At 46.6% G+C, this 72,089-nt stretch overlaps 1 protein-coding gene and 1 pseudogene across 1 annotated transcript; both read left to right on the top strand.

The window, feature by feature from the left end:
- Positions 1-36,449: 36,449 nt before the first annotated feature.
- Positions 36,450-38,161, top strand: LOC133898525 (poly(ADP-ribose) glycohydrolase 1-like; annotated as a pseudogene).
- Positions 38,162-39,841: 1,680 nt separating this feature from the next.
- On the top strand, positions 39,842-42,492 carry LOC133899385 (uncharacterized). Its single transcript, XM_062340375.1, has 4 exons — positions 39,842-41,071; positions 41,565-41,635; positions 41,746-41,971; positions 42,057-42,492. Exons 1-4 carry the CDS (start codon positions 40,889-40,891, stop codon positions 42,261-42,263), a joined length of 687 nt encoding a protein of 228 aa, XP_062196359.1. The 5' UTR covers positions 39,842-40,888; the 3' UTR covers positions 42,264-42,492.
- Positions 42,493-72,089: the final 29,597 nt, after the last annotated feature.

A 72,089-nucleotide genomic window follows, 5' to 3' on the forward strand; every position in this document is an offset into this window, starting at 1 on the left:
GGCTCTGGAGGGACCTTTGATAGCGACCGCCAACTATTATCCTCAGGCTAGTCTATTTTCCCCCAACAGTACCCCATCATTCTCTGGCCTTAACATTTGGAGGCATGAGAGGATGTAGGGGAAAACCAACTCCAGCCTGGGTTTGTAACAAGAATGCCCGAAGGCCATTCCCTATCTCTGAGGAGTTTTTCGACGGGAGCTGCGGGCGTTGATGGTGGAGCTCAATGCTGACAGTGCATTGGTGATGGCGTCACACTCTGGGGTTATGTTGAGGTCGGCTATGCAGCCGATGTTGAAGTTGGAGTGGAAGACTAAAGACGTTCAGCAGAGGAGGTACGTTCCGGAGCCTGTTGGAGTTGAAGTATACGGTATCGGGACTTGGGGCTGGAGCGGCGTCGATGGAGGTGATGCGCTCCTAGGTCCGTGCCTAGGCCGACCTAGATTCCTTGGACTCTTTTGGTGATGGGTCTTCTCACCATTTGAGTTTGTCAGAGTGGGGGATCACATGTGGGATTAGGGAATCCGCACGTTTGCCCATTTGAGGTCGGTAGGATGGGATGTCACTAGCATGTTTCTGACTAGATAATTCATGGGTTTGTCTAGGGTCTTGTGCCCACACCCCTGGTAGGCCCCAAGAGGGGACTAGGTCATTAATGTGACGGGACACTCATGCGAGAAAATGAGGTGTTGCCACGTCTCGGTGGAATGACCGGGATATGGCCACAGGCCTCTAGAGATTAATGAGGGATGCCACGGAGCGATGTCGAGTTGGTTCCGCTTCTCTTCCTGGGCAATCATGGCCGCTCGGCCCACGTATAAAGTGGGGGTCATTCGGCTGGATCTATCACCATCCCACGAGCGAACACTTAACTTGTCTTTGAATATGGCATCGTCTTCCTCCCCATCCTCTTCAGAAACATCGATGATCTCAACTGCTTCTATTGTGGCTGGGCCATTTCAACCACCGGTGGTGGCGCTGGCGGCCATCCGACTTTCATCCTTGCGGGGCGGGCAGCTGCCTGTTGCTCCTGCCCAACCCTCGGTTCGGGAGACCATGCCTGTCGAGATCATCGATATTTCCGACGATGATGTGAGGATCGACTAGGATCTCCTTCGGAGGGAGAGTGACGAGGAGGAGCGAACTTCGGCGGCAAGGGCTGGGAAGAAGCGGGAGGAGGACCCAACAGTGTCTCCTTCTGTTTCTTCCTCGTCTTCTAACATCTCAGGGGTCAGCTACTGCATCAGCTTCTGTGGCAGCAGGCCGCGGATGAGGTGTATACGCTGCTCCATGTGCAGCCCCTACCGGGATCCGCAGGAGGCGAAGGTGGCCTTCGGGGGTGCTTCCCAGACATCCCTGTTCTGTCGTTCGACTATGGCCCTGCCGCGGGTCACAGTTGTCTTTTGCCACCTTGCACTCTTTCTCCCCTTGGTTTGCTCTCTCGAGGTTTGCCTCCTCTGCAGCGGCCTTTATACTGTTTGCTCCTTTGTACGCGTCCTCCAAATGCACGATTTGTTTAATAATATAATTTGGACCCTTGGGGGCGATTGTATCTCTTTTTGGGCCGATGTGTGAGGGGATCCTTCGAGCAGGGGACCGCATGTCTATGTGCCTTTGTGCCTTCGAGCCGCTTTTCTTCGTCCCCTTCGTAGGTGATGGCTAGTTTTTTGGATGACCGATGTGCTGAGCCTTCGCATAGATCATAGCCGGTTTCGTTCCTTCCAGGGGAGAGGTGGCCTCGGGAATCTGGCGGTGGTAGATACGCAGGGTAACTAAGGAGATCCAGGTGAAGCGGTGGTGACCTCGTTGTTTCTGGTTATCGCATACTCCTCAGGCTCGGCACTGGTAGGGCCTTCTTCCAAATTTGTTCCAAATTTCTGAACCAGTGAAGCCCATCAGGAACCTTGGGAGACAAGGTCCAGAGGTGGTCTTTGACCCTTTTAGCCGCTGCCCAGCTCCAGATGTAATTCGCTTGGGGCCTGGAGACGACGTTGTCAAAGGCGAAGCCGAAGGCCAGACGGGAGAGGTGGTCCTCGACCCCCTCGGCCCTTAGCCCCTGCCCGGCTCTAGAGGTAATCCACCCGAAGCTTGGTGACGGCGTATCGGAGGCGGAGACGAAGGCCAGACGGGAGAGGTGGTCCTCGACCCCCTCGGCCCTTAGCCGCTGCACGGCTCCAGAGGAAATTCGTCCGAAGCCTGGCGACAGCGTGTCGGAGGCGGAGTCGAAGGCCAGACAGGAGAGGTGGTCCTCGCCCCCCTCAGCCCTTAGCCGCTGGCCGGCTCCAGAGGTAATCTGCCCGGAGCCTGCGACGATGTGTCGGAGGCGAACCGAAAGGCCAGATGGGAGAGGTGGTCCTCGACCCCCTCAGCCCTTAGCCGCTACCCGGCTCCAGAGGTAATCCACCTAGAGCCTAGCGACGGCGTGTCAGAGGCGGAGCCGAAGGCCAGATGGGAGAGGTGGTCTTTGACCCCCTCGGCCCTTAGCCGCTACCTAGCTCCAGAGGTATTCCGCCCAGAGCCTGGTGACAGCGTGTCATAGGCGAAGCTGAAGGCTAGACGAAAGAGGTGGTCCTCGACCCCCTCGGCCCTTAGTCATTGCCTGGCTCCTACAACAACTAGCTGGGGATACCATACTTTTTCCCATGCCACGCAGAGTGGGATTTTACTTATTGTTAGCATGACCTTCATAAACGATGTATGAACCATGTCTTTAGATGAGACTGCAGGGTAGTGACTTTACCTGTTACCATACGTGTATGAGTCATGCGGGCCATACCTCTTCGGTCTGTTGGCTGCGCCTATTGGGGGCTAGGGGGCTTTGCATCCCACTAACACGGAGGGGCTTGCCTTCAAGATGCCGTGGGATTTTGTCAGATAGATTTTTTGGAACCTCTCCGTCTAGCAGAGGTTTTGTGAGACTATTTGGTGGAGGTTTTTGTAAGACGCTCCGCCTTGCAGAGGTTTTTGGAAGTCTCTCCATTTTTGCCGGAGCTTTTGCAAGACTGTTTGGCGGAGGTTTTTGTAAGACGCTCTGCCTCGCGGAGGTTTTCGAAAGTCTCTCCATTTTTGCCAAAGCTTTTGTAAGACCTTCCGCTTTGTCAGAGGTTTGGTAGGACTCTCCGTCTTTTGCCAGAGGTTTTGTAAAGAGCTCTCCGTTTCTGCTGGAGGTTTTGTAGGACTCTCCGTTTTTATCAGAGGTTTTGTATCCTTTTGTAAGACTCTCCATTTTTGCTGGAGGTTTTGTATCCTTTTGTAAGACTCTTCTTTTTTGCTGGATGTTTTGTATCCTCTTGTAAGACTCTCCGTTTTTGCCGGAGGTTTTGTATCTTTTTGTAGGACTATCCGTTTTTACCGGAGGTTTTGTATCCTTTTGTTAGACTCTCCATTTTTGCCGGAGGTTTTGTATCCTTTTGTAAGACTCTCTGTTTTTGCCAGAGGTTTTGTATCCCTCTTGGCATGTATTAACGTCGAAGGCTCTACACACTATCAGGGCTACGTAATACCTTCCAGGAAACCTAGGCAGCCTTGCCTTCCAAGTGACCTAGGCATGCTACGCCAGCGGTGTGTAGGCTCGTCGTGCTCCCAAGGAAACACCCCGGGTAAACCGCAACACTGTCCACCAAGGGCATGCCCTGGCACGTGGCATTTATACAAACGAAGCTGTGCAATGCCTTCCAGGAAACCTAGACTTGATGCCCTCACAGTGACCTAGGCATGCTGAGCTCGCGATATATAAGCATGTCGTGCAACGAGGATTCCTTGCGACAGCATTCCTCAGAGCACCGCATCTTCACATCAAGGTAATCCCTTGATATGAGGCATCCACACTACCAAGGCTGTGCAATGCCTTCCAAGACACCCTGGCATAATCTACCCTCTGGGTGACCTAGGCATACTGTGCTGCTGTAGGTGTGTGGGCTCCACTGCCTACTAGGGCAAAGCCTACCCTCTGGAAATCCTTTTCAGGTGACTTTAGGTTTAGGCAAGCAATGCCTATAGGTGCATGGGTGTGTCACGCCTCCCGAAGAAATTTGTCAGGGGCGCTGAAACTACATTACCAAGGAAGTCCCTTAATAACTGGCATCTACGCACTATCAAGGCTATGCAACGCCTTCCAGGAAACCTAGACTTGATGCCTTCGTGGTGACCTAGGCCTGCTGTGCATGTGATGTTCATGCATGTCGTGCAACGAGGATTTCTTGCGATAGCATTCCTCAGAGCACCGCATCACCGCCCCGGGGACATACCCCGGGGCGTGGCTTCGACACTGCCGAGGCTATGCAATGCCTTCCAGGACACCCTGGCAAAATCTGGCCTCTGGGTGACCTAGGCATGTGGCACAACTGCAGGCGTGGGTTTTGCATGGTTATGTTACTAGTTAAGTTTTGCAGTCTACTATTGGCAATAAGCTGCTAATTGCAGTATAAGATATAGCTAGGTCAGATGACTACTCATAACTCATGTCAAAGGAAGATGTAACTTAAGTTCTACTGCTTACTGCTAAACAGGGACATAATCCAGATCTACCATTCTACCTAATGGCTATCTATTGTAAAAGCTTCTAGCAGTAAGGTTGGAGGCCTCCAACATATTTTTTATCGTACTGTACGAAAGATAGACCAACTGGGTAAACTATCTATAGGTACCAGTGGGCGTACCTTTGCCAAAATAAAGCCTTTATTATGAGGCTTGAAGGTCTCGAGGCCTACGACTAGGCCGGGAGAGATGGTCCCTGACCCCCTCGGCCCTTAGCCGCTGCCCGCTCCAGAGGTAATCCACTCGGAGTCTGGCAACGGCGTGTTGGAGGTGAAGCTGAAGGCTAGTCGGGAGAGGTGGTCCTCGACCCCCCTCGGCCCTTAGCCACTGCCCGGCTCCAGAGGTGATCCGCCTTGAGCCTGGCGATGGCGTTCTTGACTCAGTCCTCGCCGCTGGGGAACTGCACCATAGGTAGTGGAGTTGGTGGCAACGGAGCAGGGTCAGAGGGCCAGGGATCTGCTCGGGAGTTTCCCCCAGGCTTCCGACCCTTGTGCCATCCTTCGCTGGTTCCTTCTGTAGCCAGGTATCCTACTTGTCTTTCGAGGTACTCCTCCCAGAAGGTCGTGAGGGTCCGAAAGTCATTGGTGTTGTGGCCGCACCCTGGTTCATTAAGGATGCACCCGTATGCCTCCGGGGGTGCCGGTGCTTGTGGTCGACGCTGAGGTCGCCACTGGGGGCCGCATGCCCTGGAGCCTGTGGTTTCCCCAGGGCCTCCTTTTCTTTGGGGAGACCGTCGGGGTCATTTGGCAAACCAGTTTTTGGAGCCGGAGTGGCTCCAACTGTGCCTCCCTAGACGAGGTGGATTTGGGGTTCCCCACGTGTGGTTGGCGTCTCGAGGGCTGCATTGGAGGCGTAGTCGGGGTCTGCGCACTCTGGAGCATTGCGCCTCTTCGGAACCTTCCTTTGCCGGGGGGGGGGGGGGGAGGGCGAGGAGGACGCTGGGTATACATGTTCTCCGAAGGTGTAGGCTCGCCCGGGGCGTCCCAGGTGTTGTCGAAGGAGATACCCTGGGACCAAGTCCAAGAGAGGACATTCCGGGGTTTGACCGCCCAAAACCACTGGAAGGCAGCCTGCTTAGCAGCGACCTCGGTCGTGACCTCTTCTGGTGCAATGAGGTCTTCACTTTGTAGAGGCTGGAAGGGCTCCGTGCTGTCTGGAGTTTCTGTACCGACACAAGGTTCTGGGTTGGTCAAGGCCGGAGGAGCGCCGTCCCATATTGCAGTGGGGTTGGAGGGTATACGTGATGCGCATGGCTGAGACGGCCACGCGTATGGTTGCATAGTTGTAACAGTGGATATAGCGGCTAGCGCGTTTGTGGTTTTTCTGGTGGATTCCTACCTCTCTTAGCACTTCTGTGTCCGCATCCCCACGGACGGCGTGCTGTTGGAGCAAGAGATCGTCTTTCCCCAGCAAGTACGGCAAGAGTTTCTTCTAAGTAGGAGACTCAAGCTTGGAGACGAAGTTTGAGCAGAAGGAATACCACGAATGTATTGATCATAAAGATATGGACTGGGCTACGGGGAGTACCATAGGAAAACTTTGTGATTATGCTCTTCCGTGCTATGTTGAGCGTGTCCTCTTTTCTTCTTCTCTTCTAGGTGACCACGACCCCAATTTTTAAGGCAATACGTAGCTTAGTGTACAAGTTATCCCGATGTATAAATATCTAGGACCTGACCGAATGACTAGGCCTTATCTAGGATAACTACCTTTTACCTGACATGATAAATACCTACCGTGGTAACTATGTTGGTGCTTGCCCCCTGAGGGGTAAGATGGCTGCCAATTACGGCCCAGCGCCGCTCTGCTGAGGGTGTCAGGATAAGCACCACTTGCACCGGCATTTATCACCCATCACCTCGCGTCAGGTCGGTGGCAGAGAGGGGAGTGTCCTTTCTTCCTTGATATTATCTCCGAAGGCCGATCGCGCCTTTAGGCTTCGGAAGGCCGCATGGGCACCAGAAAGGAAGCCCAAAGGGGTCCGCAGCCCCTGGGGTTAAGGCCTCCGAGGCCGAAGGCTCCGGGGGTACTTGTAGTAGCTCCAAGTCTTCGGAAGGTCACGTATGAGCTGGAGAGGTGGTCCAAAGGGATTCGTAGCCTCTAGGGATGGGGACTCCTTCCGAGTCTGGAGGCCGAAGGCTCTGGAGGGACCTTTGATAGCGACCGCCAACTATTATCCTTAGGCTGGTCTATTTCCCCCCAACAGCGATCAGACTGGAACACTACTCGATCAGACTGGGACTGAGTTCTAGTGAGCATCGACCAAGTTTATATAGCAGTCAGACCGGTCGTGCCAAGCAGTCTGACTGCCACACATGAAACTCGAACAGTACTGTCTTTCCTTGGTTTCTCTCAAACTAAATTTTCCACTCTATATGAAATGCAAGTTTGAGAAATTGTGGCACTATAGATATCTCAAGTAAATGCACATCAACCCCTCTTACTAGTAGAGCGCTTATCCTATCAATCCGGTCAATTTCTCTTCTCTAATCTACTTTGACCGGCAAAATAAAATGCCCTACGATTATACCTTCCCTTGAGCTAGCCATTCTTCATGTTTTCAACTCATGCATCTTCTAGCTCCGCAACATCTTTGTGACTAACCTTTTCATAACTCATTCAAACATGTTAGTCCACAAAAGACATATTGTCATTAATTACCAAAACACGAATTAGGGACCTAGATGCTTCAACGCTGAAGGTTGACCCGAACGCAAAGCCAAAGAAGCAAAGGCTTCAAGAAAAGAGAAGACGCAACGATGTTGGGGTCATACGCGAAGCACTACACTTTGAGTCGTTGGTGAACCCAGTATTAGTCAAGAAAAGCAATGGCAAATGGAGAATGTGTGTTGATTTCACAAATCTCAACAGAGCCAACCCGAAGGATGACTTTCCTTTACCACGTATCGACTAGTTGGTAGGCTCCGCAGTTGGGTGTGAAAAGTTAATCTTTCTGGATGCATACTCTCGATACCATCAGGTCTGGATGGCGAAGGAGAATGAGGCAAAAACAAGTTTCAGAACCTCCTCCAAAATATTTTATTTTGTAAGAATGGCCTTTGGGCTTCAGAACGCTGGGACCACCTTTGCCAGATTGGTCTAGATTGTACTGAAGTTGCAGTTAGGGAGAAATGTATCTGCATATGTTGACGGCATAGTTGTCAAAAGCAACAAGGAATATGATCACTTGGATGACCTTCAAGAAACTTCTACCAATTTACGAAGTGTGGGCTTAAAATTGAATCCAGAGAAGTGTGCATTTGGTGTGCGCTCGGGAAGGTTATTGGGATTTTTTGTGTCGAAAAGAGGCATCGAAGTAAACCCTGAAAAAAATTAAGCAATACTTGATATGAGGCTTCCACAGAGTAGAAGAGAGACACAACGCTTGGTGGGAGATTGGCAGCTCTAAGCCGATTTATAGCCAGGTCTACTGAGCGAAGCTTGCCTTTCTTCAAAACTCTCAAGGGCTCAGACCCTTTTCATTGGAGTGCAGAGCAAGAGAACACTTTTGATGAGTTGAAAGAGTATTTGATGAAGCTCACAGCTTTGAATAATCCAAATCTGAAGGCCAGGTTATTGCTGTATATAGCGGCTTCCCCTTCAGCGGTAAGTGCGGTGCTTGTTCAAGAAATGCAAATTAATGAGAAATTGCAACAATTTATAGTGTACTATGTGTCGGAGGCATTAGCAGGGTCGAAGAGGTTCTATTCTGAAATGGAAAAAAAATGGCATATGCGGTGGTGATGGCATTGCGAAAGCTTCGAAACTACTTCACAGCACACAAGATAACGGTGCCGACGTCATCACCCCTTTGCGACATGTTTGAAAATCGTGAAGCTATGGGAAGAATTGGGAAATGGGCCACAGAGCTTGCACCATTCACGGTCACACAGATGGCGATAAAATCACAAGCTTTAGCATAGTTTCTACCAAATTGGACACCACAGACTAAAGAACTGGAATAAATACCATTAGACCCAATGTGAATGATAAATTGTGTTGGAGCTTGGGGGCTTCGGGTGCTGGTACAGCAGCAGTTATAACTTCGCCTTCAGGCGTTAGGCTGCATTACGCAACCATACTTGATTTTCAGTCGACACACAATGTCGCAGAGTAAGAAGCGGTTCTCCTAAGCCTTTGTCAGGCATGAGCCCTTGGAGCCCGAAGGGTACTAGTCAAGGCAGACTCTCAAGTGGTAGCAAGCAAAATTGACAAAACATTTCAAGCGAAGGAGCCGGAGCTACCTAAGTATATGGCAGCCATGCGAAGCATGGAAAAGCATTTCTTGGCATTCACTGTCAAGAGTAGATCAAGAAATGACAATTCCGAGGCTGATGACCTCGCCAATGCCACGTCACAAAATCTATTGTTCCCTTCGGATGTTTTTCATCAGATTTTGAAGATACTAGCTATCGAAGCTCCTCAACAAGTGGCTTGTAGTGTCACTATCATTAAGAGCGAAGATTGGTGCTCCTCTATAATGGCCTACCTTTGGGGTCATTATGAGCCCGAAGATCTGGTGGAGGCGAAGCGCACTATGCAAAGAGACAGAAACTATAAGATTGTGAGGGCTGATTTGTACAAGATGGGAGTTTGTGCACTGATGCTTCGATGCATAGCCCAATTAGAAGGACAAAGTTTGCTCAAGGATATACATGAAGGATTGTTTGGCTCATACATTGGCACTCGGGCACTCGTCGGAAAAGCGTTCAGACAGGGATTCTATTGGCCGAAGGCTATCTCCGATGCAGAGGCCATAATCCAATGTTGTGCAAAATGCCAATACATGGCTAGGGGCTCAAACAAGCCTTCGTCAACAGTACAGCTCATCCCACCAATTTGGCCCTTGACTCGGTGGAAGATTGACATCATTGGACAGTTGCCAACTGCTCTAGGAAACCTTCGCTATGCTATTGTGGCAGTTGAGTACTTCTCTAAATGGGTGGAGGTAGTCCCGCTGGCGAGGATAACATCAAAAAATGTACAAAAATTCTTGTGGCAAACCATCATCTGTTACTTCGGTGTTCCTCATGAAGTAACAGTTGATAATGGGACGTGGTTTGACAGCGAATGCTTCAAACAATTTTGCGAAGATATGGGAATCAAAGTCCGCTTTGCTTCAGTGTATCATCCCCAGTCAAACGGAGTGGTGGATAGGCCGAACAGTATCATCTTGGATAGTGTCTCAAGGCGCCTAGAATGTCTCCCGAAGGGTAAGTGGGTCGAAGAGTTGCCGAAGGTATTGTGGTCAATCAGGACGACAACAACAAGACTGACGGATTTCATGTCGTTTCGCTTGCTCTTTGATGAACCCATGACTTCAGAGGAATGTAAAAACAAATCATTTCGTGTCACAGCTGAGATGGCTCGGAACGAAGAGCTGATAACAAAATGCACTAGAAGAAATGAGAATGCAAGCTATGGAAAACCTGAGGAAGTACCAAGAGGAAACAAAAAGATGGAGGGACAAGAATATATCCCCAAAGGAGTTCACTCTGGGGGACCTGGTGTTCCGAAGGCTTCCCGATGCTTGGACTGTGGGTAATCTTCGAAGCAAGTGGGATGGATCTTTTTTGGTCAAGAGTTCAAAGAGGCATGCTTCTTACCACTTGTCTACTCTCGAAGGAGAAGAAATTCCACATACTTGGAATGTTGATAGCCTTCGCAAGTATTATGTGTAACCAAAGACTACAGGAGGGACCTTCATAGTAATAGACAAAGCCCTTTACTTTAATGTATTTTTACATTTAGCATTTCAATTCATGTACATGTGTTGCACTCTTTTCCTCATAGGGGGAACACTTCTCTAGGGTGTGAGGTTTTTAATGAGGCAGTTACCTTTGTAAACCATTGTTATTATAAAAAGTTACCCCCTAGAAAGCATATGCTTTGATAGAATTACTATGTAATTCATCGTCAAAGTGGTACAGGCCTTCGATTGAAGGATGCACACTGATCGACGAAAGCAAGGCGAGCTACAGCTAGCCAAAGAAAAGTCAAGGTACAGAATGTTGGTGTGCCTAAAAACTTACCCATCAACTTAAAAGACGGGCACACATCCACAGGAAAAAGCCAAAGTGTTGCTTGATCTTAAATAGAGGCAGCACACCTCTCAGCTAAAAATAAAAGACAAGGGCTAAGAGTGCCTGCCCTTGCTTCAAAGTATCAATTAAAACCTTGGATTATAAATAAGACGAGAGCTAAGAGTACCATCCCCACACCAAAGTCAAAATAGACTTTCAGGAAGATAAAAAATGAAGTGTTGCTAAACCAGGTATAGGCTAAGCACCTTCGTAGGAAAAAGCCGAAGTGTTGCTATACCTTAAACAAAGGCAGCCCACATCTTGAATCAAAACAAGACCTTAAAAAAATCAACTTTGATCGCAATTGTGATGCTAAGCGCACCCTTTCGGCCAGTTGGTTCACGGCAAGGCAACAGTCCACTAGACATGACCAAAATACATCACAAATCTGTTGAAGCAACTCTCAGATACGCGATTAAAACCAAAGGTCCCTACAGTTTAAAAAGTTGGGATGACGTTGCAGCCAAAGGTTCCTATGGCTAAAAATTCTGGTCGAAAGCAATGAGAAAAAGAACAATAAAGAATGAAAAAAAGTTATTCGGCAAATTCATCGATGTTAGGATCTACAATGTCTTTGTACATTTGACTACAGGCAAATTGGAAAGCAATACCCTGACTTGCAACAAAAGGTTTTGTCAGGTCCAGCGGAGACCCGACATAGCTATCTAAAGAAGTATTAGCCAAAAATGCATGTTGATCACTCTCACCTTCGGCAAATGTAACCACTTGTGATGGCTGAACTCGTCACTGGTAACAAAAATGCCGGAGCAAAGCGGTGTCATACATTTCATCAAAAGGCTCAGGCTTCGGCTCGAGAAGACCTATTGGAGGGGCAAATTCTCCATGCTCTATCCTCCATATTTCCCTTTCAGCCCTTCGGATTTCTAGGTCCGAAGGGCAAAATGACTCCTAAAATGCTTTCGAACAAGTGTTTCTTGCATCATAGACCCTGGCCTCCGCTCGCCAATACTGCTCAAATTGAATGTGAGGATGGTAAAGATAGAATGATTCCCAGCAAGCCCATGACATATAAAAGTTATCCCGCATCATAGTTAAGGGAACAACATCTTCGGCTACCTGCACAGAGTTCGAAGGGAGGACCTGTGCAGGAAGCGAAGATTGTCAAAATGTTTAAAGAAGAAATTAATCATAGATATATTACAAAAGTTTTGAAATGTTTCAATCACAACTAAGTAAACCCTCGCTCATGCCTACTCCGGACCTACATCTAGAGCTTTATTCGCCTCTCGCAAAGGGCAGACATTGGAGTGGGCTACGCAGAGCTTCCTGTGATGGTCGACGCATTCGTGGCCTTCGTTTCAGCCTATAGCATAAGGAAGTTATAGTTAAATAAAAAATAATGATGAAAAGATGCTAACGCATAGCGAGGAGTAACTCACTTTTTTGGCGGTTGTTCTCTACCTCAAGGGAGAGGCCACGCCTGTACTTGCACTAGTAGTTGTTGGCAAATGCTTTGGCGAAGGCCTTCGATGCTTTCGACATTGTCGCGGTACTCAAATCCGGTGAGTAGCAGAACGAAGAGCTTTGCAGTGCCTTATGGTGGTCACACCCTATCAGTTCCAAAGACTGGATAAGGCTTTGACTTGAGATCATGGTGCAGAAGTCGCCATGTAGGTGAGCTACTTGCCGAAGACATCTAGAAGACTATGCAATGACCCGAGAAGGTCGTCCAGTTCAACTTGCTCGAGGACAGGAGGAACACCCGAAGCTCCCAGGCCTTCAAGAGTCTTGCCGATAGCTTCGTTGGCCATGGTTGCCTTCGGCTCCAGAACTTGTACTTTCTCCCAAATAGCATTGCAAGCAAACTATTTCATCTCAAGCAACAATTTGTTGAGGCGTTCATTTTCATTTTGAAGTTCTATCACATTGGTTTTGGACACCTCAGCACATTGGCAAAGGGTTGTCACCTCCTTTTCCAGATCTTGCGTGCTCGAGTGAATGGTTGCCACCTCTTTTTCCAGATCTTGTGACCTATGTTTGGCATCTCTCGCCTGTTGGAGAAATTCTCTCTTATTGGCTTTGGCCTTTTTAGCTCTTTGTTCTAGTAGGACCCGCAGTTCCTCAGCCCCTTTGGCACAAGCTTCAGATTGCTCGACGTGTCTGCGTAGGGCATGAGAGATAAGCATACCCTGCCAATCATAAATCATTACAAACAGTGGTCCCAAAAAGATCAAGTCGAAGGGAAATTTAATAATAACTCAAAGTACCTTGGAGGTCATCATGTCAAAGGCGTCCAGAAGGTCAGAGGCTGTTTTCTCAGATAGCTGAATTTTGAGTTCAGGAAGGACAAAGCTGTCAGATATGCTCTTTGAATCCTTCACCTCTCTGAAGCCTAGCTCAAACGAAGTCACCCACAATGCTTCAACATTGATAACCCTGGCATTGCTAGAGGTGCCAAGGGACATAAGTTTTTTGCCTCCACCGTAACGTGGGTGCAGTGAGGCATTTTCCTCCTCTTCGAGTAGACTTTTGGCGGAGTTGGAGTACAAGCTCGAGGTGTTGGACGACTTGTGTCCTTGGTCTGTCGAGCTGGCCCCTTTGCCCATCTTTGTGTTTGGGAGCTCAGCCTCTGGAGAATTTTCATTGTCGTTGGTGTCGAAGAGAGGGGCAAGCACGACTGGCGCGGTACATATGGCCTGTCTTAGGGAGGCGATGGCCAGCTCCATTGCACCCTTCGAAGGTGCTTGCCAGAGAGGTGTCACGACTATAGCGTCAGGGCCTTCGAGACTCTCGGCCTCCATCGCGCCATCGAGGAGGTCTTCCATTGCGCCGCCGCAAGCTAACTTCTTTGGTACACTGATCTTCAGCTTTTTGGTCCCATGGCCAGAGGGTTCGCGTGGGCCGAAGGGCTCCCAGCTTTCCTATTTCCCTTGCCTCAGGCATCATCCGCCCCATCAGCAGCTTCGGTCAATTGACTAAAGGCCTTCAACCTATCTCTATAGCTGAGACCTTGAAACTCAAAGACCATGTTGAGTTGATAGCTAAGGCTTAGTTCGGCTCAAGCTTGGCCTTTAGCCACAATAACTTTTCCCAAGAGGAAACATGTTTTGGCTTCCACCTCGACAATTGTTACAGCTGTTGCAAAGCACAAGCGAATAAGGAAAAATTACAAAGCGAAGGCCAAGGAAGAACAGGCCAAGGTACATACCAAGTTTTCCTGTGAAATCAATTTGGGGACAGCAAAGTCCTTCTGGACCTTTCGACCCGAACGACGGGATGATCCACCCTTCGCTGAATGGCCAGATACTTGCGGCAAGGAACTTCTCAACAAGATCAAGGGTGCTCAGATGCTTCGAACACCTTGTGAAGGCTTCGAAGGCCTCCCGCTAAGCGCCCTTAATCACCACGTCCCTGGTGCGGTTTACCTTGAGCTCCTAGCACTTCAACATAGGGTAGTCCTTGTTGTCTACCTTCTGGTAAAACCACCACTGCATCCAATCCTTTGGCCATTTGTTCTTATAAGCTACAAAAGGTGTGGCCAGACCACCTTGGTAGGTAAAGTTTGCATAGCCGTAGTGAGCTTCGAACTGCATGGTTTCAACAAAGACATGCTTCAGCTGATGGTGAACCTGGTGAGCGGCAATGAAGGCCCTTGCTGATGCCTTCACTCCTTTTGACTTCGCTACCCAGGCAAAGAGACTAAACCGAATGATGGTGGTTGGTTTCAGTTGATGGAGAAAAACCTCAAAAATTTTGAGGACCTTTGCCACCATCTCGTTGCATGGTAGGTGAAGTCCAGCTCTAAAATATTCCACAAAGACAATATCCTCATCATCTGCTGGCTCCAGAGTCTCCTGATCTTTGGAAAGATTATCAGGCCTTCTCTCTTTAAACTGGCCAAACTTCTTCGTCAACCTTCGACTTCCCAATCCAGTATGTCTTCGGCTTGCCAGACTTGCTCTTGGGAGCCATCAGGTTAGATTGTCTGGGTTTTTTCCCAAAAGGGTCCAGACTACGAATGGTTAAGGATGCCTTCGTACAAAGTGTGAAAAGCTGTGGGCGTAAGCTTGAAGTAGGAGAGTTTACAGTGAAAATGACCTGTGAGGTGATATATATAGCGGTGGAAACTTTGAAGTCAGTTGAAGAGCCATCAGTTCAGGATCCAAACCGTCTCCTTTATGGCAGTTAAGACAAGAGTCGTAACCGCAAAAAAAAACTTTTAAGTCAGTTGAAGAGGCATCAGTTTAGGATCTATATTGTGTCCTTTATGGTAGTTAAGAAAAGAGTCGTAACCAACACCTTGAGATTTGAACCGTTACAAAAAAGTTAAACCCTCCAGGCGTGCAAGGGGGTCTCCTGGGCTGAAGGTAAATTGTAGGGCATGAGTCCTTCGACGGGCCGAAGGGAATGGAGCTCGGTGGTACCATCTAGTTCACGGGTTTGGCCCATCAAAAAAGAGCCTTACCCATGGGGGGTTACTGTTGGGGGATGGTCACACAGGACCCTTTGGATGCAAGGTCGAAGGCCTCTGCGGCACTGTTTACTAACAAGAGTACGACTGTTGTGGATTTGTGATGTTGCAGTAACCCTTAGGACTCTCGGTGCCACCGGAGCATGTACGGGTGCCAGGATCGGCGAAGCCTGTGTCGAGCCTTCAGAAGGTGATCATATGTGTTCTGACGTCATGCCTTGATTTGGTTAGTGTTGGGGTCGTTATTAAAGACCCCCGACGGCCCCTTGGCTTAATTAGCTCAGCCTCCCAAAGGCTGAGCCTGTTTCCGCCTTCTGAAGCCCCGGCCTTCCGGAGCCTAGCCTCCCGAAGGTTCGGTCTCTGAGGCTTCGGCCTCCTGAATCCTACCCCTTCCGAAGGCCCGGCCTTTCAGAGCTCAGTCTCACGAAGGCCCGGTCCCCGAGGCTTCGGCTTCCCGTTGCCCGGGCTGGCTTCCCGGAGGTTACTGGGTGAGTCATCAGACCTCAGGAAAAATCTTCCAAAAGGCAAGAACCAGTCGTACTTTGCCTGCGAGGAAGTGACCAGCATTAAATGTCTAGGCTAGTGGACGCTGCTATGACACCCCAGCACGATGGAACCTATCCTGACACCCTTGGCGGTGCGGCGCCGGGTAGGCACCATGATAATTACGACGGTGGATATTTATCTCCCGACAGGATAGAATGTAGTCGTTCGTGATAAGGCTCGGTAATTTGGCCGGATCCCAGATATTTGTATATTATGATAACTTGTACGCCAAGCAACGCATGGCCCTATAAATAGGAGGCCATGGTCCTCTGGGCGAAGAGGACACAGAACACGCATCACAGCGAACATGTGATACTCCCCCCAAATCAATCCATTTTTCCTACCATCAATACATTCGTGTTGTACCTTCCTCTTAAACTTCATCCCCAAGCTTGAGTCTCCTCCTTAGAAAAAACTCTCGCCGTACTTGTTGGGGCAAGACGAGCTCTTGCTCCAATAGCGCGCTGTCCGTGGGGATTCAAACACAGAAGTGCTAAGAGAGGAAGGATGCCACCTAAGAAAAAGACCACCAAGGCCACATCGGCAGCGGCCGACCCCCCAGTCATGCCTTTGCGGCAGTCCAGAGGGCTATACGCCACCGGCATTGACAACGGTCCCCCAGCCAGGGGGAACGGGAACCTTCCGGCCACCACCGACACAACCATAACTACAGTTGCGGGTGACACCGAAGGGTTCTCTACCCCAGGGACCCAGCAACAGCAAGGCGGGGCCCCACTGCACCCCTAGGGGCTGCGGCCGGTGCTACCGCCGGAAACTCCGCTCTGCCTTAGCAGCAATCGCGCTTGGTGGCACTCGTGGCAGAGATGGAGGAGCTACGGACGGCCCTACCGGCCGAGCAGGAAGCTACCCACACCTTCGCCACCACTCCAGGGACGACCAGCGCATTTTCGACCGAAGCTCTACGAACAGGCGAGCCCCTCGGCGCAAGGACACGACCCATTCGATCCCCGGAGCCCCGAGGCCGGCGTCGTGAGGACCCCCTGCAGGACCACAACTCTCCCCTGTGGGCTGACCTTCAGGCCATACCCTTCCCGGAGGGTTTTCGGACCCCGAAGTTGCCCAATTTTAAAGGCAATTCAGACCCCGACGAGTTCGCCCAATCCTACGCCCTAGCCATAGAGGCCAGCGGGGGCGGACCGGCCACGATGGCTAAATGCTTCCCCCTCACCCTAGAAGGGGTGGCCATACGCAGGTTCTGGGCACTGGACCCTGGCACCATTCACACCTGGTCCCAACTCTGAGACCTCTTCCGCAGCAACTTCCAGAGCACCTTCATCGAACCAATAACCTCCGGCAGCGTGTTCACTATCAGGCAGGGGCCAGATGAAACCCTCTGGGACTACTTTTGAAGGTTCTCCCAGACCAAAGCCCAGATTAGGGGCATATCAGACTCTTCGGTCATTGATGCCAGAACCTAGGGCCTGGCCGAAGGCCCCCTGTACGATCGACTAAACCGGTGCCCAATACGCATGGTAGAAATCCTCATGAGAAAGTTTGAGGAATATGTGTGTGCAGAGGAGGAGAAGCTCTGTCGGAGGTGCTCACAAGCTCGTGAAGCTTCTCAGGCCAGCACCGAGAGACCACACTCGCAGGCCGGATCGTCACACGCCCCGGCTCCCCAGACAAAAAGGAGCTTCGAGGAGGCCCTTACCGCCGGGTCCCAAAGGGGGCGGCAATGGCAACGCCGAAACATCAGCAATATCAGCCCAAGTCGTGGGGCTCCGAACCAAAGCCACCCCAGGGGACGTGGCCGAGGATGCTCCGGAGGCCTCCCGGAGCGAAGCCACGCCCCAACTCAGCGTTCCGAAGAAGAATCCTGGTGCACTCTACACGACGTGGGACGAGGGCACAATACCGATAACCGCCGAACCCTCACCACCTTCTGAGAGGAGTACCTCGGGAGGCAGGCGGCCCTCGCCTCCAATGGTGGGGCTCCCAAGGGGTAGTCGGAAGATCGTAGGCCATCGGCCAACCGACAGGTAGAACACCTGGCCCTACAAAATCCTCCGTAGCTGGCCCAACCTTCACCACCCTAGTCATCCCTAGAACCGCACAGTGATGAAGGAGCGCGGGGCAAACGGATTGTCCTCGCCATTACCGGTGGAGGGAGCTCCGGAGGCACTTCGAAACGATAGCGGCGAGACTACGCCCACAGGGTGCACCACATCGGAGCAACTAGCATCCATCGACAGACCCCCAACTGGGCCGACGCCCTAGAAACATTCACCGTCGACGACTCCGAGGGGGTAAAATTTCCCCACTCTGATGCCCTGGTCCTCTCAGCCAATATCGCCGAAGTCGAGGTCCGAAGAATACTGGTTGACAGAGGCAGCTCGGTGGACCTCCTATTCATGCATGCCTTCGACCAGCTCCGAATTCCACGAAGCCGGCTCTCATCAAGCAGCAGACCCCTCCAGGGATTCAATGGAGCCCCCCTCAACGCCCTAGGACAGATAGAACTCCCGGTCATCTTCGGCGAGGGCTCTGCATCACGATCCGAGGTTATCACCTTCGACGTCGTGGATGTACCATACGCCTACAATGCCGTCCTAGGACGGGGGACCGTGAACAGATTCGGAGCTGTACCCATCAACATTACCTCTGCCTGAAAATACCCGGACCCCAGGGGCTAATAACCATCCACAATGACCAAGACCTGGCTAGACGCATCGAGTATGGGTACCCTGCTCTGTCGGCATATCCACACTATGACATGGGAGGACTTGAAAGATCCTCCATCGGCGCACCCTGGGCACCGCTGCCCTCCAAGGCCATAACTAGAAGGTGACATAAAGCTAGTCCCCATACACCAAGACCAACCCAACCGGACCTTCCAAATAGGGGCAGACCTCGCCTTCGGGCAAGAAACCCAACTTCTGGCCATCTTACGGAGTAACCTCGACATCTTCACATGGTCCCCACAGGACCTCCCAGGAGTCGACCGCAGCATCATCGAGCACTCACTCCAGGTCGACCCGAAGGCAAGGCCCGTACGCCAGGGGCTAAGCAAGCTCTCCCCGGAGTGGGCAGAACCAGCAAAAGAAGAAGTCCAGAAGCTTCTGAAAGCTGGTGTTATCCGAGAGGTTATCCACTCTGATTGGCTCTCCAACACCATCCTGGTCAAATGGCGTATGTGCATCGATTTCACGTCATTAAACAAAGTATGCCCCCGGGATCCGTACCCGCTCCCCCGCATTCACCAGCTGGTGGATTCTACCGCCGGCTGCGAAATGCTAAGCTTCCTCGACGCCTACTCCGGATATCACCAGGTGTGGATGGCAACGGAGGATGAAAACAAGACCAGCTTTATAACCCCCTTCGGAGTATACTGCTACGTCCGGATGCCCTTTGGTCTTTGAAACGCCGGGGCCACGTTCTCCCGCCTAGTACACAAGGTGCTGCAACAGCAGTTGGGCCGCAACATCGAGGCCTACGTAGATGATATCGTGGTAAAAAGCCAACTAGAAGCCACCCACGTTGCCGATCTACAAGAAACATTCAACTGCCTCCGAGCTGCTGGCGTACGGCTAAACCCAGAAAAATGCGTATTTGGCGCTAGAGGTGGAAAAAAGCTAGGGTATCTTGTCTCCCGAAGAGGCATCGAGGCCAACCCGGGCAATCCTAAAGAAGTATAGCGTCTGGCCGGCCGTCTCGCAGCCCTCAGTCGCTTCCTCGTGAAATAATAGCCTACACCCTACTGATGGCCTCGCGCAAGCTCTGGCATTACTTCCTTGCCTACGACATCACTGTCCCAACCTCGTACCTGCTAGGCGACATGTTTCACATCCGGGAGGCGACGGGACGCATCGGCAAGTGGGCGGTAGAGTTAGCCCCCTTCATCGTAAGGTTTGTAGCCCGCACGCCGTAAAATCCCAAATCTTGGCAAACTTCATCGCCGAATGGACCCCGGCAACAACCGAACCCAACACCACGCCCACCCAAGACATCTAGACCATCTACACCGATGGAGCATCCTGCTCCGCGGGCGCCGGAGCTAGCGCGGTCCTCATCTCCACCACAGGCCAGCAGGTCCAATACGCCACTCGCCTAGATTTCAAGATGACCAACAACATAGCTGAATACGAGGCCGTCCTCCTAGGCCTCCGAAAGGCACGAGCCTTAGGAGCAGCTAGAGTCATCATCCGAACCGATTCTTAGATCGTCGCCGGTCACGTCAACAAGGACTTCCAAGTCCACCATCCAGACATGGTAACATACCTCGAGGCCATTCGCAAAGCCGAGGCACACTTCCGCGGTGTATCCATACGAAGCATACCACGAGCAGACAACAATCAGGCAGACGCCTTAGCAAAAGCTGCAGCCACGGGCAAGAACCCACCAATAGGCACCTTCCCCGAGACCCTGCACCGGACGACCGCCAGAACCCTTGACGAGACAGCCGTCACCATCCTCCCCATCCAAACTGCGGACTGGAGGGCCCCCCTCCTATCATTCCTGAGAGGAACAGCATAACTGGACGACTCAATTGCACTCCACCGCATCCAACATCGCGCCAGGGGCTACCACCTCATAAATAACGCCCTTTACAAGACAGGTGTCTGCGCTCCCCTCCTTCGATGCATTACTAAACAAGAAGGAGCCACCCTCCTCAGAGAAATACACAAAGGCCTGTGCGGCAGTCATCTGGCGCCTCGTTCTCTAGCTGGTAATGCTGGTAATGCACTTCGCCAGGGGATCCATTGGCCTACGATCATGTCCGACGCGGAAGAACTCATCCGCACCTGCCAAGGATGCCAATGGATGGGACGACGAAGCCACCGACCTCCAACTCCTTTGCAACCAATCACCCATGTCTGGCCCCTAGCTCGTTGGGGTATGGACCTCATCGGTCCATTTCCCCGCACCAAAGGAAACCTCCAGTACACAGTGGTCGCATTGGAATATTTTTCCAAATAGGTCGAGGTCGAACCCCTCACTGCGATCACATCAAAAAATGTCTAGAAACTTTTCTGGAAGAACATAATCTACCACTTCGGTGTCCCACGATAGCTCATGGTGGACAATGGCACACAATTCAACTCCGGGCCTTTTAGACAATTCACCGATGACCTCGGCCGAATTATGCTTCGCAGCAGTTCGACACCCTCAATCCAATGGAGCCGTCGAAAGGGCCAACGACAACATCCTCTCTAGTCTAAATCGACGCCTCGTCGGCTTAGCTCGAGGCCTACAGGTCGACGAATTACCCAAGGTTTTATGGTCCCTCCGCACCACTGTCACGCGGGCCACCGGGTTCACACCCTTCCGCCTCCTATACGGAGACGAAGCCATGACCCCCACCGAGGTCAAGGCCTGCTCACTCAGGGTATAGCTCCCACAAACTGACGGAGAAAGGGAGCTCTCCCTCGACCTTACTGAAGGCACGCGGCGGCTCCACGCCATTCAGAACCTAGATCACTACATTAAGAAAACTAAGGCTTGGTACGATCCAAGGGTTGCGCCGTGAAACTTCAAACCCGGCGAACTCGTGCTTTGATGTGCCCTAGCCTCGGGAAAGCTACACAACAAATGGGAAGGCCCATACCTGGTCCTCAAGTCTAATAGACTCAGCTCCTATCGACTAGCCGATGCAGAGGGCACCCCCGTCGAACATAGTTGGAACGCAAAGACCCTCCGCAAGTATTATGTATAAAGAACCCCAACCTCAACACCCAAAAAAAACCCAGCATCTTGGAGGCATAAGCCTCTGTGTTGGACATGCATTCTGTCCGCCATCTTTAAGGTCTCGCCAACCTACGTGGTAGATAGGCAAAGACCGCTCTAGCATCTTGAAGGCATAAGCCTCCGTGCCGGACAGGCATTCCGTCCGCCATCTTTAAGGTCTCGCTAACCTACGTGGCGGATAGGCAAAGACTGCTCCAGCATCTTGAAGGCATAAGTCTCCGTGCTGGACAGGCATTCCGTCCACCATCTTTAAGGTCTCGCTAACCTACGTGGCGGATAGGCAAAGACCGCTCCAGCATCTTGAAGGCATAAGCTTCCGTGTTGGACATGCATTCCGTCCGCCATCTTTAAGGTCAAGCAAACCTACGTGGCGGATAGACAAAGACCGCTCCAGCATCTTGAAGACAAAAGTCTCCGTGCTGGATAGGCATTCCGTCCGTCATCACTAGGGCCTAGCAAACCTAAAATGTCGGATAGGCAAAGACCGCTCCGGTATCTTGAAGCTAGTGCCTTCATACCGGACAGGCATAACACCCCCCGTCATTTCTAAGGCCAGGCTGCCATAGGCATGGCGAGGGGATAAAAACCCCAACAAAACTGAGTCTGTCACCCGACCCTTCGGATGCCCCTCGAAGTCTCGCACCCCGTGGCCATCAGACGACCACAGGATGCGAAGGGGCTGGGACAAGGGGCACAGGCGAAACGTCGGCGCGATCAATCATAAAAAAGGGAGAGGAAAAAGAACATACAAAAGTCTTTTTATACAGTTAACCATTGTACATCGAATCTACGCCCAGCAAACTGGCTAGCCTACTACGCCCCCCTGTACCACTATGGGAAGATGAGGGTGCCCAACGGCCATGCCTCCCAGACACACTACGGGACCTGGAGAGTCGTCCACGACAACTGCGCACAAGAGGCCGACGCGAGCCCCCTCCACCAAAGGGGCTGCTACCCGAAACAGAGACTCGACCCCGAGAAGACGAAAAATCCGCCGGGAGAGGATATGAGTCGAAGGCAGAGAAGTCCAGCTCTTCCCCTGCCCCACTAACGAGGCCTCCACGGCCTGTGCCACCTCCACCTTCACCTCAGCCAAGGTAGACTAGAGAATTTCCGAAGCCACCCTTCCGTCATAACCCCAAGGAAGGACGAAGCGCCGTAAGAAGCGTGAGCCGGCAACCTCCCGGGCCGTTCAGGCCGCACACCAATCATCTCTTGCGGTAAAACATACATCTGGAGTGGACATCGGGGGATCCTCTGGCTCGACCTTAACCAAAACGTCGGCAGCCACTTGCGGGTCAACGCGCCCATCAGAATCGCAGGGCATAACAAAGCGACTCCGTCAACGAACGAATGGAGTAGCCCCCAACGCACCAGACGCACTCGATCCCTCCTCGGAGGCATTATCTAAGGTACGGACGAGGCCTCCTCTGGCTCGGGCCGTCGTACCTATACACGCAAAGCAGACTCCGGTTAAAACTCAAAGGCTCAAACGTCCCAGAAACAACACAGGTAAAACACAGGAAGACAGGGGCAGTTTCCATCAAATAAAGATTATATACATAAAGCAGAAGGAGGCAGTCAACATACTAGAACTCAGACCCCCTCCCCGGGAAAGAAAAGAAAACAAAGACAGCCGCGATAGAGCTACACCTCCGAGGCATCCACGCTTGGCTCCGGAGGGGCAACAACGCTAAGCAAAGCTCCCCCAGAGGACTGCGAAGCACCCGTAGACTCCGAGTGAAGCATCAGGCCTCCCAACGAAGAACTTGGGCGAAGGCCCCCCGAGGAACCCAGAGTCCCCTGACCAGCCATAAAGCGCAACGTCACGCTCTGACCATGCTTCGCCCATACGCCGCGACAGAAGCTCTCCAAGGCTGCGCCAATCTCCACCAGAGGTGCCTCTGGCTGGAAGACCTAGACCATGGAGTCCGGCACCTGCCGCTCCAGTGCTTCGAAGGGACCAACCCCCACCTGGTGCAGCAGGGTCAGTTGAAGTGCAGCAGCCACACGAGCGCTGGACCTCGCATAGGCCTCCACGGCCCTAACCATAACCTTCGCGGCAGACCAAAGCCAAAAGAGCGGCATGACCGACGCCTCTGAGTTGGAGGGCAGTGGTGGACATTGAGCCCCAAGGCCGCTCAAGGCATCAGAGGTAATCCGGGCCACCTCCGACGCTAGCGTCGTTAGCTGCCGGCACTCCAAACGCAGTGCCCTCTCTGATGCCTGAATCTCCTTCAGCTCTCAACACATATTTACAACCGCCACCCGAAGGGTGTCAACGCCACTCTCGGCAGACACACAGGCTGCGTTGGCCGCATCGGCAACCTCCTTCGCCTCCTGGAGGTCTTCGGCAGCCTTCTGCGCCTCAGCCTCCACACGCTCACGAAGCACCATCTCCTCATGAAGACGGCCCTCCGCGGACACCGCCCGTTTTCGGGCCTCTTCCAAAGCCTGGCGTCCGCCACCTCCCAGCGCCCTCGTCAAAATTACTTGCTACAAAGCACCACAAAAAGATAGAAAAAGACAAGATAAGCTACCCAGGACCCAACACCAGACCCGGCGATCATAACTAACACTACTGACCTAAAGGGCCGCCACAGCCAATCGTGCCTCCAGCTCCTCCAGGGGACGCTGGGCCAACGCTCTCTCGACCTCCCCACTCCAAAGCAGAGAGGAGGCCGCAGCGAAAGCCCTTGACACCTCCGGGCGTAGTGCGAAGTCATCCGGGGTCAGGATCCCGAGGCCAGGGCCCCCCTCAACCACTCCAAATGGACTTCCGGCGGAGGGCACGGGGCCTCGGGAACCAGCCACTGCGGGCAGGCCACCAGCTAACTCTGGGCCCCGCAGGAACAAAGCCACGTCCCCCAAGATGGCCCTCGGAGACCCCTCCGGAGGAGTCCGTGATCTCTGCTGGACCTTCGAGGCCCCGAGGGTGGAGTCAGGGTCGCATCCACTTCGAAGGTCGCTACAAAAAAAAAAAGAAATACAAATTAAGATCCCAGTGCACGACCAAAAGGGTATGACAAACAAAGCAAACCACACCTGGTTCCCCCTAACCTCTTACAAGAGGACCCATAGCATCCTCAGCATCCGAGTTAACACGATCGAAGTTGAAGTCCACGGAGGCCACGCCTCGCCGTTGGCTCTGGCTGTGACCCGCAATATCCAGGGAGCCCCGGTCCTTCCCCCGGTCATCGCCGCCACCCTGGTCCTCACCTCCGGACTGATCGCTCACACTCCCAACCCGCCTAAGGCGCTTCTTGCGAACTAGGGGCGCCTCCGACGACTCGAACATCGAACCAGTATGCGAGCCTCCGGATGTTGAAGGCCTCCGGGCCTCGAGCGTCCTTGTACGAATGGGGGGGCCCACACGCGCTCGTTTTCCAGTAGCCCTAGGCTCTGGAGGATCCCGCCATGCTGAAGCCCCCACGCCAAGGTAAAAAAAGACACGATTATACCGCTCCCAACTCCATGCCAGGGCCACCCGCCGCTCCCGCTCCGCGATAGTAGGGGAGCCCAGGATCACCTCTGCGATCTCCGCCGCGTGCTCCAGCGGGAGGCAGCTCTCTGAAAGAAAAAAGACGGCTCACATCAGCAGATCGATAACCCAACTACAAAAGGAACTCACCAGCGCTGACGGGCAGACCGGAATACACATTCGGCCACTCTTCCACACCTTGCTCAAAAACGCAGTTCCAGCCCGTTTGGAGGGGCCGGACACGCAACATGGTGAACTCCTCCACGAGGTCACACATGCTCATCTTCTCGGCCACCCTCCGGAGAAGGGCCAGCCGTGAGGCTAACAGGTCGTCCGTAATCCCCGTCTCTGGCTCCGGAACATACGCGATATCCCGGTTCATGGAGCGATGGGGCGATGCAGGGCCGATACTGTAGTAAAACCACCATTGCAACCAGCCGGTATACCACCGGCCGTTGATGGCCTTTGCCGGGAAGGCATCGTGATACTGCGGCCGTATCTGGAAGTTGATACTCCCAAAACTGAGGGGCCTCTTCGTCCCCTCAACCTTGATCAACTTCGGCTGGCAGCTGGCAAAGTGGAGGGCTGTGAAGAAATCCGCCCTCCCTTCACACCCCCCCGCCCGCATGGCCTACTCAAAGGTGGCCAAACGGGCAATGGCGTTGGCATGGAGCTGCGGGAGCTCCACGTAGAAGTGGAAGAGCACCTCTTCAAGAAACGGCACCGAAGGAAAACCCAGGCCCGCCTCGAAGAAGGCTTCAAACACCACGACCTCATGGGCCAGAGGCTTCGGGACCTCCTCGCCTACCGAAGGCTGAGTGACGGCTCGGGAGGGGATCTTCCCCTCCCTAACCATATGGTCGAGCTCCTCGTCACCGATGACAGACAATCCCAGCGCGATGGTTTGCTGGGAGTGGCTTTTGCTAGCGCACTGGAGCTCCACTCCCGGCAGCAGCCCCATCAGCAATAGGGAAGCTGATGAAACCTGAGGGTCCCCCACAGCGGCTACTCCGGCCATCTCGCCCGCCGCCCGAGTTTTGGCTTCACTCGGGGTACTTAGGTCAGCCATATGAACCGCAAGAGGATGGCAAAAGGAGCTAAACTATGAGAGAGAGGGGAGTAGAGATCAAAGGACAACTCACACAAGGCAAGAGGCACCAAAGACAGAGGCAGATGAGAACGAGGAGTCAGCAAAAGGGTTGCTCTGGGCAATCCCCCTCCTGCTACAAATAGATAGAGACTTGCCCCCTCGAGGCAGCGAGCGCACGTGCCATCCTTTTGCCTGCCAGGCCGAAATAGGGGGGGAGCGAAACCGACTCCCTTGCCCCCCCAACGACAAGATGACACGCGTCCCACGCTCCGCCAGATAGGGCAGGACTACACCTCTCTCCAGGGCACATTCAATGCCCCCTGTCACCAACGTCATCCAACATGCCTTTCCGTCACCCGGGTCAAATAGTCCCAGGCAAGCCAAGCAATTCACGAACCACGAGCCATCAACCACAAACCAGGGACCACGGGGGACCCTGCTCCGAAGGAACCGCGGGTCCGACCACTCCGCTGGCCGCCCCAGCGAGGGGCTACTGTTGGGGGTCGTTATTAAGGACCCCCGACGGTCCCTTGGCTTAATTAGCTCAGCATCCCAAAGGCTGAGCTTGTTTACGCATTCCGAAGCCCTGGCCTTCTGGAGCCCAGCCTCCTGAAGGTTCAGTCTCCGAGGCTTCGGCATCCCGAAGCCTCCCCCTTCCGAAGCCCCGGCCTTCCGGAGCTCAGCCTCCCGAAGGCCTGGTCCCCGAGGCTTCGGCCTCCCGCTGCCCGGGCCGGCTTCCCGGAGGTTACTAGGTTGAGTCATCAGGCCTCAGGAAAAATCTACCAAAAGGCAAGAACAAGTCGTACTTTGCTTGCGAGGAAGTGACCAGCATTAAATGTCTGGGCTAGTGGACGCCGCTCTAACACCCCAGCACGATGGCACCTATCCTGACACCCCTGGCGGTGCGGCATTGGGTCGCAATTGGCGATCGGCTCGCCGCCTTCAGGGGGCAGGCACCATGATAATTACCATGATGGATATTTATCTCCTAACAGGATAGAAGGTAGTCGTTTGGGATAAGGCTCGGTAATTTGGCCGGATCCTGGATATTTGTATATTATGATAACTTGTACGCCAAGCTATGCATGGCCCTATAAATAGGATGCCATGGTCCTCTGGGCGAAGAGGACACAGAACATGCATCACAGCGAACCTGTGATACTCCCCCCAAATCAAACCATTTTTCCTACCATCAATACATTCGTGGTGTTCCTTCCTCTTAAACTTCGTCCCCAAGCTTGAGTCTCCTCCTTAGAAGAAACTCTCGCCGTACTTGCTGGGGCAAGACGAACTCTTGCTCCAATAGTTAGTGCCCTCATGAAAGACACTAAGAGTAGTCCAAATCTCACGGACAGTACAGAGGTGCTAGACTCTGTCAAAGTGATTACGACTTAGGCTTATGAATAATATATTTCTATCCTTGTTGTTGGCTTCAAATTGTTCAATTTGGACCTGAGTAGTAAAGCATCAGGGATCTCATAGTTGGAGTCCACAATCTCCTATATTGCACTTCCTTGGTTCAAGAAGTAAGCCTCCATACGCACCTTCCAGTACGAAAAGTCTTGACCTTCAAAGAGAGGAATATTCCAGTGTCTCTCCATTGTCGCCTATAGATCATAAAACCGGTTAGAGTTAACAAGTGATCAAACTGGCCCTGATACCAATTGTAGGACAAAGAATGGAGACTAGAGGGGGTGAAAAGGCACCTCACCAATTTCTTTCGAAATGGGTGGCCTTCTCCTATTTTGTCACCCAACGCAGCTCAAAAACAAAAGTGGAAGAAAAACCAGACAGAAACAAGTTATTCTGAAAATCTCCAGAAAAACACATGGCACTTGTGGGTACATATGAACCCTAGATTCCATTGAAATTCATCACACGAGTTAACTCCACAAAAGATAGCAACTTGAAGGAAGAAGCCTTTGATCCAAAGAATGATCACTGGAAGAAGAGATTCTCCAAGGTGATGATCTAGAGATAAGGGAATTCAAGACCCACTTGTACATATTTGTATGTAAATTTGATGCATCTACAAACAAGAAGAACAACTTTCTAAGGTGAAAAATTTTCAGCCTTCAAACTAAAACAAAAATCACAACCAAAAAAAGGAAAAACTCGCAACAAAGTAACGAAGCCAATAGAAGGAAACTAGAAGGAGATGAATACAAGTATCGGAGGAAACATGGACTTCATTTCTTTCAAATGTCAGCCATCTTTTTGGCAGATTACAAGATATTTTTCTCATAAAAGCTCTCATATATTACAAAGGCTAAGCTCTTCTCTCTCCTTTCCTCTAAAACCTAGCACTCAAGGTTTAAATGGCTGGCTCAAAAATATCCTACAAAACCTACCCTTCTATTTATAGGCCTAGGGAGGTAGCTTAGCCCTTAAGTTTTCTTGTTTGTACCACCGAGGCATTTTGGTCCATTTTTTGCTCTTTCCATCGAACAGCTGTGGCTTCTTCATGACTTAGCTTCGCTTGACGCAAGCTTCATGATGATGCCATGTGTATTCCATCCTTCCACGGTTTTCAGGCCAAACTACGAAACCACCTTGCATGCTTCTCAAAGCGTGACTCATAGCCACTTTCTATCACTCAAGCAATTATCCCAATGTCGACACGTGTACTCCATCTTGCGATCTTAACCGTCAGCAAGTCTCTCCCGCTCCCGATCCCTCAGGCTGCCTTGTCACTTGCACCAGCATCCCCTTTGCTTGACTTTTTCAACATGTCATTTTCATCCATCTTCACATGCTTTTCTTGACCTCCATATCACAGTTAGGATCGCCCTTGACTCCGTCTAGCCTCCTTGATCGTCTGGCACCAAGCACCCAGCTTGGCCCCGATCATCCCGCCGTCGGCTGCCAAGTGGCATCCATCACCTACATAACATTAGACAAGCAAACACATATCCCAACTCCATCTCTAGTTACGTCAAAATTAGAATTCTCAGTTCAAAGCACATCTCAGAGAAAACGTGAATGCCAGATGTTCCAACGTGCGCACCTCGTGAGCGCTGGACAATCCGGCGTGTGCAAACCATAAAACTGACCAACTTTTGGTCCTCTCTACAAGAAACAGTCCAGTGCTCTCTTCACACAATCGTTGAACCATCCAAGGAGTAACATTCACCACAGAACCATTATGCAGCCTCTCTGCAGGAAAAGCTCCAGCGATCTCTCCGGCGTCCATACCCAACATCGTCGGACCATTCGGCGTATACTTCACATTTTACCTCTAGTTTGAAATGCTCCAGCGTGTACACCATCTAAGCGTCGGACCATCAGGTGAGCTCAAAATCCCATGTTCTGGACCATCTGGCATGTATAATTTTCCGGGATTCAAAGACAAACACGCCATCACCATTTTCTCTGTAACTTTGGTTAGTCATGATCATAATCGTAGTACATATACATGCTCATGCAATCCAACAATCATCAAACTAAATCAATACACTTGTTGATCACTCATCACATATAAACCAAGTCACATTTCTACTTGGTTTCTCAAGAAGCTTTACACCAAGCTCTGGCAAATGTGGCGGGAAGCCTTGATGCGACTTCCGCCAAACTAACCACCATAGCATCTATGAGTGCCGCCTCTGTAAAAAGTTGGTCAAGGCGGAAGTAAAAAAAAAAGCGGCCAAGGGAATGAAGGTCCAGGTCGCGACCCAAAGTAAGGACTCCGACTCAGATGGCAGCGGGGATAACATGAACACGATGTCTTTCTAGCCGAGCGAGAGGACAATTGACCACATGTTCGGTGGTTCCATGTCCTATGAGTCCAAGCGGCAGTACAAGACTGTGGCCTGAGAAGTCCTAGCCGCTATTCCTAATGGTCGTCAAGCCATGAAGTGGTCGGACACAGAAATCTCTTTCGACCAAGAAGTCTGCCCTGATAACTTCGTACGGGCGGACTGCTTTCCGATAGTGGTCAAGCATATGATAAACAATTCTAGGGTTACTCAAGTCCTTATTGATGGAGGAAGTTCTTTGAACATCCTGTTCGCTAATGCACTTAGAGGAATGCAGATCTCCAGGTCTACGATCAAGCCAGTTACTCAAGCCTTCCATGATATAGTACCTAGGTCCTTGGCCACTCCAATCGGCCAGATGTCGCTACCCATCATCTTCGGGAAGCCTAACAATTTTTGAACAGAAAAAAAATCATGTTTGATATGATCGATATTGAGACGTCATATAATGCCATTCTAGGAAGACCTACTCTTGACAAATTTATGGCAGCCATGCACTACACTTATCAGTGCGTGAAGATCCCGGGACCCGAGGGAGTCATCACTGTTTGGAATTGTCCTAAAGCAAGTCTCTGTTGCAACAAGCATAGTCTCAATACAGCAGTTCAACACCAACCTAGCGAGGAACCCAAAAGCTCAAGGACCAAGGTGGATAAGAAGCCTCAGTCGTAACCGCAATCACAAGGCCTCGAGATGCACACCCAAAAGACTCAAGGGCTCAGCTTCACAATTCATCTGAAGCTCGTGAAATAGCGTCTACGCTACACCTAAAACAATAAGGGATACTGTTTATTGGCTTAATTCAGTCTGTATCATTTAGGTTTAAGAAAATGGGTCCACATAGCTCGAGGGTCATCAGAAGTTCTCTATAAGTTCTAAGTGTAAGTCCTTAGAGTGCCTTTTTGTAATAATAAAGATCATATTGCTTATGAAGTTGATCGATTTTCTTTTTCTGACTTACTTGTCTTTCCGCTCATCTTCATGCCTAGCAAACGGGATAAGGCGCTTCTCGGATCCTGCATCCCAAACGTGCACCCGAGGCAGCGAAAAGTTTATCTTGACCTAAGAACAATATGAGTTCCTTTTTCTTCAAAGATGTTTTTACTATTTGGACTGCCTACCTGGAATTTCTATTTTTGAGTCAATAGTTGGGGGCTTAATAAGTAATAGGCACTGGAAATAAAAAACAACATATTGTGTACCTTTTGAAAACATATTTCTAATAAAAGGAGAAGGAACATTACGTTGCGAACTCAGGGTTGCAAAAAGTCTCCTTATCACGCTCCACTAGTGACCGGAGGCTACTATGCCTCCCACTCAAGCGAACCTAAGGCTAGTCGTAATAAGCACTTCGGCTAGTGATAAATGCGTCCTAAACTAATCGAAGAAAAAAACCATTAAGGAGATCACGATATGCTGTCAAAAGAGTCTAGCATGAAGTACTCCCATTAAACTTAAAAAGCACTTAAAGTTCCCAACCAAACTAACAAAAATTACCAAGTGTTTTACAGAAGCACGAAGACACTTACCATGATGATGGAGTTGGAGTTCAGATGGATGAGCTCGAGACCATAGAAGGCCAGCACCTCGAGGAAGAAATTGGATGGGGGGAAGCCAAACCCACAATGAAACAAGTCAAGGAACACCACCAAGCTGTGGGTGTCCAGGCTCGGGATCGTTTGCCCCGCCGCCGGCATGCAGGGGATCAAAACCCAAGGAGGAATCACCTCCTCGCTCTCGACCTTCTACAAGGCCTTCTCCGTGATCTAACTCCTACCACTCTAGGATTGTGCTCACCATCTCGTTGGCAGATGAGCTCTCTTTCTCGATCCTCTTCTTGCCCATGGCGGGAGAGAGATTAAGGGAGGAGGGTTTTTGGAGGGCTCTTGGAGTAGAGGCGCAAGGAGAATGATGAGGGCGGCGGAAAGAAATCAATGATAGAGGAATGGACATTGAAGCGAGCGGGCTTTCCTTTGCCTTCATGCAGAGAGGAGGCTCTCGGAAATGGCTGTATGGCTGACGACATGGCATGACCTGAGGCCATGATCTCCCTCTTTATCATCACGTCGCATTTAATGATCAGCGCATGCGGGTAGTTCGCGCCGTACCCCGAGGAGTTCGCCTCCTCGTGCACCTACCGTAATTATGATACTATGGCAGGGAAATACTCTCACCACTACCCGGAATCTCTGTTGCGATGTTTCAAAACTTAAAGTTTACCAGTAACAAACCTTTTTCCTTCCAAAGGGCTAGGTTTGCAAAAAATTCTACTCGGATGGAATATCTTCTCAAGAACTCTCTTGAGAACTCAGAGGCATTTGAAAACCCGAGTAGGTGATCTTAAAAACCCAGGAAACCCGGTTAGTTGTTTTATCCTAATCAGAAGACCGAGTTTACTCGATGATATGATCGGACAAAAAGCTTATCTTTACTGGCTACATACTTGAACTGTCAAAGCCTCATTTCATGTACTAATGGGAGGCTTAACGATAGATAATGGATAGTTGCCATATCTAGGCATCTCAGGGTTTTCCGTAATTCTTGGGGTATATCTTTATCTCTGGGAAGGGGATCCCTGGAAGAAAGGAAACTACTCGCAGATACATAAGTCATCCCGTAATCAGGAAGGTCTATCTCTAAGAATAGGAAGGAAGAGTCCGGAGGACATACGAAAACCCCCTCAATATATACGGAACTGAGGGGCCCTACGGAGGGCATGCCAGAACAAGTTGTGAAAACAATACGATTTCCAGGAGCCCATACAAGACAATAGAAGCCAATGAAGAAACCGCCGACTAGGTTTAAATCCATCTAGACTAGCGACATCCCCTTGTAACAAGCTCAAATCAATACAAGACAAACATGATGTAGGATTATTACCCTTATGAAGGCCTGAACCGTCTAAAAACCCCTGTATGTTTTCCTTGTGATTCGTCTACTAAAAGTATCCCCCTATTCTTCAACAAGTTCGATAGATTGACGATTTACCAATCGTCAACACCACAAGTTTGAGCAGTGTTCACAGCTATGGCTTCACCACCACTTTGTCTGATGCACACACAACACTACGGTGGTAGCTCCTCTAGGTTGTCTTACACCTGGGTAAGTGACCACTACGGCGGTAGCTCCTCCAGGACATCTTACATTGGTCCGGGTGACCACTATGATGGCAGCTCCTCCAGGTCATCTTACGCTGCTCCCTGTGAGGCCGTCTTACACTTATCTATGTCAAGAATACATAATAAACTTCATTACTTTTGCATTTGTGCGAACATGTTTTGATTTATAAACCACTTGCAGAGTTGTAGATTATGATGACATCATGGCATCGATAGAGTACATGGAGCAAGTCATCAGGGAGAGCACAACGAACACCTCGACTGGCTTTGATATCGTCCTCAACTTAGGTGGTACGCAGGATGAGATTGGGCCCTCTCAGCTTGGTGGCGCTCCTCTTGTAGGCACGCAACTAACCCAAGAGGACTACGTGGAGCGGCCGGCCTTCATGAGTATTCGTCTCGCTTGACTCGCTCACATACTCAACGAACCACGTTAGAGCAAGAGGGGGCGCATTTGGGAAGTAGTTATGGACTACATTGCGTGTATTATATATTAACATATGTTATGCTGCTATGTACTATCCTACATCTGGTTTATTATCTTGACTTCATTCCTCCATCAGCATCATGCTATAGGACTCCATCCAACTGTTCGATGTGCATTGTGATGTCAATATCTCAAACACAATCAATTCTAAAAATATATCTACTTGTCTCCTATTCACAGGTAGCCATGCATTGTGATGTCCACGCTAGCATGTCATGTCAATCTATCAGTCTTTCAACGTGCGATATGAGTCTAGATTTGCAATATTTCAAAATAGACACATATTTTTGTAATATTTTGATTTAAAAAAGAAAAAAAGAAAAAAATCTGTCTAGCCAGAGGTGAAGCCCAATTGGCCCATATGGGTGCAGACGCACCTAGACCCAAACAAAAATCAGTTATTACCATCCTGTATTCACCATAAATGCACCCCCATGGCCCAAAGTCATGCAAACCCCAGGAAAGCCAAGCAACCAGCAAAACTGCAGCCATGGATGGCAAGCCTAGCAACAACGCTAATAGGCGAAGGCAGCCTGCCAGAGGCCAGCCAAGTATGAACATGGATGTAGCCTGGGAGTAGGCAAGAATCTAAAAAAAAGGCAGGGATCGATCCCCTCCTTTTATCGCTCTCTTGGCACACGACTGCTCGAGACGTGCACCCGTTTGCCCCTTTACATCGCTTTGCTGCCCGCGTGGCCGCACCGCCTCAATCCCCATTGCTGGCCACTAGAGCACCATAGAGGATCGCCCAGCCATGGCCAAGGCTGCCTCCCTCGCCAGCTGCCGGAGCATAGCCTATCGTGGCCCGTGGCCTCGTCACTCGTCTGCTGTCCTTGACTCCTCATCCATCGATCACGAAAGCAAGGCAAGAAATGCAAGAAACTTCAAACGATCTTCTTTCCAATTCTCTCGATTATTTCATCCCCATGAAGTAGAGCCTCTAAATTTGGTTTCAATTTTATGACCCTTAGGTTGTATTGTAGTGTTAGGGTTTTAATTTGATGGAACGGTTTTATAAAAGGAAAGCACTAAATCCAGATAGCACCAACAATGCAAGAAATTCATGTCTTGATGATATCAATTGGGAAGAGGATATTAAATATAATCCAGGCTTCAGGAATGAAATTGATGCATACCATCCTAACCAGAGAGTGGAGAACGAGCCTTGACAACCTCACACCTGATAAGCATAAAGCAAGTTAGAGGCTAAGGGCCTGTTTGTTTTAGGTTGTTTATAGCTTTTGCTTCTGTCAGAAGCCCAGAAGCCAGAATCCCAAATAAGGTTTGCTGAAAAGTCTGCTTCTGAGGAAATGAACTAGAAGCTGAGAGTAGCTTTTCTGAGAAGTAGTGTACTGAGAAGCCAAAAAATTATTGTAAAATCCAACAGCTAAAATCCAAAAGCAGCTTTTCAAAAAAGCCAAAAGCACAACTTTTCAGAGAAACCAGAAGCAGAAGCCTAAACAAACAGGCCCTAAGGACATGATGGTGCTAGTAACATGCAAGGTGAGTTTCATGGCTTGCAATCGTTGATCATGATATAGGGTAGTACAACTTATTATGTTCATTGTTTTTTCTCACCAGCTTTAATTAGCCATTGTGGTAGTTGTGAGAAAGCATAAGGGCATTAGCGGTTTCTTTAACAAGATGCCTATTTTATTGAATGTGGTGGGTGGATCATCTAAGAGAAGGGACATGATTAGAGGTATTAATCATGAACAAGTGAGTTAAGCCTTACGTTGAGGGCAACTTCAAACTGGGACAAGGTTTAATATGAGCACCTCATGTTGATTACATTAACAATCACAAACACCTTTGTCATTAGTATTGCAACAGAAGGATCAAGACATTGTGAATCCAATTAAATGTGTGAAATCAACTATATGCTATTTGCATGAGCTTAGAAATCTTGGGTGGGAAAAAGTATTAGATGAAGTGTATGATTTTTTTTACATGAATGATATTACCAAATTGTAAATGGAAGATGTATATATTGATCCTAAGAAGTATAGGCAAAAATCTGGAATTACAAACAAGCATCGCTATGAAATGTATTGCTTCAATGATGTTGTTGATTCACTACTTCAAGAGCTTGATAGTCGCTTCAATGAGACAAGCTTTCAATTGCTTGTTTGCTCAGTCGCTTTCAATCCAAGAGTCTCATTTCATGATTTCAATGTGGATAATTTGATGAGCCTAGCAAAATTTATCCTAATGATTTTAATTATGGGGATTTGAGAGACCTTAGCCATCAACTTTGCCTCTACATCACTGATGTATGAGAAGATGATATATTCCAATATACAGACTATTGGTGATTTGTCCCAAAAAATGTTGAAGATAAGGAATAATCCTTGTAATACATTGTTCTATCTACTTTTCAATCTTGTACTAGTATTGCCTATCGCTACAACAGTTGAGAGGTGCTTTGTGGTCATGAAAGTAGTAAAAACATATTCGTCCACTTGCATCGGCAATGAGTACTTGAGACATAGTCTTATTTGCTACTTGAAGAATGAAGAAAGGTACTAATGGGACCGTGTTTTGTCATTTCAAGAACATGGGGGACGTAGATATGAATTATAAAAGGTAATGCATTTATTTTTATTGGACCATTCTATAGATTCTTTGCTGAAAACTAAATTATTTGTTCTCTTTCATTTAGGCCATCGAGGACCTTGAGGTTGGCTCTTGTATGTTGCCAATGTCGACCGGCTTTTGTTTGTGATTTTGTCCTTATCTCATTCACTACACTAAACTAACCAATATTATTAGTTGGTTCCTTTATTTTGGTAAACACTTTTATTGCTATTTCATTCTCGTTGTGCAACGTTATCACTTATATTGAACTATTGATGTTAAAAGTTGCCGGTTATGCTATTAGTTAGGTAACGTTGCTTGAACATCATACATATCGCTATAGTTGCAATGAAGTGGTGCACCTCTCTCCATTTTACACTAGCTTCGCCCGGGGTCAAGTGTGTTACAGTGAGTTACGTGTATGATTGGTGATTGTAGTGACCAACGGATCATTTTTGCGATGCTTCTTTTCACAGGACCCATTGATTAGAAGAAAAAGAATCGCGTGCACACCAGGCGACCTAATGGCAGATAATATGTAACAGAGTTCTCCCATCTCTAGGTAAATACTCAGTAAGGTTGTTGAAAATTGTGGTGACTCAAGTATTATCCACGATTTAAATGTTTAGATCATCTTCAATGGATTCCCTTCGCGGTACCTGTTCTCTTCACGATAGGAAAGATCCTGTGAAGGGAACCAAACCCGTGCTCCAAGGGTTGCTCGTCGGGGGCCGGTGTGGGACTGGAGAGGAGAGAGGTTCTAGGGGCGCGAGACTCTCCCTCCTATCCCTTCGTAGATACGACGAGCGGGGCACCGTGCAGTCGCGTGCTTGGGCAGAAGAGGCGGAAGCGAGGGGCGGCGACGACGGCGCGCGGGAGGAGGGCGGCAGAAGGTTGGTGGCGACGGCGAGGGCACTCAGGTTGCTCGCGTTCGGTCTCGGTGTCAGCCACGTCGCCTCGGGCGACGTCCTCGCCGACGCACTCACCGACCTCCGCCTCACCCTCGCCTTGCCCTCGCTGGCGCCCCGCGTCGCCGACGGCCTCGGCCTCTTCTTCGACAACCTCGTCTCGTGGTCCCAGGCGCGGGGATGGTTCGCCGAAGTCGTCCCCTCCCTCGCCCGCCTCCTCCTCCGCTTCCCCGGCTTGCTCGATGACCACTACACCAAGCACCAAGGCCGCCGCTGACGGCGCATCCAGGCTCCGGATCCTGGGTTCGCAGGGCGCAGGTCTCGTGCTCCTCAGCCAGGAGCTCGTCGCCACGCTGCTCGCCCGCAAGCTCTTCTGCCTCTTCCCCACGGCCGATAGGAGCGAGGCGTGCCTTCCCACGATCAATTTTGACGGCCTGTTCACGTATGTCCTCCCACATTTTGTGTTGTTTTGCTAATGAGTGGAAGAAGCACTGGATTATAGATTTGTTGCTCACTGATCGATTGGCAGGGCTCTGAGTCACAATTCAAGGCAAAGGCAGGAGCAGAAAGTGAGATGCATTGTTCACTATTTTGATAGGGTGACTGATTCTACACCTACTGGTTTCGTCTGGTTTGAGCGGAAGGTTCTAATTCGCCAATCGGTCTCGGATGGCGTTGCCTACCAAACATTGACTTGTGGATGAAATTCACTGCCCCCCTCTGCAAATTCAGGGTAAGAAAATTATATTGGAATCTGTTCGTGTGATCCATCTTGCCGCTCTATGCATCTGGGGGAAATGCCATGTTATGTACTGAGTATTGATATACCTACATTTTGACACTAAGGTGCACATGATAAGTAATTTATTTCCTGGTATTGGCACGAAACTGGAAGGAAGGCTAGTAGAAATGGAAAAGAAAAAAAAAATACTCTGCCCACACACAAACTATGATGATATCAGAGTTCATCAGAAAATAATAAGGAACATCTAGGAGTTTTATTGTGTTGTGGTGATTATCAAATTGCCTCGAGTTGTTTACTGTTGAGATGAAACCTGCTGATTGTATGTTTTCTTTTCATTAGTAGGTATTTTCCTCAGGTTTTATAGAAGATGAGGAACAAGAAGCCCTAGAAGTTGACTTCGCAAATAAACATCTGGGAGGAGGTGCACTTTCCAGGGGCTGTGTGCAGGTCTCTTTCTTTTTATTGGTAGATTTTAGTTTCCTTTTTCAACTTCGTAGCAAATGCTTCTGTTTGAGGTTGCAGTATTCATGTGATGCTGTTCATTCAGTGTATGGATTGTAACTTATAGACCATTTTTAAAGGTACTTAGAAAATTACTCATGTTGCCTTCTGTTGTGATTATATGCCTTAAGTTCGTGTCAAAGAGTTTATATACATCAGCTCTATGTAAAGTGAACAAGGCCTTCAGTGGTTTTTCTGATCAATCGAAACATCAGCTCTATGTGAAGCTTTTCCAGGTTGTTTCTCTGATCACTCCATGTAATTTATGATAAGCTTTTCTAGTCCTAACGTGGTAAACTGGAATTTACAATAATATACATGGCATCAAAAATTCAGCAGTATGATAGAGATATGTGCTGATTATGTTTTCTCTTTCAAAACACGAACCTGACATATATATTCGTGGTAGTGATATGAAAATGATAGAATATTGGAAGTTTATTGGTGAAGGGAATGCGGTTGTAGCGTAGGAATTTGAAGGGAACGAGTCTGAGAAGGGAATCCCTCCAACAAGGAATTTTAGGATAGAAAGGGAACGAAATGAAGAGAAACGGTTGGAGATGATCTCATTAAAACTTGGACATCAAAACTAGGCCAGTTCATCTCCTAAATGATATTTATCTTTTATTTTCTCTTCTTACAAGTTGTTTCTCAGGTTGAACTTTTTTGGATGATAGACAACAACATACTATATGTTAGAAAAAGATTTCCGATTTTTATGATTATTTTAATAAGTAGGGAGCATTTGATACATGTTTAAACTTCAAGATAGGTACGGTGTCATTAATCATATCAAAAAATTGACTTAAAACACAACTTGTGTGAGGCAAAAAAGATAAATTTAATCATGATTGAATTGACCCTATTTTAAAGTTTGGGGGTTCAAAAAGACAATTTTGTATAGGATGCTAAGTGGGGAGATTCAAATTGTAAGACAATGACTACTAAATTATGTTTTTGCAATGTTTTGTTTCAACAGGAGGGCCGAAAAGGATCCAAGCCACATCAAGCAAGCGAAAAAACAAACCGAAGGAAAAATAATGCAAAATTGAGTAACTCCCGAAGCAATAGTCTAAGTTTTAATTCCCCTTAGAAGTTTAAAAGTAGTATTTTGTCACCCACAATCTCCATGCGTTTTGAAATTCACCCCGTGACCTGTTTTCATGCAAATTGCTTTGACTTGAAGAATCTGGTCCACCAAATAGAATCGGCCCACAGCCTGCGTGGCAAGTTAATTCGGCTGGATTGCATCTGACTCGACTCAAACCATGTTACAGCTAGACATGTCGAGAAAGCCACAAAACCATGTTCGGATCGTGCTAACGGTCACATGAGCAAGAAACAATCCAGTCGAGCCAATTTGCCACCCAAGCTATCGTGGACTGGAGTATTAGCTTTGGCGACCAGGTTATTTACGTCAACTAAATTTGCAAGAAAGCGAACAGCAAGTGTGAACTCCAGAACACATGGAATAGTGGGAGGCGAAATGCCCAACTTTTAAATCTGTATGGGAGAAATTAAAATCTAGATTACTTCTAGGTAATATATTTTTTACAAATTTAGAAAAGATAAGGCCGAACATACGAGAGCACAGCCGTCCCCACCGGATGGATGCCGCCCCTCCCCGCTGCGTGTTCCGCGTGGCATGGCGAAGCAGCGAGAGTCGCAGGAGACACAAGGAAAGGAAAGAGAGAGAGGCAGCAAACAAGCGGCGGCCTCCTCCATTTATTCCGTTCGTCGGCGTCATCACCGAGACCGAGACGCTTACCAGCAGTGGCATGGTAGGGGTAGAACGGTAATCTCGCGTGCTCCGCATCAGTGGACCGGATGGTGGTGGGAGTATTTAATTGGCAGGAGCAGCAGGACTGCACTGTCAAGCTGCCGCCACCTACCGTCGTCCGCCATCATCCATTCCTCGCCCATCGATGCGTACGAAGTCCCCACCGGCCACCCCGCCTCAACCACTGCACCACCATGACGCCTCTCTCTTCTCTCTCCCCCATTGGGATTCTCTTTCCCTCCCTCGAGGGGGTGAGGAGTGAGGACAGATGAGCAGACAGAAAGTACAGGCCGGGGGAGGGGTGGCCATGACCGTGTCCACCCCCAATCCATGCTTTTCCTAATGGACCATGACATTTCTAGAGAGAGAGTGTGACAGGGAGAGCAAGAAAATGGACGTAGCGCGCAGGCGTGCACGATGCGCTGGACTGCATCATCACATTGGCACCACCACCTTCCCCTCTCCCCTCTCTCTCTAGTCTACACAGAGAAACCCACCACCAGCAACGCAGCAACAACACAAACACACGGGTTCCAAGAATGCCCAAGATGCGAGAGACCTTCCCCTTCTCGCGCAGACGGCAGATGTGTGGAAGCAAATCAGATCTCCCTGAAGCGAGCAAGGCAAAAGGGAAAGGCGAGACGGCGCCCAACTGTACTACTTGTCTACTTCCATCCACGCACCATTACCACCGCTGCCCACCCACCCTCCCTCCTGTCTACTACTACTGCTGGTAGGATGATGGGTACAGAGAGAAACATCAAACAAGAGAAAGACGAGATGAGAGTTGAAACTTGAAGAGTCGGTCGGTGGCGTTTCTTGCCGGGCGTGCTCGCTCGCCCTCCTGTTGCCACCGATGGGCCTTTTTGGGTTTTCGGCACCACCTCGCCTCACTCATGGGTCAGAGCCAGGAGAGCTCCCCTTCACACGCCGTCCCCGCGGCAGGAGAGAGAGAGAAAGGGAGAGAGGGGAAGCGCCGGGCGCAAGAAACTTCCCCCACCTCCACCTCCTCCTCCTCGCCTTCCGCCTTTATTTCTGTATTGTCTCCTTCCTTCCTCGTTCCTATCTCCTTCTCCGTCTTTCCTCCTCTCCTCCTTTGGTTTCTTGGGGGAAGGAATTTGAGGGGAGGTGAGGCGAGGCGGCCATGAAGAAGGCCAAGGTCATCCTGGCCCAGCCGGCGGCGGGGGCGCCGTTGCGGCCGTTGGTGCCGCGGCGGTCGCCGCTCTCTCCCGCGCCCGGGCCGATTCGCGGTGGTGGGGAAGAGGCGGCGTACAGGGCGAGCCTCAGGTACCGCGGCCTCCTCCAGGACTACCGGGAGCTCGTCAAGGTGGGCTGGGTTCTCTTCTTGGAGCTTCACTTCCTCTCGGTCTCGGTGTTGCTCGCCTGTCTGATCTGGTCTGATCTGGGTTTTGGGGGTTTTGCGTTCCTTGATCGGTTTTGGAAGGGGAGTTCATCACATCTTGGTTCTAGTTTTCGCAGTTTTGTGGATGTTGGTTCGAGTTCTGTTGAGATTTGCGGTGTTTGATATGATCTTGGGGTTTTATCCCTGTGTTCTGTTGATTTCTTTGAGGTTTTGTCGGTGTTTCTCGTGGATCTGAAATGTTTCTTAGGTTGAATCTGTTTAATATGCTGTTGGTTTATTCTTGGCATTTTACCGCAGTTTGCAATTCCACCTTTTATTGAAGATTTGTGTCTTCCATGTAGTAATTTTTATTTTTATTTTTAAATTGAGGGCACTGGGACTCCGATAGTTTCTTGTTAGTTCATCGCAACCCATAGTTTGAAGCTATCTGATGATTAGCTTATGTTGACTTCACCAGGAAACCGAAGCAAAGAAGAGGAGGCTGCGCATGGAGAAGCTCAAGAAGCAGAGGCTCTTGGCTGAAGTCAAGTAATCGTCTGATCATAGTATTTTCCCTACAGTTTGTGATGAGCGATCCATCGGCATGATTGTGTTGAATGTTGCAAACTAAATCCTAGTGTAAACCTGTGATTTCGCAGGTTCTTGCGGAGAAGGTTCAAGTCCTTGTCTGAAAACCCATCCCAGACAGTTGTTTGTAGAGTGAGGAATCCAGCAATGCCGCCCACATTGCGGATCGAAGCTTGGGCTGAGGACGCCAAGCACCGGTCGGTCGGAAGCTCCGGCAAAAGCCAGGCGGTGCAGCTAAGACAAGATGGTCCTCCAATGGTGCCTCCGGTGATTGACCTCAACGAGGCCTGTGAGCTGGTAATGCTTGGGGTTTACCTCATTTCGCTAGCTAGCTGCAATGCGTGTAAATTTTGTTGTCTGAACAGGGTTTGGCTCATTTCAGAGTTACGATGAGGTGGAAACTGAAGAGTTTCATGGTTACCCGGAGCAGCTAAGCATCGACAAGGTGAAGAGGTACCCGTTGGAAGGTGTTGGTGCTGCTGGTCCAAGTGACGTGAAAATGCCCGTGTTCTTGGATGTCCGGAATCCGGCTGGGCAACCTGGGAAGAAGAAGATCTCATGGCAGGATCAGTTAGCCCTGAAAGTATAGGTAGGTGATGATATGTAGTGATGGTAGTCGAGGATCTATATGTGTAGTCGCTAGCCCGCTAGTTGTAAAAGAATCCTTGGGAGAAACTGGATGGGTGCTTGCTCATGTCTCATGATGAAAACTTGGGGGTGTCGTGTGCATTATCGACCACTGATTTGTTTATGGTTCCTCCTTTTGTGGTGGGCTAATGGTTCTACTATTTATTTTAAATAGATATCATTTTATAATACGGGCAGTCATATTATAGAAATTTATATGAAAATGATAATAGTAAATTTATCGTGAAAAATACGTTTCATACTTTAAAATCATCTAATTCTTATCGATTTTTATCAAGTAAATTAAAAATAATGATAAGTAAGAGAATGAGGTGTATTAGAGATGATAGCAGTCTCCTTTTGTTGAAAAATGCGTACACTTATAATCTTTTGACATAGTATTAAACACTAAAAGCCGACGGAGGGGGAAACGACTATGACCATCTTCGTGAGGTGTTTTCAGATTCTACTTTTTGGAAAAATATAGGTGACGATTGGTACTTACCAGCTTTCAGTCTTCGAACTCTCAGTAAGAGGTCTGATTTTCGGAGGCTGCGAACCCCTCTAGTACGTATGTGGTCTTCTGAAAATTTGAAGCGACAGCAAGTTCCTTCAGAGCCTTCGGCTAGCAAGAGGTTGGGCTCTCGCAGGTTACAGACCCCTTCAGGTCACCCCTTTGGTGCTCATACGGTTTTTCAAAGTCTAAAGATGCAGCCAATCTTTGCAGATAATATCAGTGAAAAAAGGACACCCCTGCAGCTAGCCTGATGCAAGGTGACAGGCGATTAATGCCGGTGCAAGTGATGTTTATTCTGACACCTTAGCGCGATGAAAGTCATCCTGACACCCCAAGCAGAGCGGCACCAGGCTGCAATTAGCAACCGGCTCACCCATTAGGGGCATGCACCACAATAGTTACCGCGGTAGATATCTATCTTATTTAAAATAAGGTAAAAAATAGTTATCCAAGATAAGATCCGGTAATTCGGTCAGATCCTATATATTTGTATATCATGATAACTTGTATACTAAGCGACATACCCCTTATAAATAGGGGGTCGTGGTCATTTGGGAGGAGGAGACCCCCGGTGGGAAGGATTTTTCTCCTCTGATCAGATGTAAAAACTCCTCTTATAACCAGTTGATACATACTATAAACAAAAGCATATGACATTGGGCTGTTATCCGGCCAGGAGGCCCGAACATGGTAAAATCTCTTATGTTCTTAGGTCCATCACAGACACACCCCCTCTCTCGCTCTCTCCTCTCAGCTCACTTTTGTCTCTAAGCTTGAGCTTCCTCATTAGAAGAGGTTCTCGCCGTACTCTGTTCACGTAAGATATCCTCCTGCGCCAACAACGCGCTGTCCGTGGGGATACAGATACAAAAAGGCATGACAGGAAAGAGGTTGGGAAGACATCAAAAGAGCAAAACATATCCTCGGGTTTGTAGACCGAGACGAGGCCTCCGAGCATAGGTCCATGCGGAACGTGTTCGAAGGCTACCAGAGCCACCCTCCGCCCTTCAGCAGTCATTAGCATCTTGCGGGTGAAGAAACCGCCATTGCATCGGCCCGGGCGCGCGCGAACGACAGCCATGGCGTGTCGTGAGCCGCTCCTGAGGTCGTCCAAATGCAAAGCACGTACGAGTGTTGCTCCCCATGCCCATCCAGCCTTGAGCGAAGGCTAAACCAGGTGAGAGCCAAAGCAGAAGGTAAAAAATCCGTGCAAACCTCCACGCACAAGGTAATAGCTTGCATCCATTTATTGTGTAGCAATTGAGATTACCTTTATTTGTTACTAGTATCAGCTAGTGGACGGTGAGCTTGCAGGTGGGCTAGCAAATACTCCTGCTAGCTTTCCAAAAAGCTAGAAATACCTCTTAGGATATAGCCCACCTGACACACCCACCATCCACGATAGGGCATGCGCCTCAAGACTTGACCAAAGCCCATTCGTTCACACCGTGCCCTGGGATCTTTATGTTTGTGGTGTAGAAAATAGTAATCTGTTTATTGCTATCCGCGTACGGGGGCCTCTATAGTCTACAACAGAGGGTGAACGCTGGACGATGTCGTGTTGTGTTTGCCTCTGTCATATACGATGCTAGAGAGTGCGCTGAACAATCAAAATTGACCCGCAGATGGCCTGGCAAGCTGCATATATATCTTTTACTATTAGAAGCATGGATGTTTTTATTTGTGCACACACGGCAGCCTTATACACACGGCAGCCTTATGTGAGTCTGTCACTGTAAATAGGGATGACAATGGGTTTAGACCTGCTCGGTAACAACATTCCACACCCTTACCCGTCTCAAACAAACGCAACCGCTACAATAGCTATACCCATACATAGTTATAATTTTTACCCATACCCATACCGAGCGGGTAACGGATACCCGATGGGTTACCCACATCTGCTTTAGCAGGAAGCTGCACAATAATAGAACTATAGCAGGAATACAGGATGCATGCCATATACACAGTAATAGCTAAACAACAAATGTGATTGTCCTAGAACCAAATAGTCAGGAAGTCCATCAGACATCATCATTCATCAAATTCAAGTGCACATGCTGTTATTGTGATCTCAGACGTGCACTCAGCTGTCTCAATAGGACAAATGCATCAGGCATCACAAGTTAACAACATATGTGCACTCAGTAGCACAAGGCATCAGGCATCATCAATTCAGCATACAAGTAGTTTATCAGGCAACATACAAATAGACTAGCACAACTACATACCAAATAGACTAATACCACATTACATGGACCATCAATCCTTCGAGTTTAAAGGATACTAGCTATTACAAATTCTGAAATTCATCACATGCTAGTTATTACAACCAAGGAGATGCATAAATTTGCACAAAAGACATTGCCTCCGTCAAGTGATCGAAAAAAAAAGGTTGAGACTGAAGATAATGAGGTATCAGTGTCTGATGATATGCAAATTCCATAGATTTTATTTAGGTGAGCAGTGACTATCTCCAGCAGAAGGTCATGTATAGTATATTATACAAAAGCATGCATCTTGGTGTATCATGAAATTGTTTGCATTCACCAATGACAACTACCATCAAAGAACAATTAAAGATGAGGGGACATGCAATGTATGCAGCTTACCATACCAAACTTTCATCTAAAGTAATGTCACTTGTTCTCCAAAAATATATAGTACTAGTATCTGACAATGTAATGACTAGGCTTGTAATAGCTATGCAAGATGAGGCAAGGCGCACCTGATCAGCATCGTGGTCCCTAGGCAGTCTCAAAGTGTAAGTTCCTACATGCATGACAACATCACATGAATGTTACTATGTTAGTAAATATGAACAACCATAAAAAAAGAAATAAATGTGGCCCCAAAAATGAAATGAATGTCACATGACTCACATGAAGGCCCTCTTGAATATCTTGGAGAGAAGACCAGAAGCTAACAGGTTGCTTTTCTTTCTCATCAACTACAAAATAAAAATGAAGAATTAGTTTGTAGCTAGAGCTACACCTCGAGCAAACAAGATACTTCTACAAGTCTATTATGCCCACAACACCTTTATTACGTTACCTCTACAAGCCTATTATGCCCACGACACCATAGGCCAACAAGCCAAAAGGTCACAGCTATAACAGGTATTTGGCTTATACCATTATATCAACATGTGGTAAGTACAGAAAGTGCTAAAGCCAACTACAAAAATGAACGGTGCTTAATCGATTCAATCAAGTCTATCGCATCCGAGACTCTCTTCTTGAGTCATCCTTATTGCCCACCATATCTCATCTCATCCTCACTGACTTACACATCCCATCATCATCATTGTATTTGTGAAATAAGAGTAAGCCCTAAGCTCATGAACGACGGTCGAACAACCGCTCGACTTGAACCGATGACCTAAGCCTTGCTAAGCATTTCATATTTATTTTAAGTTAGACCATTGAGTGCTATACCTAGGGTTACAATGGATCAAGAGATAACAATTCTGAAGAAGGGTAATGCAACAATTAGGATCTACTCCCAAAACCCGATATTTAACTAGCTATCATGCAAGACATACATATAGCATAACTTATCAATTTGACACAATATATGATCCAAAGTAATATGATGAGTATGCTTAAATGCTTTTCTTGGTGCATAGTTGCTTCACACACAATATGACCATCAGGTTCCACCTCAAGAACACCCCCCGTCACTCTCTAGTTCGTTCATCGTTAAAAGAAGGAATGGTGTATCACAATTAAAGTGACAAAATTATATGATACATGCACCAAATTCTATGAAAATATAACGGGACATGAGATACTGAGTAATGAACATGATGCACCAAGAATCATATGAATTGAAGTGCAAAATCTCATGGTATAAAAGATTTATTTAAGGTCTGTTTGGAAAAGGACCATACTTAAGCTAGCTATCAAGATTAAAAGAGCTTCACAATTTAAACAACATTTCCATACCAAAGTATATTTTTCCTGGGTAGCACTAATCATAACATGAATTATCCAAGTGGTTTCATAATTTTAGAACAACGCATTAATTAACTGCGATTTAATTAGCCCAAGCATATTTAAATAATTAATTAATTATCAAATAGTGTTTCTGGAGTTCCACTATTTTTAACATGTAGTTCATACTCATAAGAAGCTAAAGCAACTGATCTCATCATTTTTGAAGTTCGTATGAATTAACTATGAAATTTACAAGCTATCAGCAAAGTAAAAAAAAAATGCATGATGAACAGCAGAATCCGGAGGGTCCGGGTTGAACTCGGAACCGCTGGGTGAACATCCCGATGGGGTTCCTTTGTTAAAAATTGCTTGGATTAACCTAGAACCTCTGGGTTGTAGCAGAACGCAAGCTTTTCGACGATTCTTTGACCGATTCGACTTGCATATCTCTCTAAATTGATGATAAGTATGTTTAGATTAATGTAAGGATTCTAGACCTCAATTACTCACTCCACAAGAACAAATCACTAGATCTATCGCATCCAAACTCCTCATATTTTCTCCATTTCAACACGAACAAATGACACTTCGCAACCACACATTTGCAGCTCAAAAACCTACCCAAAACGGAACTAAAAATGTGCATTCTCCCCATAGGTACCTAGGAGACTTACCCAAGGTCCTTGCCAAGGTTTGAGACCATCGGGGAAGAATATGGAGAAAAAAGCCCGGAGAAGAGGAATCAAGCTGCTGAAATTTTTAGAGGAGGGAGGTGACAAAATTGGTTGCAAATTCTTCAAAACTTCATGCATGCAAGAACAAATTGGATGGATGGAGAGCTAAAGAGGTGGGGATGTGGTGGTATAACATGCATACATCGAATCCTTGTTCTTGAGTGGGATTTTTGGTGAGGAAATGGAGAATTTGAGGGAGAGGGAAGAGGGTGCTACAACTCTTGCTCTTTGGCATGTTGGAAAAGAGAGAGAGTGGGCATGAGGGAGAGAGAGGGGGAGGGTGGGGCTACAGGTGAAGGGAGAGGAGGGGGTGTGGGCAGGCCAAGCCCAAGTGGGCCCCACTTGCTAGTGTTCTAAGCCCATTTCAGATGAAAATCATTTCTATTCCTCCTCAATTTCTCCTCCCATTTTGTTCACTCAAGAGAGGTGGCTCCAAAATTCTAAGGATTTTTGTGCCTCTCAAACAAAACATGATGAACCCAATTAAATTAGATTCACCTAAAAGACTATGCGAGACTTAAACTAACGAATGTGGTAACCTTGGATTAGTGTTATAGATTAGAATTTTTAATCACGACACTTATGCACATATAGTTACCTAGTGGCATACCTAAGTATATATTTGTACATGCTCACATACATATAAATATAAGTATCACACATATATACACTGGTACTAGTGCACTCACCTACATGTTGAAACCCTAACTGTCGCTTCTAGTAGTTAAGCTAATAGATGATCACCTAGTTAATCTTGACTTGTTTCAGCTTTCTCTTAAATTAATGCCAGTTTCGCGTAGCTAAGAGTTGCCGATCGTCTTCCTACTAGGCTAGCTTTCGTCATTTTCCCAGTCATTCTTCTTCCACTTTGGCATTCCTTTGGTTTTGTTCTAGTGTCCCTTTGTTTAGTCGCTATGCACTTTTCATTGTTAATCTGCATAGGTTTCAAGCCAAGATTCTAAACAAGGATGCAAGGAAGGAACTGAAGGTGGGACCCGATAATGAGTAACCCAGGAGACTCGAATGACAAGATCAATCGAGAATTAACCATCGTCAATGCAAGTCCTAACCCCTTTATCATATTGATCCTATGTTTGTAATATAATAAAATGACAAACTAAAACCTGGTAGTTATACATGCAAGCTATATATAATTGTTTCTCTTTAAATGCTAATAACCCATTTACTGAGCCATACTACAATCACCACTCGCAATACTCAAACGGTAACCCAAGAATACTCCCAATACTTGATATAATGATGTTGGATGAAACCCTGTCAACTAGTATGCTTAAGGCTAGTTACTCTACTCTCTTTGTAGATGCTTGATCTGTCCTCGAAGAGTACTTAATCACTTATTACTATGATCACTTGATTTGCAAATGAGTAAAATGTGTTGATGTGGTTGATGGTGTGAGTGGTGGAAAATGGTGCGGTGATAAGAAAACCTTGAAAACCGCTTTGGCTGGGGCGAGTGGGAAAGTCCTCTTAGAATTAGGGGATTATCTCCTACGAGTATTCCTTTGGGAAGGATGCATCCTGGTGAGCAAGTCCTTAGCGGAGGATTCCTGATGTGAAGATGCTTTCCCTGGTCCTGTAAGGTCTGAATCGTTGAGCTGTTGTGCTAAGCTATCCCGTGCAACCATTCGTCCTATTATGGGAAGGACTTGATATCACGCCCCATTAGCTGAGCTCGGTACCCATCTTGGAGTCAAGGGTACAATGGAAACTCAGGAAAAGACTCGTTACTATGCACAGTACGAAGGCTGGCTGGTGACATTGCAATGGTCAGACTCGAGCCGCAATTAATCCAATGCTCTAGACCCCTATTTATTCCATAGGTGGATCATGTAGCAACACGGTGGATGGGTACAGGATCTTGATATAATTTGTTCCTCTGCTTGCAACAGTTAGAGGATGAGCATATCATGTGGGTACAGTATACAACCTCTGTAGAGTATAAATATATTCAAATAGCCGTGTCCACGGTTATGGACATGCAAAGTTACAGATTCACATTGGTTAGTTTTGTGGTGTGCATACCCTTTGATGTGTGAGTGGATAGTATGCCTGTGTTTTGGAGAAATCTGACTGTACGCCATTGAAACTGGTTGGATTAGATGTCAACTAGCTAAAAGATGAAAACTATAGGAGAACGGATAGCTTTCCCCAGGGCCAACAACTCTTATCAATCAAACATGGATTTTTTAACTGGTTTAAATTGAGCGTTACATCTTAATTCACATTGCATGTAAAACTAGCTTTGTGTCCAAACTATAGTCCAATGGCTTATTCCTTGGTTACCTCTCTTATGCATCTACTCAATCTCTTGAAGTAGTGTTGGGGCTTGTTGAGTACCTTTCATACTCAGTCTTGCTACTTTTAGATTATTGAGATGGAGATCAACCTTGACCTAGATGAAGTTAAAGAGAAGAAGTCTAAGGTCGCGTCTACACGTAAGTTGCCTGTGGTATTGGGTTGTTCTACTTTGTGCCACTTTGTTCCGATGTAGGCTCTTCTGCCTGGCTGATCTGCCATGGATCCTAGTCCACGAGATCATCGTTACTCTTTTCAAGTAATTATTTTATTCGAAGTACATATTTGATATCATTCCATTGAATTTCGTGCGTATCAACTACTTCATCTAGTAATTGATACATGAGACACAGGGAAACTGAGATCAGGGTCTTACAGTATCTGATCTCAAGTTCAATGAATTTCTTTTCTAGCTTTCTCACCTCTGCAAGGTAATCTGTCATAGTCTTGTTGAAGATATGACACTCCTTGCTAACTTGCTTTACCACCAACTGTGAATCCTCTAAAGAAGGCGGTGGACCCAAATGTAGAAACTACTCGAAGACTAGCGAGCAGACTCTCATACTCGGCTACATTGTTTGTGGCTGGAAAGTCAAGAGCCCACTTAGCTATTCATCCGATGGTGTCTCTGTTGTGGAGGATTTCAACAAGTGGAAATATTAATTCTATGGTGATCTTATGAGCCTGGAAATAGTGCCTTAGTTTACGACACACCATCAACATCATAAATAGCAGCTTCTGGACTTGTGGGTAGCGCTCATTGGTACCATGGAGCATTTTGTTAATGTAGTATACTGGTCGCTTGCTCTTATCTTGCTTCTCAGGCATTCCTCGCTCCACCACCAATACTCCGCTTATGGTGTGTGGTCAAGCCGTATATATAGCATGTGTTATTTGTTTGGATCGGGAGCAACTACCACAGCAGGGGGGATACATCTTGAAATTTTTTAACGCCTCATCTGCCTCTTCAGACCCTTCTTCAAACTTGTTGTGTTGGGGTACTAACTTGAAGAAAGGAAGCCTCTGGTCTACGAGTTGGGATATGAAACGACTAAGAGCTATCATGCACTTGGTTAGTTTTTGAACTTCACGTACTGACCTGGGGTAGGGCAAACCCACGTTCAAGGCAGGGGGTGCACAGGACACCGGATAATTTTTCATTTTTCAGTGATCCATCATATGTACTAGACCCATATGACACTTTCTAACCTAACAAGTAGGACATCTGAACATCTAGCTTAACAAATAAAACACCCAGTTATTTTTGTTCTATGTCCACCACTGCCTGAGGATTGCATTTTCTCGATGGCCTTGATCTTATCATGATTGACCTCAATTCCCCGGTACTGACACCGGGTACCCGAGTAGCTTTCCTGCATCAACTCTAAACGCACAGTTTTCTATGCTAAGCATAACTCGAAATAGAAGACATCAGGAGAGTTTCTTTCGAAGAAGTAGCCGATTTATTTACCAATTGAGTGTACCGCAGGTACTTTTGTTGGTAATTGGAGTTCTGCGCACAACTACAGTAAAGTGTCTAATTTCACCCTTTTTTAAGCAGATGTTCAGATGTGGCGTTATGTTGACTGTGATTGAATCCAGGAGGCGCTCTGATGCACACGATATCCTTGTCAAGACGTATCTCTCAGATTGTCCGACGAAGCATCCAGATTGAGCATCCTCTCACAAGAAGGCTTGGTGGTCCTCAACTTGTGTTCTTAAGCGTAATGCCTCTTCATCTAACTCCTTGGCAGGGACATTGATCAAAATCTGGACAACTTGCTTAGTTACTGAGAATATGATTAAGTCCTGAAGATTGAAGAATGTTTCCGGAGGTGTTAATTTATACTTGGTTCCTTTCCTTTTGTTTCTTCCATACATTCACGGGGAGCTGAAAGGATGTTAGAATAAGCACGGATGGCATGTCTAAATTAGGATACGTAGCACGATAACGCACTGGCACAAACCAACCAATGAAGACGGGGTCTATTGCTTCCTCGCAAACATCACTAACGTTATCTCTTGCATATGTAGCCAACACAGCCTCTTTTTGAATGTGACTGGTCATTCATTACTCAGAAATTTCCAGGACTGTATAAACGTTGCTTGATGGCCCTGAATTCAATGACACAAGGCCGTTCCTCTATAAGGAGCCAAGCTGCCCAACACCCACTTTCTTCCCGAGTCTAGTTTACACTCTATTGTCTTAGTGTCGATATATAGGTTCAGTGCTTCTACCTTTCCCTAAACGAAGTCATACTAAGAAAAATATTATGATGAGTTAACAAGAACGGAGCAATGCGCAAGTTAATGATGAGTAAATCATTGAGTGTTATGAGAATGGCAGGCCTCGGGACAAACTCTTTGAGGAATCCTCTGTAGTTAAGTAATTACAAGCATCCCAAAATTTCTATTAGTAACTTGTACAAAATGCTTGTGAAAAACACTATAAGAGGGTCTGCCTTACAAGATAAGCAAACTTTATAGAGTTGTCTGAATGCATTCATAGATCATTTAGGCGGTGTTAGGTCGCTTGGCTACGACGGAAGTCAATGTGCATGTGGTGTGAGCCACTCTAGAACCGCACCGACATCCTGCATTTGAAACGAGAAATGCTGGCACGCAAGATTTCTTGCTTGCAAAGTTGTAAGTTGCCGCGCTCTTCAGATATGGGACTGTTAGCCTTGTTTGATCAGTCAAGAGTGAAACAAACACAATACTAGCCTTAGACGTCGCCTGCAGGAGCTAACAGATCAGTAAGCTGCTTAACTCATCGAGCTCTTCTTCCGGGCAATTGGTGAGCACCGCTGTGCAGAGATTTATGCTTCCTCTTTGGCTTTCTAATTTCCTCAATGTACAATTGAAATTTATTTCTTCCTATCACATACTACAAACATTAATTGTAGATTGCTAGTGTTGCTTGAATTTATTTGGATCCCACCTACTATAGTTGGCCACCAGCACGGCCCTGACAACATCATATATATGAGCATAATTTGAGACAAAATGTAAATAGAACTAGAATGAAACAAGAATAATCATTGGTAGTGTAAGGACATCATGAAGAGTTTCAAGCTCATGAGGATCACTGGGGATCGAAGGCGTCAGGAAATTTTCCATAGTAGCAGTAATAAACTTAACCATGCCATTTGGCATTTCTACTATTGTGTACACGCTATCACACTATCTGTAGAACTGAGGAAGACGATTAGAGGAAGAGTGAATAGGAGCCTCACTAAATTCTTGGATGACCTATCCTAATCTTTCACCCAACGCACCTCAAATCAAAAAGTGGAAGCAACAAATCCAGAGAAATAAACCACTCCAAACATCTTCGTGAAAAACCATAGCTTGAATGGATAGGAAACCTAGGTTCCATACAAGATCAATCTAAGTGTCATAGCTCTCAAAAACTTGCAAATAGATGAGAGAACACTTAAATCCAAAGAACTAGGCACCGGATGAAAAAACTCTCTAAGTTGATGGATCTAGATGTGGGGTATGGTTAAAGATCAACTCATATATAATTTTTATCCCTCTAACAACAAAAAGGACAACTCCACTGTACAAAAAGGACAACTCCAACATAGTGGAAAAATTCAGCTCTTCAACAGAAACCAAAATCACCACAAAAACCGAAAAACTTGCAATCAGGCAAGCGAGCCAAAAGAGGGAAACTAGAAGGAGATGGATGTAAGTATAAGAGTAACCACAATTTTCATTTCTTGCAGAGAAACACCTTATTTTTAGAGAATTATAAAGTGTTTTAGCTTACAAAGTTCTCACCTAACACATAGGCTAAGCTCTCATCTCTTTTTTTTTTCTAAAACCCTAGAACTTTCTCCCAAATGCTCTCAACCCCCTCCTCTATATTTATAGGCCTTTGGGAGGTTCCTTACCCCCTAACTTTCCTAGATTTCTTTCTTACCCCCCCCCCCAACATTTCTAGATATTTTGCTCTCCAAGCAACCTAGTTTCCTTATTGGCAAAAGAATATTCCCGATGATGACACATGTACTCCGTCTTCCGATCTTTACCGCCAGCAAGTCTCTCATACTCCCAATCCCTCGAACCGCCTTGTTACTTCCACTGATATCCTTTTCGCTTGACTTTGTCAACATGCCGTCTTCATCCACCTTCTCCAATTTTGCTTGCTCTCCACGTGTACAGCTAGGATCACCCTTGAATCCGCCTAGCCTCCTTAATCATTCGGCACCAAACACCCTGCTTAGCTCTGATCATCCTGCTGTCGACTGTCAAGTTGCATCCATCACCTACACATCACAAGACAAGCACACACGTTTCTCCAACTCCATATTCAATTAGTCAAAATCAAAATTCTCTACCAAAAAGCTCATCAAAGAAAAATCATGGACACCAGATCCGGTGTGTATAGTCTATGATCACCGGACCATCCGGTGTGTACACATCTTCCCTCCACCGAAAACCTTCTGGAAAAAAGGTTCGGTGAAGCCTCCAGTGTACACTCCTTTTAAGCACCGGACCATCCGGTGTGTACAACTCTTCTCTCCATTGAACCAAAGGAGATCTCGTGGAAAATGCTCCGGTGAAGCATCCGGTGTTCACACTTGCTCATCATAGAATCATCCGATGTGTACAACCACCAGACAAGTATTGTAGTATCTCCTAGAAAATAGTCCGATGTGTACTTCTCTTTAACACATGACCATCCGGTGAGTTCTTCGATTTTCATTTCTAAGTTGAAATGCTCCTGTGTGAAAGCTTCTGAACACTGGACTATCCAGTGTGTACAATTTCTCTAGTGTCGGATCATCTGGTGTGTACATTTTTCCTAGTTCAGAAGAAGAAAATTCCAACTCCCATTTCTCTCCTACTTCGGTTGGTCATAATCAAAATCATGCATAGTCAAGCTCATGCAAACCTAACTCAACTCAATTTAGACTTTATCAATGACTCATCACATATAAACCAAGGTACATATCCACTTGGTTTCTCAATCTCCCCCTTGATGAGTTCATTGACAACGCACATAAAAATCAAATAATGAGTTGAAGCACAAAAGTCAATTGACATATCTAAGTGATCAAAAACCAAAGGCAAGCAAGAATAATATCACTTAGCATAAGATGAAATGCAAAAGCCCGAAGCCAAAAGTCAAACCAAAGACAAAACACTCTACTCTCTCTCCCCCTTGTTAACAATGGATACATTAAGAAGGCAAAAAGAAAGGTACCCTTGAGGTTTCTTTTGTTGTTGTCATTTTCAATTTTCAATTTTTTAATAACGAGCATTCTAAATCATGCACATATGAATCAACAACTTGAACAAGCTATGCTATCAAAAACAATTGCACCAACTCAACTACTTCAATCTTAAAAAACATTGAGACTTTGACACTTCATTGTGATTAATGAGACTGATTGCTTGACAACCATATAAGATATGATTCATTTGCAAGAAATTATATGCACCATCAGCCTTAGTTTTCAACCATGCCAAGACTATGTCAAAACGACAATTAGAAGCTTAAGGTTCTTGGTTTCGGTCATACACAACTTCTTCCAATTTCATATCAAAGTGCAATGATAAGCAGTATTGTAAAGAAGAGCTGCATCAATGCATATATCCTTGATCTTTAGGCTATCAACTATTTTTCAGCATTTAGCTCATAACTTTAAAAATTCACATTTAGTTCTTTTAGAAAAGATCAAAGTAATTCTTGGGAACTATCGTAACCGAATAGGGTAGGGGCCATTGGAACCTCGAGGTGTTCCGAAGGCTGAGAGGATGAATAAACAAAGTGGGGATCTATGCACTGCAATTAATGTCTCTCTCTTTTTCGGTTGCATTGACAACCTATTTATAGGCCGTACCTAACCACTCCCGCTATAGTTTATAATATTATCCCTCTAACTATCACATTCTCGGAATATTCGTGGGTAGTTACGGCACTTTCCTAAGCACGACCGGCCTATTTATAACTCTACCATTTGTTGTCTTCGGTTAGCAATGGTCACCCTTCACTCTGTTCTTCGAAGGCCCATGCTTGATGACCCCTTCGGCCTCTCTTCGGCCGTCCTTCTGGTGGTGCCAAGCGAAGATCGTCGACTAGCCTCCGAAGGCCCAATGATGGCTTCGCCTGCCTCGAACCTCTAGCGTCCCTTTAGTCCTCCGCAACACTAAGCGAAGGCCTTCGGTCCACCTCCAAAGGCCCAGTGTAGGCTTTGCCGATTCCATCCATTGGAGACGTTCATGTAGTTCTACCGCAAAGTGTGCCTTCAAGGTGTTGTACGATTCTTGTACATGACAGACCCATGACAAGTGTAAGCAGAGGTCTTTGACTTAGCTTTTGAAGGGGCATGTGAGACAATTCCCCAACAGCAACCCCCACTGGCAAGGTTCCTCTTTGATGGGTTGAACCCGTGAATCAGATGGTATCGCCGGACGCCATCCCCTTCGGCCCGTTGAAGGTCTCGCGCCATTTTATTCACCTTCGGCAAAGGATAACAAATTTTCTATTAATGATCATTTATGTTACGATGTTTCAATTTTTGAGGCGCCAGTTACTATTTATTCAGCCTAGCTGCTAATTAAGAGGCAGTTCAATTCCCTATACATGCCTTTTCAACTACTCTCTTTTTTCACCGCTATATATATAACTCCCCGTGGTTCATTTTTACCACTTGCTTCCTTCAAAATCCCACGCACATAGCTCTCACGCTCTGTGCGAATGTACTCACAATCCTTTGCTATCCTAACCCTTCAGACCTAACACCAGGTAGCGCAAACCGATGGCTCTAAAAGGCAAAGCCAATAGGCCAAACACCTGTGATCGGGAAATCGAAGGTCAATGAAGCAATCTTGGCTGGTCTTAAGAAACAGGGTTTGATATGTGATTTGATGAAATCTAGGCTTTTGAATGACCAAGAGACCCCGACACCAGAAGATGATGAAGCTATTGTCTTTGTAGACTATTTTCAGAGTCAGACTTCACCTAACCTAAGATGAAATGGTGGTGAAGGTTCTTAAGTTTTTTGAGATCTACCTACATCAGCTGACACAAAACGCTATCATCCGGCTCAGCCTCTTTGCCTCGACGGTGAGATCCGAAGTAGTGAAGGCTTCAGCTAGTGACTTTGTTGCAACCCACTAGCTCTATCACCAGCAGAAGCCGGTCTTCGTTGACAATGTATAGAGCGAAGCCCACTACGGCTCAGCGAACTTCACCTACTGGGTAGGTTTGGCCATGCCTTCTATGTCTTATAAGACCAAATGGCCTAAATACTGGAAACAATGGTGGTTTTACCATAAAGTAGATAAAAAGGACCATCTTGTGTTGAAGACCGAGAACTACAAAAGTAATCGTGCCCTGAATGTCGCGATAAGGGACCCCCAACGGGAGGCCTTTGAAGAGTTTATGAGGTGTGCAAAGTAACTTAGCACTCATGACCTCATTGAAGAGTTCATCGCTGTGAGCGTATGGCTACTTAGCAGAGGGTGGACCACTCCATCCTTTGGGATGAAAGTTCCCGAAGGAATCTGCCACCCCGAGTTCGACTTCATGGGAAAACCAGGTATCTAGTTTGGTCTAAATTACATTAATCATGGATTTTTTATTTATTTGTATGTTTCTATGTTGAAACAGTTGTGACTACCGCGGAGGTGTGGAGGCCAAAGCCTGTCTTCTTCTGGGGAAATTTACCACAATCGAAAGGAAGGCTTGTGCCAAATTGGCCCACGGCCGCTGGCTTAACCAAACTTTCGAGCTCCGAGGCCTCAATTATGCCACTAGTCTATCAACCAGAGGTGCTGAAGAGGCTAAAAATGCTAGAGGGAAAGGAAAAAGGAAGGACTGGAACCCTTTGGCCCGCGTTCACAAGAAGAGGAAGATAGGAATATCGAAGTAGGTTGCTCGCCCTGATGAGGACCTCATCGGCAAAGCTAGGGATGACAAAGGTGTCGGGGTTTGGAGCACCATTCTGGTGACACCTCTCTGGCAGGCACCTTTAGAGGACATGCTGGAGGTGGCCATCCCTTCGCCAAGACACGTTTCATGCACTACGCCAATAACCCTCGCCCCTCTCTTTGCTTTGAGCGACGACAATGACAAAGTGCCGCCAGAAGCACAGGACGCCGCAACTAAGGGAGCTAGCTCGTTTAGTTCAGACTCTGACTCTTCACAAAGTCTACAGGCTTCAGAATCCAAAGACGGTGGGAATGTTTCACCATATCCATACATTGGTAGTGGCAAAAAACTAATGTCACTAGGCACCTCAAGCGAAAAGCAAGAGGGAGACAAGGGGAAGAGCCAAAGTATTTGCAAGCATTCAAAGATGGGTGAGTGAAGATGAAGATTCAAGCTTGAGTGATGAGAGCTTCGCCACCCACTCCTCCAAGAGAAGCTCTTCCTCAAGGTCATCATTATGCAAGTCGTCATCACACAAGTGCCTTATGGCCAAACGTATGAAAAGCAATGTTCGATGAGGATTTCCCTATCAACAAGGACTTCTTGATTTGATCAATGAGCAATAAAGGGCCTTAAAGAAACAAGCTAAAGAACTAAAGAAATTCAATGCCCTTAATGACATTCATGCTACCTTTGCTTCTAATTACAAACAATTATTGAGCAAATCTGAACTGCTAAACAAGGAGCGTGAAGAGCTTCAGGCCAAATAGTGCATTGGATCTCAACCTAAGGTCCCTTTGATGCAATCTACCTCTATATTAATTTCAATCATAAGGTAGATGCTTGCACGTCTTATGATGATTTAATCGATTTATCTAGCTCACCTCTTTGCAATGAAATATGTGTTGAGAATGTTCTTATAGAACTATATAATAAACTCATTGCACAAGAAAATGATGAGCTCAAGCAAGAAGTGCAGAAACTCAAGGACTTGGCAAGATTAAAGGGCAATGAACATGTCCAACCTCCTCAAGATAACCGTGCTACCATGGTAAATAAGCTTGAGGAGGGGTCAGCCGTGACATGCTTCAAGTGCCATCAAGAAGGCCACAAATTCTTCCAATGCAAGCAAGTCAAGAAAGAGACCAAAGAGAAGAAGAAGATGATGCACTTCTCCAACAAGACCTCCAACATCTACACCAAGCTCAACTACAAGATCAAGACCAAGAGCAACCACTGCAAGCTCAAGAAGAAAAAGAATGACAAGGTGGTTGCACATATGGTTTTGAGAAAGGACCGGGGGTGAGACTAACCCATTTGGGTGCCCAAGGAAGTCATCATCAATATGAAGGGGCTCCAATCGGTTTGGGTTCAAAAGAAGACATGAAGTCCACAAGGCCGCTAGGGGATTTGGAGACTTGGCTCATAAAATAAAGTGAAGGTTCAATCAAAGAAGCCAAGTGTAGGTGCATTAATGAAGATCATGATCATCATATACCCAAATCCCCATCCAAAGGTAAAAGATGTAATGGAGCTAGATGCAAAATCTTTCAACTATTGTAGCTCATTTGCCTTGTCTAGGATTGCATGTGAATATTTTAATTTGTTGCAATGTCTAGTGTAGGTTTTCATATGGTTGGTTGCTTGTGTTTTTCTTTTTCTTATGAGCAACCTACATGGTTTATTAGTTGTAGGTTCCTTTCATGGCACTAGTTTTACAATTGGTATTTTTCATGTGCCATAATCCAATCTATAAGATAAATCCACATTGTTATCAAAATCAAGTGCATATCTCTCTCAAGTATTCAAAATTCGTATGCACACATTTAGGGGGAGCATATCCTATAGGTTGTGATTTTGAGACTAACATGTGGTACTAGATGTATCTTTTATAGTCTCATGGTGCAATCAACACAACCCTGGAGGTATGCAATGCTTGAAGGCTTAAATTGGTTTTATTTTCAATACTTTTATTCATTTAAGCTACCTTTATACATAATATGGCTTAAACTTCATATCTATACATTGTCTAGTTGTGCATATGTTTCTCTCTTATCATTTGTTTGCACACATAGGGGGAGTTAAATCATATTATGTGAGTTTCATGAATTGTGACCCATGTGCTTTCATTTCAATTGGTACCACTTTCTTAAATTGAATTTTTACAAGTGGTGTCCCTACAATTGGTATCATTTTTTTGTATCATGACTTATGAAGCTCTCTCCCGTGTGCTCTAACGCTCTTCCTCGAGTTCAATATGTGTATTTAGCCCTTTTTGAGATTGTTGACACAGGGGAAGAAATTTGATGACCAAGGCAAAAGGCATGCCTAGTGGAGAACGAGCAAAATACAAAGGTTTACAAAGAGGGACTCATCTATATTTGGTATCAAAACCAGGCAATGAAGGAGATCTTGCATGGGTCGATCAAGGGAGATAGTGGCAATGGAGAAAGGGGGAGCCAAAATAAAAGGGGGACTAAGTGGTAAGAACATGCACCCAAGCAATGTGGTAAGGCTTTGTGCTCTTTAAGATTGGTATCATTTATTATTTGTCACTTACTTTGGTTGTGTTGTTATCAATCACAAAAGGGGGAGATTATAGCGAAAATAGTCCTATTAGGCTATGATTGTGATTTTGGTGATTAATGACAACATAGTCATTAGGAATAATATGTTTATCAAGATTATATGTTATTAGGTCTCATAGATGCAATAAATAAAGAAGCTACCGAAGCCAGAACAAAGTTTGATTGAATTGAAAAAGTTCCAAGAAGATTTCCTCACCGGATGATCCGGTGTAGAGGAGTTTACACTCACCGGAGCATTGTGTCTAGAGGCTGATAGCCTCACTGATAGTCTGGTGAATAGGACATGACACCACCGGAGTGTTTCTGACAAAGGGGGAGAAGGCTAAGGACTTCATCGAATAGTCCGGTGATCTTCACTGGGTAACACAAGAGTATTTCCTGCTGAGAAGAATGCAAGTGCTTGGTTTCTGCACACCAGATTATAGCACTAGAGCATTTCTTTCAGAGGCAACTACAAGTGTTGAAGAATAAAGAACAACCCACCGGAAGGTCCGGTGCTTTGAAGACCAATGCACTAGAGCATTTCTTGTAGAGAAGAAGTGGCGCGGTCTAGCTCAAGTTAACCCGCCGGAAGGTATGTGATGGAATTGAAGATCTCACCAGAGTATCTGATGTTCACATATGAGTTTGAGTGGGTTCCAACGGCTAGTTACTTCTGATGTACTCACCGGATGATCCGGTACTTGTACTAATGGTATCACCAGATCATTTGGTGTTCACAATTTCTGTGAGACGTTGGAGCAACGGCTAGTCCATAGGTTTAAGGATATAAATACCCCTCCACTCAGTAATTTGAAGGTGTGAGATTCTGTTGGAGTCTAGAGAAGACCATAGTCACTTGAGAAGACATTCAAGCCACTAAAATGCTTAAAGTGATCATCCAAGGCAATTAAGCATAAGACTAGTGAGTGATTAGTGCTTATAGACCTAGAGAGAGTTTTGCTAGGTGATTGCTGCTTAGAGAATGGATCAAGGAGTGATCCAACCGTGTACCGAGAGGTACACTGGCGCCTTGGAGTCTTTGTGACTCACCGATAACTTGTTGACCATCCGACTTGGTGTGGAGCGGCGGCAAGACACACATGTACGGGGATGCGGAGACCCTTGCCTTGGTGGCTCAAGCTCCGGAGTGATCATGATGGCAAGTGACCGGAAGAGAGGCTAGTGGTCAGACCTTGCCATGGTGGCTTGGTGGCTCATTCGGCTTGAGACCTTGCCTTGGTGGCTTGGTGGCTCAAGAGTCATGACTGGGTGCTGACCGAGAGCATATCCTTAGTAAAGCTCCAATATGGACTAGGGGTGGTATTCATGCTATCGATATCACGGGATATAAATCCCTTGTGCCGAGTTTGTCTCTCTACCTTATTTACGTTTCCGCATTTACGTTCTTGCAATTTACCTTATTAGAGTAGGTTGCAATTGTCTTGAGCGGTAGAGTAGACACACTAGATAAACCTAGAGCATATTTAGATAGAAATTGAGATAGCTTTGTCTTGTGAAGTTTTTGGAGGTAATTTGTTTTAGGTTTTAAAATGTCCTAATTCAACCCCATCTTAGGCGTCACTGATCCTCATAGCAGTCTCCTCAGATGGATCACTAAATCGACTGATAGCCTGCGGCAAGTGGCTCACCTTTATGGCAATTTTTGCGCTATGATCTCAAACCAAAGCATTATCCAATCCTTGGAGCTGACGGGCTGTGAACATCACAAGGCGGTCTAGAGCGCTTCGTTCTGCTACCCGCCAGACATGTCCACTGGGGTAGTATCGAAGGCCTCAATGGCCTCCGTTAGGGCCTTCATAAGCAACTGTTGGTGCGAACACGGGTAGGCATTGCCCTTCAGGAGGCGGAGTACAACCATTGTAGAGTAAGTAATTCTTTACTATACGTTAGTGTCTTTTCATTATATTTTCATTTAGATCTAACTTGTTTTTATTTAGGCTATTGCGAAGGCTGCGAATGCATCTGCCATCGTAGGAAGATATACCCAGACCGCTTCAGCATCACCTCTTCGCAAGCAGCTAAGGTGCGCAAAATGTAGGTTCGGAGCATGAGTGAGGGTTGTTTAGTTGCACTTGAAATTCGATATTATTCGTGATGTTTGTAGTATATCTTAATTTCTTCTTTAAATAGTTTGATACTCTCCTCTTCCTATGTAGGTCCTCCCTTCGAACTCTATGCAGGTAGCCAAAGATGTTCCCATAACTATGATGTGGGACCACTTTTATGTGTCATGGGCTTGTTAGGAATCGTACCATCATTGCCATCCAGACATAGAATTTGACCATTATTGGCGAGTGAAGGCCAGAGTTGATGATGCAAGGAATTCTAATTCGAAAGTGTTTTGGGAGTCATTCTGCCCTTCAGACTTAGAGATCTAAAGAGCCGAGAGGGAAACTTGTAGAATAGAGTGCGGGGAATTTGCCCCTTCGACAGGGCTTCTTGAGCCAAAGCCTGAGCCAATTGAAAAAGTATATGCCACCACTTCACCCTTGCAGTTTTGCTACTGGCAACAACCGCAGCCATCACAAGTGGTTACCTCCGGTGAAGGTGATAGTGATCAGCCTGTATCTTTGGCAGACACTTCTTTGGATAGTTATATCGATTCCCCATTGGATCCGAAAAAACCTTTTTCCGCAAGGCGGGGTATTTCCTTTCAACTTGGTCACAACCAAATGTACAAAGATATTATAGATCCTGACATCAACAAATTCGCAGATTAATCTTTGTTATTCTTTATTACATTCTTCCACAAGTCTTCGGTGTGCAACATTTGAGTCGTAGGGACCTTTGGCAGCAACGTGAGCGAAGCGTCCATGAAAAAAATGCCGCCCCTAACTTTTAAGCCATAAGGACCTTCGACAACAATGCGTGCGAAGCGTTGATGGGAAAAATGCCATGCCCCCCCCCCCCCTCTCGACTTTTAAGTTATAAGGACCTTTGACAGGAAACGCGCATGAAACGTCGATGGAAAAAACACCGTCGCCACCAACTATTAAGTGTAAGGACTTTCGACAGCAACGCATTTGAGTGCTGCTACAACTTTGTCTTTTCTCATATCTTTTGACCCAAAGACCAAAATCATGTTGGCCGAAGTGTGTGTTTGAAGACCATTTTCCTTTTTCCCGTTCACTACTCTCATTTCTTGTTTGGGTATTGCTTTAATTATTCATACAAAGGTGTGTTGCCCCCACTACAAGTTTAGCGACACAAACTTTCTTTAATTTGAAACCGAAGGCATGCTGCTTTTTATTCGAGATTTAGCATTACCTTGGTGCATATGCATGAAGAACTTGCACTTTGATGCATTGTCGTAACGTGTGTGTGGAAAGTAAAGCTTCAGAGTGAGGACATGCACTCTTAGCCCCCGTCTTTCACTTCCCATTAGGCAAACGGTATAGGCATGTGGCCACACTAGTTGAGACGATGCCATTCACCCTCTCACAACTCCATTCGACTGAGGATGATGTACTAAAGCGAAGCAAACTTTAATTCCCATGTCTTAGAAAAATTGTTTCAAACCTTCGCTATTAGACTTCGTGAGGTTTTCCACAAGAACTTTTGAACATTTCTGAAGTTATCTTTGCTAGCAGGACTGCCTCCACCCATTTGGAAAACTGTTCAACTGCCACCACAGTGCAGCAAACTTTTCTTAGAGCAGCTGGCAACTGGCCAATGATGTTAATTCCCCACCGTGTCAAAGGGAAAATCGGTGGGATAAGTTGTATCTACGATGAAGGCCTGTTTGATCCCTTCGCCATATACTGGCACTTCGCATAGCTTTGGATCGTGGTCTCCGCATCAAAGATGGCCTCAACCAGTAGAATCTTTGCCTAAATGATTTCCCTAGCAGCGCTCGAGTGTCGATGTGTGAGCCACACCGCCTTTCGTGTATTTCTTTAAGTAAATCCTTCCCTTCTGCCTGGGATATGCAATGAAGCATCGGTGCACAAACTGCTATCTTGTACAGGTCATCTCCCACAATCTTGTAGTTTTTAGCTCTCTGCATCATACGCTTTGCCTCCACCTGATCTTTATGCTGGTAATGACCTTGAAGGTAAGCCATTATAGAAGATTGCCAATCTTCGCTCTCAATCGCAATGACACTACGTGCCACCTACTGAGGGGCTTCGAAAGCTGGTATTTTTAAATTCTGATAAAACATCTGGAGGAAATGGCAGATGTTATGCTGAAGCTTTGGTGAGGTTATCGGCCTGTGGTGTCCAGTCTGCCAAAAACTCTGCTAGGGCCTAAGATTTATCATCGTCTGTGCGACGAAGGACAATGAAAAGGTGCTATTTTTGTGGCCCGTTTCCCAATTCTTTCCGTGGCTTCATGATTTTTGAACATGTCACGAAGGTGGGTAGAGGTCGGCAAAGTTATCTTGTGGGCTGTGAAGTAATGCCAAAGCTTTTGCAATGCCATCACCACTGCATATGCCATTTTTTCCATTTCATAATAGAACCTCTTCAGCCCTACCAAAGCCTCTGAAACATAATGGACCAGAAGCTGTTGCAACTTTTCATTGACTTGTGTTTCTTGCACAAGTATTGCACTTACTGCGAAGGAGAAGCCACTATGTATAACAACAATTTGACCTTAGGATTTGGGTTGGTCAAAGCTGTGAGCTTTGTCAAATACTCGTTTAGCTCATTCAAAGCATTTTGTTCCTCTGTACTCCATCTGAAAGGGTCAGAGCCTTTGAGAGTTTTGAAGAAAGGTAGGCTTCACTCAGCAGATCTAGCAATAAACTAGCCGAGGGCTTCCAGCTTTCCAGCCAAGCGATGTGCCTCTTTCCTGCTTTGCAGAGACCTCATGTCTAGTATTGCTTGTATCTTTTTTGGGTTTACCTCGATGCCCCATTTTGACACCAAAAAAGCCAACAATTGCCTAGAGCGCATATCTAATGCACACCTTTTGGGATTCAATTTTAGCACCACACTTCGCAGATTGCTGAAGGTTTCCCGAAGGTCATTGAAGTGGTTGTTTTCTTTGATGCTCTTAATGACTATGCCCTTAATGTACGCAGATATATTTCATCACAACTGTGACTTCAGTATAATTTGGACCAACCTGGTGAAGGTAGCTCCGGCATTCTAAAGGCCAAAGGCCATTCTCACAAAATAATATATTTCGAAGGAGGTTCTAAAGCTTGTTTTTGCCTCATCCTTCTTCGCCATCCAAACCTGATGGTATCCGGAATATACATCCAGAAAGCTCAACATTTCACAACTAGTTGTGGAGTCTACTAACTGATCGATTCATGGCGAAGGAAAGTCATCCTTCAGACAAGCTTTGTTTAGGACTATGAAATCAACGTGCATTCTCCATTTACCGTTGCTTTTACTGACTAACACCGGGTTGGCCAACCACTCAGAGTGTAGTACATCGCATATGATCTTGGCATCGAGCAACTTTTGCACCTCTACCTTCGCTGTATCTTCTCTTTCTTTTGAAGCCTTCTGAAGCCTTTGTTTCTTTAGCTTTGCATTCAGGTCAACATTTAGAGTATGCTCGATAATATCTTGTTGCCAACTTGCAAGTCCTTTGGTGACCATGAAAAAATGTCTTCGTTATTGGGAAGGAATTCTATCATCCCTCGCTCAGCCTCCTTGGTCATTTCAGCTCCTATGACCACTACTCTATCTTGCCTATCTTGACAAAACAACACTTTTTAGTTTGGCCCTCGAGCTATGCTTTTGGTACTCGTTGTGTCTTTAGTAGGTCTCCGCCTTCTTGGGGCTTCAACACAGGATCTGCTATGATGTGAACATTGCAGCGGTCCAGAGTGTATCCAACCTCAATAAAGCAAGTTGCTTGCTGATCTCCCAGCACTGTTATGACGCCCTCTGGATCGGGCATCTTCATGAACAAATAACCATGGTGTGGTATTGCGCTAAACTTGTTTAAAACCCCTCTTCCAAAGGTAATATCTTCCGTCCAAAAATTTGACCCTTCGCCAAAGGATACCGGTATCTGTACCTTGCCCAAAGCATTGATTGCTTTTCCATTGAAGCCTATCAACGGTGATCCAACCTGCTATAAGATACTTTGTTGCAAACCCATCCTATCAAAAGTGTCGGTGAAGATGATGTCTACCTATCTGCCATCATCTATAATGATCTTGTGGACTTCATTACCTGAAATGTTAGCCGTGATAACGAAGGCATCTATATATGGATATTCCAGGACTCCCATATCTTCCTGAGAAAAGGTGATGAGGACATGAGACCACTTCAAATGGACAAAAGAAGGGCTTACGCAAACGTGGTTCACCCTTCGAGCATATTCTTTTCGTTGCCTCTTGGACTCGATCTCCTGATTATTGCCAACAGTAATTGCCAGCACCACATTCAATCCATGTGTTACTGTGTTTACTGACCTATTGGTTTCTGAGGGAGCTTCGATTGAGGTCTTGGCGGAGGGGGTGGAAGCAGTGCTTGAACAACCATAGATTGAGCATAGGTATGACCTGGTGGAGCTGAAGGTGTCGGCCCATGCAGCTGCATCAAAGTCATTGGACACCATTGAGGAGACAATGCCAAAGGGTTTGGTCCATAAGCCTGGCCTTGGCCCTGTTGACATTGCCATGCATTGTATGACCTATATGGCGCGGTGTGATGCACTACTACTATAGGGTTGAAGACTTGCTTCCCTAGGCCTTCCTTCATAGCTACAATATGTGAACAATGTTTAGTTGTATGACTGGCACCTTCACCATGTATTTCGCAGTACAACCCCTGGGTCATGAAGTGCCCGTCCTCCTCAACCTCTGCAACCTCTACTGCTTCGGTTGCCATGGACTCTGCTGCCCTGAGCCTCGACGACCTCTTGGGAGATGTCCTCGAGCCTGGGTTCTATCTGGTTGACCTCTTTTTGCTTTCGAGTATACCCGAAGGACTCGTGTTTCTTTGGTTTCTTTGTCCTATCTTTTAGCTGGGTCAGTCTTTTCAATGTTACATTCAAACTCATGTTTGATAGCATGTAATGCAACAGACAACTTAAATTCATCGATGTTGGCATAAATGTTCCCAACAAGCATTGGTGGGTCATTTTTTTCATATAATACTTTAGATATATGAGGTGGCACATGCTCCTTTACTACTAAATCCCTCCTCCTCAGAGTCAGAATCAGATTCAACATCAGACTTAGGAATATAGTCTTTGTATTTGTCAACTACAGGCTTCTTGTTTTCCCAAGGTTTTGTTTCATTATCGTTGTACATGTCCTCCTATAGGGAAAATGGCCCTATTAGGCCATGTTTGTGATTTTCGTGATTAATGACAATATAGTCAATGGGACTAACATGTTTGCCAAGAATATATGTTAGTAGGTCTCATAGATGCAATACATGAAGAAGTCACCCGAGCTGGAACAAAGAGAGGAATGAATTGGACTTGTTCCATAAATTTTAATGTGATCAAATGACATGTATTTCTATATAATCTTGTGGAGCTCTTCACCGAATGATCCGGTGTTCACAAAATGAACACACCGGACTATTATTTCCAGAGAGCTCTAAAATGAACATATGCACATAGGATAATCCGATGCATTTGTTCAGTGTTCAGTGAGTTATTACACGATAATCCGGTGTTCAGAGATGAGTCTGAGTGGGTTCCAATGTCTAGTTTCTTCTGCTATACTCACCGGATGATCCGGTGTTCACAAAATAAACACACTGGACTATTATTTCCAGATAGCTTCAAAATGAACATATGCATATAGGATAATTCGGTGCATTTGTCCGGTGTGCAGTGAGTCATCACAGGATAATCCGGTGCTCACAGAGGCTTGAGTGGGGGTTTCAACGTTAGTTTGTAAGAGTATACTCACCAGATGATCCGGTGTTAGTACTGTTGTTCTCACCGAATCATCTAGTGTTAACAACTTTTCTGAGCCATTGGGTTAACAGCTAGTGCGCGGATTTGAGGCTATAAATACTCATCCACTCAATCATTTGAGGTAGCTGGAGTCCAGAGAAGTTCATATACACCTGAGAAGACATCCAAACTACCAAAGTGCTTAAAGTGATCATTCAAGGCAATTGAGCATAAGATTAGAGAGTGATTAGTGCTTATATGTCTAGAGAGTGTGTTGCTAGGTGATTATTACCTAGAGAGTGGATCAAGGAGTGCTCCAAGCTTGTACCTCTTGGTACGCCAGCACCTTGGAGTCTTCGTGGCTCACCAGTAAACTTGTTGACCATCCAACTTGGTGTGGAGCGGCGACGAGAAGCGTGTACAGGGATGAGGAGACCCTTGCCTTGGTGGCTTAAGCTCCGAAATGATCACAACAGTAAGGAACCAGAAGAGTGGCTAGTGGTGAAACCTTGCCTTGGTGGCTTGGTGGCTCATCTGGGTGGAGGCCTTATCTTTATGACTTGGTGGCTCAAGAACCATGACCAGTGCCGACCGGGAGCATATAGTTTGTGGAGCTCCAACGTGGACTAGGGGTGGCATTCATGCCATCGGTACCACGGGAAAAAAATCCTTGTGCCAAGTTTGCTCTCTCTACCTTATTTATGTTTCCGCATTTACTTACTTGCAATTTACCTTCTTAGATAGGTTGCAAGTGTTTTGATCGGTAGAGTAGACACACTAGATAAGCCTAGAGCACTTTTAGATAGGAATTGATATAGGTTTATCTTGTATTATTTTTTAGCCGAAATAATTCTAAGTGTCCTAATTTAACCCCCCCTCTTTAAGGACGTCACCGATCTCTACACCTCCTCATCAATACCCACATGTTTATTTTCTAGTGCAGGGTTCAGGGGCAATTGTCTTCAGGTTGTATTGTAGTGGAAGGTTCCTTAACTACATTCTTATCAGTTTGAGTTGGTTGATTGGCTTCACTCACACCTGGCTAGGATGGAGCTGGCAGGGATGGTGTACATGGGATTTCAACATGTGTAGACCTATTTTTGTGTTCAATTTGTGGGAAATTCTACTCAGGTATATGAGGTGGATCACTTGTGGGTGCTCGGTAAAGAATCATGCGAATGATCTTGCTATCAACATGTTTGGAAAACATTGCAAGTAATTCTTGGTCCATTGTGACTGGAGGGTGGGTTTTGGTGATAGAACAGTAGTATTGCAATGTAACTACTTTGCCATAACCACACGGGTATTCACTTAAGATTTCATCAACAAGGTCCTTGAAGTTTGTAGTGGCAGAGTCTACAACCTTGCTGAAGTTAGAGCAACCGAATTCAGGCCCATTATTGCTACCAAACTGTTTGATTTCAAACAAGAAACTTGTTTTCGGGTCCATAATGTAGGGTTTGGGATTGAGAAATTTGGGGGAGGGGAATTGCGATGTGGTGTGCTGGGGTCGGGGTCAGCTGAATGACCGAAGGGAAAAATGACTATTTTTCCAAAAAAAAACTGACAACAAGTACACGCATAACAGCCGTTCGACATAATGGAGTTCACCGTGGTGGCGCATGAGGGCAGCAAAATCTTGTCCAGTGGCACATATGGGACGAGTACATTTCTGGTGGCTGAGAAGGGATTTCAATCGTTTCTAATAGCACATAAGGAATTGTCTCTTTTCTACAATGCATGTTTCCAACAAAAAAACCAGTTGAACTTACACAACAAAAAAATATGAAGCTGAATTTGATGATTTAATACTGCTATCGCTAATACATAAAGGGTCATCCTTGCTCCTCTTTCACTACCGGTTTGGTAATAACCGTCAGATCTAACATTAAGCCACTATCATTGTCGGTTTGTAGCTGAACCGATAGTGATACTTCAATGCTGGTCTGGAATACAAACTAACAATAATAAGGATTATCACTACCGGATCATAAGCTCACCGACAGATCAATAATTGAGCTATTATTAACTGGCAATGATAATCCTTATTATTGTCAATTTGGAATACGAATCGACAGTGATAATTCTTCTATAAATCCTGAGCCCATATCCTTCACTCCGTTCCCATCTCATTGCGCTCCCCATCTCACTTCGCTCTCCAGAAATCAAACCCGACAGGTAGTGGTGGTTGAAGTGGTGCGATGATCACCATCGTCACTTCGACCATCTGTACCCCTTGTGCCCATCTTCCCTGTCTTGACCGTCTCCCCATCTCCTAAGCCGTTGCTAACCTCGCGGCCGCACCTCCCCATCTCCCTATCTTCTCCATCTCCCTATCTCTCAAGCCGTCCCTAGCCATGGTCCCAGTCGCCCCGTCTCCCCATGTCCCGAGCCCATCGCCCCATCTCCTGAGCCCGTCGCCTCATCTTTCGAGATTGTCGCCCCGTCTCCCAGTCGCAAAGTTTCCCCATACTCAAGATTGTGGCAATAATATGATCTAAACGAGTTGCAGAAAATGCATTCGCTTCAAGATGATTGTGTTTTCGTCATTCATTTAAATTTAGTATTGTCACTGCGGTTTCAAGATGATTGTATTTTCAAATCAGGATCATAGTTGGGCATGAGGATGAGGATCAGTATGCCTTATGGTGCAAAAATGTTCTCTAGTAGGAACTAAGAGTTTTGAGCAGTTTTGTACCATATGGTACATTGATCCTAATGCTCATCGTTTCTTCCGTGAATTTAGATTTAAAGTACTCTACCGGGAATATTTTACCATTTATTTAGATTTAAAATACTCTATCATGAATGTTTCAGCATAGGGTCTCTGTCTTAAGTTTAATCTCAAACTTAGGTAGATCCCCATGTAGAAGAGTTCTTGTTATAATACTTTTGCATATATTGATGTATTATCAGTGCCTATTTAAGGTATGAACCGGCAGTGATAATTAGGTTATCACTACCGGTTTATACCTAAACTGGCAATGATAGTTGAGTTATCACTGGTCAATGATATTTATTATCACTGACATACTGTTCTCTGTAGTAGTGCATGCCAATGAATTAAGCCTGCATATTCGTACAAGTTGTTCTCTTTAGTAGTGCATGTCAATGAATTAAGCCTGCATATTCGTACAAGTTTGCAAAGAAACATTTCGACAGATCAAATACCACTTTTTTGCACAAATATTAAAATGTAATTCAATGGTGGTTCAACAGCACGATTGGCCTTCTGCTGGTGCTAAGCAAGTTCCTGCCCACCCATCCGGTGTTTGGTTTCCTCCCTGCAATCATAGTAGAGGGCTGGTGCTGCGATGCAGCAAGCACCTCTGCAGGTTAGGCTGGCATCTGGCATCCAAAGCTTTGGGGTTATTTGGTTTGTGTCCACGGTGAGCCAAAGTCAAAATTTGTCCGTCACTAAAATCGTGGCATAGCCAAAATTTTGGTAAGAACGATATGTTCGGATTGTTACAAGCAAGAAACCCAAAACATTGCCAAAAAGCTCTAGGCTGTAAGTATGACATGTGAGTCCCATATGGCACTATTTTGTTGCAAAAAACATAATCAGTATGGATCATGTTTTGTTGATTTAATTACAACAAATACGATAGTTAAAAGTAGGTATATGTTCTACGTGTATATTTATTAGGTTACGTAAAAATCGGTGTCCCTCTACAAAATAGCATGCACACAACCATGTACTATATAAGCATATTTCTGCTTCTAGAAGACAGGGAATTTATTAGGAGGGCCTGTTAAAAGTCAGCAAGTTGTCCACGGATTGAGGAGAGCGTGGAGCTCCGTAGTCCAGACCAACATGGATACGCAGCCTGTCTATTACTAATGTTCCATCATCGCTTTACTATCTATATTGCTCTTGTCCGTCGCCTGCTTGAGCTCATTTCATCCTCACCTGGTACATAGAAAGATGACGTGGTATTGTCGCCCCTGATAGCCCCGTCGGTGATGACGGTTAATTATTG

Source organism: Phragmites australis, chromosome 18 (genome assembly GCF_958298935.1).
Source record: "Phragmites australis chromosome 18, lpPhrAust1.1, whole genome shotgun sequence".
NCBI lineage: Eukaryota > Viridiplantae > Streptophyta > Magnoliopsida > Poales > Poaceae > Phragmites > Phragmites australis.

Bases quoted from the DNA above. Each gene is read 5' to 3' on its own strand.
- LOC133899385 (XM_062340375.1), top strand. From the start codon at position 40,889: ATGAAGAAGGCCAAGGTCATCCTGGCCCAGCCGGCGGCGGGGGCGCCG. The intron at 41,636-41,745 runs GTAATCGTCTGA...GTGATTTCGCAG, and splicing joins AGGCTCTTGGCTGAAGTCAA to GTTCTTGCGGAGAAGGTTCA. The intron at 41,972-42,056 runs GTAATGCTTGGG...GGCTCATTTCAG, and splicing joins TCAACGAGGCCTGTGAGCTG to AGTTACGATGAGGTGGAAAC.